At 44.0% G+C, this 72,089-nt stretch overlaps 2 protein-coding genes and 1 long non-coding RNA gene across 3 annotated transcripts; 1 reads left to right on the top strand and 2 right to left on the bottom strand.

Moving 5' to 3' along the window:
* Positions 1-30,567: 30,567 nt before the first annotated feature.
* Positions 30,568-40,463, bottom strand: LOC149340082 (uncharacterized). The gene is made up of 3 exons (XR_016283833.1): positions 40,384-40,463; positions 32,561-32,824; positions 30,568-30,722 (listed from the first exon to the last, which is right to left on the bottom strand). It is a non-coding gene; the product is annotated as an uncharacterized LOC149340082 (long non-coding RNA).
* An 8,590-nt stretch (positions 40,464-49,053) lies between these two features.
* LOC149340081 (uncharacterized) lies at positions 49,054-54,800 on the top strand. Its single transcript, XM_089551047.1, has 4 exons — positions 49,054-49,217; positions 50,977-51,035; positions 52,055-52,120; positions 54,541-54,800. The coding sequence occupies exons 1-4, from the start codon at positions 49,066-49,068 to the stop codon at positions 54,798-54,800; spliced, it is 537 nt and encodes a 178-aa protein (XP_089407173.1). The 5' UTR covers positions 49,054-49,065.
* A 10,307-nt stretch (positions 54,801-65,107) lies between these two features.
* LOC149340080 (uncharacterized) lies at positions 65,108-70,012 on the bottom strand. The gene is made up of 4 exons (XM_089550653.1): positions 69,843-70,012; positions 68,296-68,354; positions 67,204-67,269; positions 65,108-65,367 (listed from the first exon to the last, which is right to left on the bottom strand). The coding sequence occupies exons 1-4, from the start codon at positions 70,010-70,012 to the stop codon at positions 65,108-65,110; spliced, it is 555 nt and encodes a 184-aa protein (XP_089406779.1).
* Between the last annotated feature and the right edge of the window lie 2,077 nt (positions 70,013-72,089).

Genomic DNA, 72,089 nt, shown 5'->3' with positions numbered 1-72,089 from the left:
TTTGCGAGGATTAGGTGGCCACAGCTGGCAAAGGACAGGGTTAATTGGTGAGACATGCGAGACGCCTTCGCACTTACAGTGGGCGTAGTCAGGCTGATGATGATATTTTAGCAAATAAGCGGCATAAGACGTCAGAGGTAATGCGGAAGGCGTACATATACCTGAAAAACATAAGAAAAACCACAGAATAAAAATATCAAGACTTGCATTGAAAATAATTGCCCTGCAATTATGTGAACCCGTAAACATGAAAAAAATAATATAGATTTCCTCTAAGAGTGTCACTTTTGTTCAGTTTAAGAGTATATACATACCCAGTGGCTCAGGTATCGTGAACGAAGAATGAGAGCGGGACAGACAGGACAAAGTGAGAGAGTAGTGTCTCTCCCGCGCGAAATTTCTTCTCTTTTCTAATGAGGAAGCCAATTAGAAGACAACCACAAACATCCTTATTGCTCCGCCAGCTAAGGGAAAGATTAGTTCTTATTGTGATCACATGCGCAGCCAAGGGCAGCACCATTAATCCAGTGCATGTCGTTTGAGAGTTCTCTAAATATTATTTAGAATCCATGGGACATAGTCGACATGTAACAAAGTGCATCTTTCGAGAGATCTTAACATCGTCGTCGCTGAATGATGCTACAAAATCTATGAACACACTTAAAAAATACTAGAAAAGCACTAAATGTTTTACAAAAACTAGGAATTTTTCAGTGGTAGATTATTTAATTTTGCAGTGGTACGTTAAATTGCCAGTTTGAAATGAAATGAGGTTTCTGACTCGCGGTTGCACTTCGTGGTTGGAGAAAACGCTTGCGGAAAGACGCGCAGCCTGTACACACTTCAAACGCAGCTGCACTCTTCCCAACATTTCTCAGTGACTCTGAGCAAGAAGTGACGTCATAGAGCTGTCATAGAGCCATATTCACAGTAATCCGGAATGAACCATTTGTTTTACACCGCAGAATCCCGGAAAAAGATTCTTTAAAGTAAAAGCAGCCTTCCTTTCTTTTGCAAGGTGGTTTTTGCTTTTCAAACTCCCCAGTAGATGTACCTTGGTAGCACACTCTGTACCGCACCCTTTGTATGTGTGCTTGAAGGCTTAAGTCGAAACACAAATCGGTACTAACAGAAAGACCACTGAATTGGAAGGAATAACCAGGCGCACTAATAAGTACTTAAAGAACTGGGGAGGCTCCTCTGCGAGGGAATATCTGTTACTAGCTTCTTGCGTTCTTTGTCTTGTTGGACCGGGTTAAGCACTTTTAAAATTAAGTTTCATCAATTAGCAAAATCAGATCCTTCCAAGGATGATTCACACTTGCCATAGTTTTATGTTGCTGTAAAACTTCACCGCCAGACCTCTATACCGCGAAATGCAATGAATGTGCCTGAGCTTGGAGAAAAAGAGCCTTACGACCTTATTCGTTATCTGCAACGGTATAATTTTCCAAACAGCGCGTCACGAGGGCTAATACGGCTGCCTCACCTGCCGTTATAACATTCATATGCTAGATTTGTGACTAGTAATCACCTAAAAATGCAACCAGTCGTTCTTACCGCGAAGCTGCTGTTTCTTTTTTTTACTAGTTCTGAAGGACGATGTTTGTCGGTGCAGAGGAATCAGACGCAATACAGGCGTTAGCAAAAATAATTGGCACATTTCACGCGCCACCGGAGCAGCGGATGACAACGCTCGGCATTGCGGTCACGAACACGCCGATTAATGAGTGCCTGGAGTGTTCGCAAACCGAAGGGCCACAACCGCTGCGCTGCGCGATTTCGCGCTCCGCTGGCGTCCTTTGTGCCTTTTTGCTCGCGCCATCCTTCAGGCTGCTTTAGCATCTAGCAAGATAGTAGGAGTTGCCCAAATATGCTTGTAGGAAGCTGCCCATATAATTGGTGGGGCTGCGATTTTGGCTATTCATATTTCTTCACTGTAAAAAAGAATTGTCAGTTAACATGCATTGTACTTCTCCAGGGCCCGAGTTACAAGATGATTTGTCTTTAAACACATAAAGGAAGTCGTTCTGTTTGTCTCAGAAGGCTTTTGTTCAACCCGTCTATTGAGTTTTGCATTAAATGCAACTGACTCTTTATTTCTCTATTTGCGGACAGGTCGCTTTCTTCGTTTTTGCTCTGGCAATCGGTCTTGTCCTGGCTGGTGGGCACTACGCAGGTCATGGCGGCTACGTTGGTGGTCACAAAGAATACCGAGGAGGCCATCATGTTCACCGCGGAGGCTACAGCAAGCATCATGATGAATACCACCAAGACCACGGCTACGGCCACGGCGGAAAGCATCACGGCGGATACGGCGGTCACCATGGAGCCTATGGGCGTTGATGCTACTGAAAATGCAGAGTGCTGTTCGCGGCATGTCTTAGCCAGAGGTTCTAAATAAAAGAGCAGCAATAAAGCACTGCTGATGATTTTTTTATAAATGACAAGAAACATTGGCAGCTTGTTCCGCCCGTTCCTGAAAATATATGCAGACACTCTCGGTAACAAAGCAATAAGGTCGTTTGAAAGAAATCTGCAATAAGCCTACCTATCATTATTCTCGTTTGTAAGGGCCTGTGTTGAGAGGAGCATCACAGCATGGATATATTTACGTTTATACATGCACGCAAGCACACGTATAAACCTACGGTCCAGGAATAAACAAGTGGGTGCTGAAGGTCTACAAAGTCTCATCGCACTAACAATTGATAACTTTTTTTATTATTGTTCGCTGAGAAGAAGCACTGATCAGAAAATAGCCCCACAAAAGAAAGGTGACCTAGCAAAAATGTGGACAAAAGCGCGAACTAAGACCGGTTTACTCCTAACATCTCAATAAATAGTTATATTTATATAATTGCATAATGAGGAGACAAATGAAGAGAAAAGAGGGGCTCTTTATGATTTACATGAAGGAAGCCAACAGTCACTGATACCAAGCAGCGTAGAGGATGTTTTTCTTAAAGTATTTTATTAAAGAGTGTTATGAGCGCAAAAAAAAAAGAAAACTCTGGGGCCTTCCTATGTGTTGCATACTCTGCTTACGTTCTTAAGATATGTGAATTGTCGCTTTGAATAAACAAATAGGGTATCTTAATTTTTAGCCTTTTTTACGGTTATCATTGAATTATGTTCGCATAGCACCCCCAGACTTGCAGTGACAGAACCACAGGACGGATTTTCACTTGAAATATTAAGCATTCTAACTGCCAATTAGCCATGAGATGTTAGGAATGACTGGGGACTATCCACAGCATGCCCAAAGCATCATTATAGATACATGTAACCATACATAGGCAAATCGCAGAACAAAAGTTATGTAAACGAAAGGCGTGTGCGGGCCCAGATTTCGCATAGATAACTTGCTTGTGTGGAAGAAGTTTTGTAGCCTGTACTACGCAAACAACACATATTTAAAAACGGAAAAACAATGCGCCAACTTAAGGACATGTACATATTTACTCAAAAGACTTCACGCTACCTGGTTTGCTTTTGAGCCTTATAGTCATTCACCTAATCGCCTCCAGAGGCATAGTGTCTTCAAAGCTGAATACCAGGGTTCTCCTTGCCCTGAAGAAAGTCATAACTATTAGGAACTGCTCTATCACAGTCTGAACAGCATATCAGGTAGCCTGGACAGCTTTTATCAACGTTGTGCATAGTCTGAAGGGTAGCGTGCTGAAGGTAGTGAGCCACGAAGACAGGGTGCCTTGACATTGCGGTCTATTTAGGTCGCGTACAGTCAGCACTAGGCGCTTGCATTTTTTCGTTTAATAAGGCATCGATAGCTTGAATGCTCTTAAGAAAATACTTATGCGTGCTTAGCTGTAGGTTGCCTTTCTGGCATTTGGCTTGGCTGTTGGTACTGCCGCACCTGGCGCATACTACGGAAGCTATGGCAGTTGCCGTGGCTGCCAAGGCAAGTACGGAAGTGCCTACAGCGTGGGCCACAGTGGGCGCCACGGTATCTAGGGCAAAGTTCTCGGCGGCTAACACCATGTCTGCGGAAATGACGGGAAGCGCTAGGTTAGAGGTGAATTTGGAGAGAGAGAGAGAGAAAGGAATTTTCACCGAAGAAGGAAGGTCAACATGGAGGACAAGGTCACTACTGAAAGCACTGGCGGCATAAACTCAGGCGCCTTTCTAAACCACACCGAATAAAGTTTATTTAGCAGCATCATGCTTATGACTACAAGTTTCGTAAAGTATTGTAAATTCATTGCTTTCAATGCAAGAATATACGCAGTTGCGCTCAATTCTGTGCGCCTCTCGCGTGTGTATAAATGCGGTAATTCCTTTCGTGACTGGACAGCGTTATGTTTACACTAAACAATTTTTAATGTCAAGCGTTCGTACGATTCATTAGGTTTTTAATTGCCCAGCCTCGCTTTGCATAAAGCAAACCAAAAAAATGTGTGCTCGCGCAGACGTGCGCACGATTGTTCAGAGAGAACAGTTCGTTTAAGGAACCATGTGTCTCCTTTCTCTAAATAACGAAATGTTCTTTCAACATGTTTAAATCTATCCCGTGGAGATGTATTTTTCTGCAGTGATTCTGTGCAGAAATCGTAAGTTAATGCAATTTCCTTCTGTCGGTAAAATCAGGGACAACCTAATCAGAAATTATGGACATATATATATATAGATTATATCGGTGGTTGCATGCTGCCATAGGAACATACCAGTAAAGAGATAAACGCCAGAAACTGAGCAAGGGTGGTAGCATCAGACAACGACGCCTGAACTAGGTTCCCAGACTGCGTGCATCCCTCGTTCCAAAACACTCGATGAAAACATTTTCATTACGGCCACCAGCGCTGGAGTGCTGTTTTCGCCTAAAAAAAAAGGTATAATTCTAAAATACACTTCGTTATATTATTTGTAACGGTACAATTTGAAAACTAGAAGACCTAAGGCGAATGCAGTAATAAGAAACTTTTCCGAGTGCGCAAAATTTATGAAGCAGGCGTTCGGATCGCGGGAGTCGCAACAAAGGCACGCCGTTTTGCTCACCTAATACCGGTTATGTTAACACTAGGCGTGCTTGCGTGCGCTCTCTCGGCATATCTTGTCGGTTCATGTCTCCGCATCTGCACGATGCCACTGTTGTTTTTTTTATCCTAGGCCCTTCGTATCAGATTTTGCCTGCATATCACTTTTTCTCCTTTACCGGAAGTGCCATGGAAATGGCCTGCGTTTTATTATTGCAGCTACGGTGGCCACAGGAATGCAAACATGTTAACGTTATTCATCGGAAAATTTGTTCTGTGGGAACTTTCGCCCAAAGAATTAAGGTAGGCGGCGGAGATAGCGGTACTGGTTCACAGGCGCCCATTTCCGGTCAAGGACAGGTGCGGCACTTGGCTGTGATCTATGAAACCCTTATGTTGAACAGTCCAAATAATGCAGCTGTGCTGTCAGGAAGATTCGCGGGTGTTTAGGAATTGCGCTTGAAGAGTTGTGATTGTTCGTGTAGGCTATTTGCGCAACATTCCTAAGTCAACACGACCTTTGTTTCTTAAATCCTTCAGATCCCTCTAAAAAAAAATTATATGACAATTGGCGGGCCTTTGAAGCGAACTACGGTAGCATAACGGAAGTTGGCGGCCATTATCAGCCTGATATTCTCACCCTGCCACAGATACATTGGTTTGGAGATTACAGCTAAATCTCTTTGCCCGTCTCTCTCCTACTGGAGGCATTTTCGATAGAGGCACTGAGGCTGCAGCTTTATCAACCAAAGAATCGCGTTGCGTGCTTAAGGCTTTATACTTGCCAGAAAGTTGTATGAATGAATTTACTCCGCGACACTGCTGTCAGGTAAATTATAGCAGCTCATCTATGTGTCAGTTTGGGCAGAACGAGAATTCGTAATGCCCGTGCCTGCCATACCTTTCAAAAGATTATAGGCCACTGGTCTTGCTGGGTCGCGTAAATGAGTTGTTGTCCCACCCCTGTCGCTTAGCTTTAACAAGGAACCTTTTAAGAGAGTGATTTCACGAGCGTTCTGTTGTCTTGCAGAGCTTAATTAAGAGCTCTGGAAATTCTAAACGAGCCGAGTTACGGAGATCAGAAAAAATAAGTGCGTGAAAAAAGTTTGAAAATTACTCCGAATGCATTTTTTATGCCGGGCTGATTTAGAGTTCCTGCTTATGAATTTCACAGCAGCTAATATCTATACACCTTTACGTCTAGCTTAATACAGGTGACAATGCGTCGCTGACTTGCTGAGTGGTCGTAATAGGTCCTATGCAGACCAAAGTGCAGTTTTCGTAGCAATCGCTTGTAGTGAAAGTCCGAAAATGTGGAATATTGTAACATATTGTTGACAGTAATGATCTGACCTTTCGATACGTAGCAAAATTTAGCTTTTAAAGTTTGTCCAGAGCTTGGACCGAGTTATTAAGATTGGCAGAGAAAACCAGTGGGGTGCTTTTTTGACAAGAATTGTAAGGGAACTGCGCAATATTGCAAGACGTATTGAATGAACGTATTGAAACAACGATGTAATCTTCCGATACATAAATAAAGAAGTTTGGAAAGTTCCACCTGCGCTCGCACAGAGTATTGTAGGCTTCCACAGAAAACCACAGGAGTGTTGTCCTGACAATAAATAGCAGAAAATTACATGACTTCCAAGGAGAGATCTGCGGATATATTGATTGTTATGGTGGAGTCTTAAAATATGCCAAAAAACGACTTCCTGTTGAAAGAATGCGCTTGTGCCGAATTTCCCGGTACGTGCCACAAATTCGCCATTCTTTTCTTTTTCTTCTGCAGATGGATCGCGTACGCCTAATGCGGACTGTGATAGGAGTTTGCGGTCTGAGTTCAACCGCCATGATGTCATGGGCACTAAATGGATCAGCCGCCCAAGGGTCGTGGCGCGAAGGAGCTCTGACCCGACTAAAGGCTCATGAGCGCGACGAAGAGGGTTTCAAGAAAGGCTACGGTGCGGGTGGTTACATGGAGCTGCTACGCTTACTACGGCTGAATGGCTTCTATTACTATGGTACACCGTCAAAGGACGAAGCACCGCAGACAGGGCAAGGGGTCGACTGGGCGTCTGAAAGAGTGCGCAGAAAGCCCGTTGAATCATGGTGATATTGGTTGTGGGAGAACAACTAGACAGCTGCCGGACAAGTGTAAGCTTTCACGGTGTTCTTGGCATAGGCCAATAAGCATTGCATTCTGGACTATTGAGGCACTGCAATACTTCTTGTTCACAAGAGGTATTGAGAGGCCAGGATTGGGAACAGTTGGTAGTTAGAGTTTAGAGTGGATAATAACGTAATAACCTACAATTTGGTGACGACGTTGCCTTGCGGACTGAGGCGGAGCAACTTGCTGGAGTCTAAATATCAGTATGCAGAAAACAAAAAGTAATGTTCAATAGTGTCGGAAGGGAACAATACTTTACAATTGGCAGCGATCCGCTAAAAGTGGTGAGGAAATGCGCCTGCTCAGGGCAGGTAGAGACCGCATAGATGGATAACGAGAGCGAAATAACTGGAAGAATAAAAATGGGTTTGAGCGCATTTAGCATGTCCCATGCCATTATGAACAGCATTTTACCAATATCCCTGAATATTCACCCAAAGAAACGCATACAACAGCAGCATCTTATCAGCACTCACCTCTCGGACAGAATCGTGGAGTCTAACTATGAAGGTTCTACTTAAATTTAAGACAACGCAGTCGGCTATGGAAAGCAGAATTATAGGTGTAACATTAGGAGACACGAGGATGGCAGAGTGGGTTAGGGAACAAGCGCAGGATATTGACATCCCAGTCGAAACCAAGGGATGAAGTGGGCTTGGGCAGAGCATGTAATGCGACGACAAGATAACCGATAGTCGTGAAGGGTGACTGATTTGATTCAAGGAGAAGGCAAGTGCAGTAGAGGGCGGCAGAAAGTTAAGCAGGCGGATGAGATTAAGAAATTTGCTGGTACAGGGTGGCCGCAGCTGGCACAGGACAGGGTTAATTGGAGGTACATTGGAGACGCCTTTGTCCTGCAGTGGGCGTAGTCAAGCTGATGATGGTGATGAGTATTGTAGCTGGCCGCCAAAGTCAAAAAACGGTACGAAATCACGTAGTTTGAAAAAAGTAATAAACAAGCTGATTAGCTGGCTAAACTAAGAAAGAAGGAATGCGCGTTCTGCGTAACGTGAGACGAACTGAGCAGCGCAGAATTTGCCGAGGTTGAAGAGCTATTCTGTAATGAGGCACGCACAATGAACCGCACGTGTTAATTGCCAGCCAAAGGAGGAGTACTTAAGCACTTCGATATCGACCTTCTGCACACAGTAGATCAGGAGCACTGAAACCATCCCCGAAGCCGCCATGAAGATCACCGTAAGAACCCTATTACTGCTAGCACTGCTTAGTATGGGGGCTGAAACCTTCGGCGCAAGGGTTATATATTACGGCGCCTCATATTACTACAGCGAATGTAAAGCAGTAGTTGGGAATTAGTCAAGTAAAGCACGCAGTCTGCAGTCGAATATAGCTGCCTTCAAAAGACTTAGTTGCTGTGGAATTCTAATTTTGTAATGATGCGTAAGAGGTCAGGAAATAATTTTTATGACACGAAGGAGACTGCCAGGAATTTCTTAAAGGTTTTTTCTGAGGATTTATTTATATTTCTTTATTGCACCCCAAGGCTCCTGTCAGGGGCTTTATACATGAGAGGAGAAGTTTGAAAAAGTGGCGGCCAACAAAGATTATCATGGATGGCCATGGTGTTTCTCAATGGTGGATTTAAAACGAGAGCTGTCTGTTTTCATAACAGTTAAGGCGTGAAGGTCATTTAAGTTTTTGGTTCTTCATAGAAAGAACGACTACTGAAATGTGACAGTATGCTTGCGCTGAAGATAAACGGCGTTACGATTATCGTCTCAGAAAAGGTGATATGCGGGACTGATGAGCAGGTGTTTCGATGGAAGGCTGTGTTCATATCTGTGGCAAAGGGAAAGGCGTGTTAATTTACGGCGTGAGGCAAGAGTGGGAAGATGTAGGGGCGATTTTATAGCGCTAATACTTTCGTCATGAGAGTAGGTCAAAAGAATGAATCTTCATGCTCTGTTCGAAAATGATACGAGAACATTGATTAGACTACACGTGTGGGGATCAAGAACAACACAAGCGTACTCAAGTTTCGGTCGCACAACAGCTGTATAGGAAGATAGCTTAGCAGAAGATGCGAGGGAAAGGTTACGGCGTAGGTAGACTAGCGCATTACTAGCAATGTTTGAAATTCTATCAATATGTAGAGTTCCCATTATGTCATTATAAATATGGAGACTCAGATATTTGGAAGGTGGGAGAGCACTACGCGATTGTTGCGTATGAAATGTAAATACGACCTCAATTTTTAGTCTTTTTTTTAGACATACATTCACAATGATAGCATATTAACTTGATACCTGTAGTGACGGGCTCATAAGGCGACAGAAAGCTTCAAAAATAAACATTCGCGCTCCTTAACCTGTACCAAATATTAGGAATTTGTTTTGGTTACCGCAAGCTCGCCACATATATAATCATGCCAGCTTGCATTTTCAAGATACATAACAAAAGTTGTCAAAGAAAGATGAGTGTGGGCTCATATTTTACACAAATTAACGCGCTTGTTTTAATATTAGTTTAATGACCTATAATATGTAATGAAGGCAAGTGCCAAAGTACAATCAGATGAAATTTCGTTCATCTGATTGTACTTTGGCACTTGCTTTGGCACTTACCCTAAAAAGCCGTCGAACTTAACGGAATGTAAGCTTCACTCTGACCTCTCCAGGCCATCAGGTTTGATTTTGACCCTCACAAGAAATTATATACGCATCCTTAAGGCTAACGAGTCTTTAAAGCTGAAGACGAGGGTTCTCCTCGTCCTACATAGATTTGAAGGTTGGGGGTGCCATAGCTGCGCTACTGCATGGCAGAAAAGCTAGCGAAGTAGCCGGAGGATTTCGACAAAAGGCATGCACAGTGCGAAGGGTAGCGTGCTGAACAGTATACTGACGCACAAAAACCGACTGCCCTGCCCGCCTTCTCAATTTATGCTGGTTGTAGTAGATATACTAGCAACAAAGAGGGGCTTGTATTTTTCCGTCTGCTGAAGCACCGAAATCTTTTTTTATTTTATCTACCTTTGCAAAATTTTCTTTGCACATTCATGTTCGGGCTTACAGGTGACCTTTCTAGTCCTTGTCCTGGCTGTTGGTCTTGCCCTTGCTGGTGGACACTACGGAAGTCAAGGCGGTTACGGTGGCGGCTATGGCAAGCATGGGAGCGGCTATGGAAGGGGTTACGGTGGGCACCACGGCGGCTACGGCGGCTACGGCGGCTACGGCGGCCACGGCATGGGTTATGGTGGGCACCACGGCAGTTACGGCGGCTACGGCAAAGGCTACAGTGGCCAACACTACGGCTACGGACACGGAGGAAAGCACTACGGAGGAGGAGGATATGGAGGCGGCTACCACGGAGGATACGGCCACGGCCACTACTGAACGCACTGGCAGTGACAACTCGGGCTACTTTCTGAAGCACTCGGAATAAACTTGGTTTTTTTCAGTATCGTGTTTCGTGACTACTAATTCCAGTAAAATCAAGTAAATTCAGTGCTTCCAATACGAGAAGATGCATTCATTCTATTCAGTTCGAGAAGAAGGTTCATTTATGCGTGGTAATAATGTGCGCGCGAGTCACACGAAATTTTGTACGACGGAATGTTACTTAATATTGTGTGCCTCTCGCGCACATCATTGCCACTCATGAATACCCGCCTTATTACTGTGATTACTGGCCGCGAGGGAGAGCTGTCGTCATGTTAACCGAAAGGAATGCCATGCAAGTTTAAACTTCTGAAGATGAAGTTTATCAGTCCACAGGTGTCGTCTGTTCCTGAACTTCCCAGCCCAGAGCACCCGTGACCAGAACAGGCTCCCAGTGGCGGACCATTGCAAGTGCTGCTGGCTAGCATGTATTGTGAATCCTGAAAAGCATTCCTCCTATTCCTGCGAATTAATTAAAGCACTTGTTTTACCAAGAACTGGATGGCCATTACACACTGCATGCTTGTGTGCGAGTGTGTGCGTGCGTGTGTACAAACCACACGTATCCGTCTTGTTAGCGAAACACGATTATTGTCAATTTACAAATGCCATATCGTGCTGAAGTCGAACTACTTTCTTCACTGTTGCGCAGAAAAAAAACGCTGCGTTTGTTTCGCAAGGAGAGGGAGGTAGAAGATACTGAAGGCACAGGGCTTGGCTGGCTACTCTACTCGTGGAGAAGGGAATGAATCTTGCGAATGAAAAGAGAGCGTCAAGGACGTTTTAGTCCGTTTTTGTTTTTCCTAAATCGCCACTCTTCTCACGTTGGCGAGGTTGGCGCTGAGTTTCGCCCGGAGCAGAAAGTTAGGTGGGGGGATGAGATTAAGAGGTTTGCGAGGATTCGGTGGCCACAGCTGGCAAAGGACAGGGTTAATTGATGAGACATGCGAGAGGCCTTCGCACATACAGTTGCCGTAGTAAGGCTGATGATGATAGTTTAGCAAATAAGCGGCATAAGACGTCAGGGGTAATGCTGAAGGCGTACATACGCGTGAAAAAACATAAGAAAAAACACAGAATAGAAATATCACGACTTGCATTGAAAATAATTGCCCTGCAATTATGTCAACCCGTAAACATGAAAAAAATATTATAGATTTCCTCTAAGAGTGCCGCTTTTGTTCAGTTTAAGAGTATATACATACCCAGTGGCTCAGGTATCGTGAATGAAGAATGAGTGCGGGAGAGACAGGACAAAGTGAGAGAGTAGTGTCTCCCGGTGTGTAGTGTCTGTCCCGTGCGAAATTTCTTCCCTTTTATAATGAGGAAGCTAATTAGAAGATAACCATAAAATCCTTATTGCTCCGCCAGCTAAGGGAAAGGTTTGTTCTTATTGTGATCATATGCGCAGCCAATAGCAGCATCATTAATCCAGTGGGTGTCGTTTGGGAGTTCTCTAAATATTAGTTAGAAACCATGGGACATAGTTGACATGTAACAAAGTGCATCTTTCGAGAGAGCTTAACATCGTCGTCGCTGAATGATGCTACAAAATTTATGAGCACACTAAATAAATACTAAAAAAAGCACTAAATTTCTTATAAAAACTTATTATTTATTATTATTATTATTATTACTATTATTATTCTTCTTCTTCTTCTTCTTATTATTATTATTATTATTATTATTATTATTATTATTATTATTATTATTATTATTATTATTATTATTATTATTTAATTTTGCAGTGGTACGTTGAACTGCCACTTTAAAATGAAATGAGGTTTCTGACTCGCGGTTGCTCTTCTTGGTTGGAGAAAACGCTTGCGGGAAGACCCGCAGCCTGCAAGCACTTCAACAGCAGCTGCACTCTTCCCAATGCCACTCGCCTCTTCAAAAACATTTCTCAGTGACCCTGGACAAGAAATGACGTCACAGACCCGTCCTCGCAGCCCTCCACTTAACAGCCGTAGTTCGAGCGAAGCAATGAGTGCAGCATGCTGCGCAGCGTCAGTGAGTCGAAGGGTAACTCAGTTATTGGCCCAGCGACATTTCAAGCGCAGAAGAACGCTGATGAAGCGCTAGCAAACGGTGTGCATTCTTCACTCTGTTTATCATCGCGATTAATGAATACCAGCAGGCTTAATTTAAAACACATTTAGCCCGTTTTAGAGAAGACTTCATGCATCACTCGTACCGCTGACAGCAAGATGTTCGAAGAGAGGCTGTCCTAAACGTTGTGTTGTGCACACCTTCACCATTGTTCTTCAAGTCAATTTACACCGGTGATTATATGATACCGCGGCCTTTACGAAAGAAGAAATCTCTGTTGTTACGAAATTAAACGGTAGTGCTAAAATAAAGGCGCTGGTAACCGACAATGCCTTCAGCGTGGAAGTGGCATGCGCTCTGGTTATTAGCGATTTTCTCATTCGTTTCACAATGTAGTAGAGGAAATGCAATCGGATGTTCTGTGCTGTCTTCTTTCACAAAATGAACGAGATATCGGTTAAAAAGCCTTATATGCCCGGAAATTGTGGACTAGTCCATATTTTCAGCGGGAAGTTGTTTACGAACGCATTTCTTCCTCATATCGTAAGATGGCACCATAACAATCATTATACCTGAAAATCTCCCCTCGGCCCCTGGGACGCTTGCACTTGTTTGCTACTGTCAAAAACTCACCCCACTTGTTTTCTACAACTACTCGGTGCGAGCCCAGGACAAACTTAAAAAGCAATATTTTGCTTCGCATTGCAATATTAGACCATTCTCATCACCATGGTCTTGACAGTATCATACAATATTCTACAGCTGTATCATAATTAAAAGTTATGTCCAGGAGAGCTTGGCTTAAACACACAAAAGTTGTTCACAGTTCATTCCATGTACTGGGCAGCGCATGTGCTTGACCCAAGATGAGGGAAAATATGAGTAACGACCAAGTCTTGGCTGCGTTTGACTGAATCTTGGGACATAGTAAGAACATGAACCTCGAAGCCTGAAGAGTCTACTGTGACTCTGCAAAATACAGGATCAACGCAGGCGTGTGATTGAAGTCCAGAATATGGGCCTCTGCTAGCCACGTGCGGCGTTCAGCTTGGTGGGAGGGAATCTGCTCCAGGAAAGCGACGATGCCGCTGGAAAGAAACGCTGTACAAATTCTACTATCATTGCTTGTTAGCGGAACAGTCCGTCTTAGCCAACATTCATACTTTTAATAAGAACAGGCTGCTTAATTAAATGATGCAAAAGGGTCTTTTTGTGCATGCACAGATGAAGCCTTCAGATGAAGGCTTCAGATGAAGTCAGTGAGACTGACTCTGAATTAGAGTTAATCTCCCATTTCACCAAATATTGGTATGTTCTAATAGTTGAATGAATGACGAAACTGCACCTGTTAAATCACCTAGTAGATGATGCTTAGAAAATCATTCTTGTATTAGACAGGCCTTCGGCTGCGGAACGTTCAGCGGCAAGCGGTCAAGAAAAAAGACTACAAGCGCTGAACGCTCCGACACTTTTGCGTGTTCTGGATTGACCACAGGGTGTCCTGCTAGCTTTTCGCCACGCAGAGCCTTGTAAGACGTCCTTCATTACAAGTATATTAGTTTCCTAACGTTTTCTTTTACGCAGTGAAATCCTTTGCTCATGTAAGATAGCAGCCGCAGAAGAGACACAACATATTAGTATTCGGCGTTGTAACTCCCATAATTCATGAAAGTCGCGTCTGTTTAAGAGAGAACTTGTGGCTTTGGCGGTGATGCTTCTAGAATGGCTTCGATCTTTTAACCCCTGCATTTATTTGTGAAAAGCCAGAACATATTCCACGCCGGTGGTTTACATTATGAGAGTTTTAGCTCTTGACGTTCTACAACACACTGCTGTCGTCCAAAGAAAAAATTGATGTTTTCCACCTTTTATAAATTAATATGACAAAAAGAACTGAAGAAAACGTTTTTTCCTCGGTGGTTCTAAATTTGCTGAAATTTTGCATCTATAGACCTATGCGAGCTTTTGCAGTATAGTGGCGCCTCCAACAGGTAGCACGTGCGCGGCATATAACATACTGCGGAGACCGCTGTGTTTGCGTTTTTGAGCTCGACAGATTGATTCATAGCAGTGGTCGGGCAGTGTACACATGCCAACGCATTTTCTTTTTTTTTTTTGCAAAAGCCCAGGAAATCTCGATAAACACTTGTACTATGCGTGGCTGCCCCAGCGTGGCGAGTGGCGCTGAGCACCAAAAATCACCGCGCGAATTTTGATGTATTCCATGTGCATTCCTCTGTGTATGAATAAATATTGCTTCGAACTGCACTGAATGTTCGTTACTTATGACTGATTTTTTATGGCAGGCAGAAATAATTCGTGTGATCGCAGGAGGTATTTTATAGGTCATATTTAGCAGTGAGGAGGAATGGCCGCCCATGAAAATGACCATGTTCGCGCATAATATCTCTGGACCCTGTACTGTGCGGAAAATTACAAGCCTAAAATATCAGTGTTAAGTTACGTGGTGTTCGCTGCTGGCAACCAACAGATGGCGTTAGTGGCTGGGCTGCGCTAGAGTTACTGCATATGCTACCAAAGGTAGCAGAGTTGCGCGTCTGTTTTCCCTCGCCGCTCCGAACGCCATTCGCCGAGAGGCGATCACATGATTTTCGTGACGTCGTGTGTTCCGCGGAGAAGCTGACTTCACAGGTGCAGCGCCGAGCGAACGCTTGTCAGCTCGACGCGTCATGTGAGCCCGCGCTGTCGGCTACATTCATTTGTTTTCCGTGCACACCTGTGGCGTCAGGTTTGATGTTCTGCAATGGCAGTGACGGACGCAGTCGTCAGCTATGATTGGGTGCAGTGCGCCAAACTGCAGCAACCGCACGGGAAACGGCAAAGCGTTTTACGCAGTGCCATGTGGAAGGTCGGCGGCCGAAGTGCGTCGGCTCCTCAAATGGCTCTTGAGAATGAACCTCTCCTGTTTGCGGCTGTGAAAGGCTTACAGTATTGATAAATAAATAAAAATTTCTAACATGTTCCAAGATCTACCAGTGCCATCACAACCACCATTTGCCTTTGCCGGTTTCGACAGCGAAATCAGAATTGCATTGGTAAAAACATTTTTCATGTGTCGACATTTGTTTACCTTGAACAAATCACTAGTTTTTTTTTCTAACTTACACACATTATCAAATAAGGAACACGCAACGAAAATCTTGTTTGTCTATATCTTTCACTTAGTGTCCTTTTATGGATACTAGTTTGAGCCTATACCTGTCCCTCGAAGCAGTATTTGTAACATATCACTGCATTAAAATTGTACAGAATTTACAGTCTGCATCTGCAACTTTTTGGCCCTTCACTAGGGCAGGCTCTGCTTACTCTGCTGCTGCTTCGAGCCTTCTGTAGTGATGGTTCGAGGTGAAATATAAGGGACAATGAATGTTCAAGAAGCAAATTCCATGCAAAATTTTGCTACATTTCGATGCCAGTCTCACCTGCATAAACATTTAATTTGCCTATGCAGCCGCTGCGTGGCTTAGTGGTTACAGCTCTCGGCTTCTGACCCGAATGACGCGGGTTCGATCCCGGCCGCGGGGGTCGAATTTCGATGGAGCCGAAATTCTAGAGGCCGTGTACTGTTCCCTGTCATAGCCTGAGTCGCTTTCGGCAGTCAAACCCTCCTAAACCATTTGTCTCCGTATGCTATAAAGTATTGCTCTTAGTAAAAATGCCCTTAAGAACCATCTGGCAAGGATTAAGTGAGAGATGTGAGGATAGGATAGGCAAAATTCGCATGTAAACAAGTGTCGCAAATCTTGATGCCGCGAATAATTTCAGCTAGAAGACAGCAAATCAGCCTATAACCTCGGCTTTAAAAAATCCAGGAGTCGCGAAATGTTTTGATACTCCCACCTAACCCGAATCTACGCAGAAGGAGCACAAAAATGCAAAGCGGAACATTAAATTAGCTTTTCCGAGCAATAAGGATGAAGTAGGCAGGAAAACCTACCACAGTAATCAACAACTATTGTAATTTAATAACTAAGGTGAAACGATAGTGCTTTTTGATAAAAAATGATGAAAGTTAAATAATATCTACGTGCAAGAGTACTTTCAAGGTCCTTTAAAGATCCGGCCTATCACTGCATTTAGCAACAGTGTACATTTTGTGAAATGTGTTGGGCAAGCAATTGAGCGTTAATTTTTTCGTTATGTCAGACTCGCCTCGTTCAATGCATTGGCGTTGCTTTACTCTGCTTGCCTACAACAAGCTGCACAATTATTTTAATGTGGTTCTAGAGAGATGCGTTTTCGTATTTTCCGCGCATAACTCGTACAGAACACGCGGCGGTGCTTGTTGTGAAAAAAGTAATTCATCGCTATACTCTTTTCCTTCTTAAGACGTGCACGCAGGAAGACAGGATGGGACAGACGCTGTCTCATCTGGAACGGAACTGCTTGTTCTTCTGAAATTGCTGGTTCCAGAAAGAAAAAAAAAATTCGCAGGCCGTTTCCAGTCTTTTTTTCGTCAGTTTGTCATGATTACGATTTGCTGTTAACCTTTGGCGATTTTTTTTTCATGCTGTATGCACACCCTCGGCAAATCACAGATTAGTTTTCAGCGTTACGTTTAGAAATTTGCCATCAAGTCAATCTATTTAAAGGAGAAAGAAAAAAAAGCCCAAGCGCTCTACACAGCGAGCTACGCAGCCCCTGTACGTACGAGAAGTGGCTTTCCCGCACAGCTTGGAACACGATGGCGTACCTTCGCGCAACTCTGCTCCCTGCGGGAGCATATACAGGAACTCTAGGCTGCGCCCATGTATACGTACAGCTCACCCGTTCCAAAGGGCATGACAACATCATCATCCTCATCATCATGGTCGTGTTTCTATACGTGCTGTTGTTTATGATCCTTTATATTCTCTCGTATAAGCTCTCTGTGGTAGCATACACAGGCGCACTAATGACCAGGAAAGCTCGACTTGGGCTTAATCCACAGGGCAATTTTGCATTCTATCGGCGGAAAAATTCCAACGTGAATTCCAATGCAGCAATGTAATCTTGTCATACTGATATGAACACACTCGAACAGTGGATTTATTTTTACATGAGCATAAATAATGCATCAACTATTACATTAACTGCGGCTTTTAATGCACCAAAAGAGGAAAAATACCGCTGTGCAAACCTTTGCATTTCACGATTGGAACACTATGAACAAAATCAAAGCGCAAACTATGCAAGGCCTTGTAGTTCAAGTTGCGTTGACCAGATGCTTGGTTGCAGCAAAATTAACTGGGACAAGAAAAAAATATCACGGGAAACTGCCGATCGTGATCATGTGTACCCCGTATGTGTACGATAGGAGACGCGCAAACACATTCCAGCGCAGATGTGCATGCATGTGCCCGCATAGGCCTGCACATGCATGCACATGTTATCGTTATCGTTAGTTGTGTTATCGTCTTAAGGTACAGCTTTAAGAATCTCAATGGCTGTTTGGGCCATACTATGTGGCAATACATAATAAAACACCGCTATTACTGGTATGAGGTCGTACGACAAAATTAGCAGGTGCGTTGTCAGAGGCCTTTCCGTAGCTATCACAAAAGGGTTAGACACTCAGCAGCGGAGCAAAGGAGAATGTGCCCGACCGCATCGCTGCTTCAGACTGAGTTAAGTGGAGAACAGATGAAACCTGCAGTAGTACCCCTCTATAGCAGCAAAACCTTCGCTTCAGTTTCTAGGAAAGAACGAACTGTCAGTAAAGTATGACCTGCTTTCCAAACTACTACGGACAAAAGCTTTTAATATTTACTGCGCGGGCGGAGTTCACCACTAACTGACTCAATCCATCGGGCGACTACAGGAATCGGTAATCGTTCTTGAGACAAGACAATAAGTTAATATGTACGCCTGTGATGACCACGGTCCGGAGAGTGATCCTGTGCGCCGGCAGAAGCGACAACGCTGTGGATCAGTATTACGGGGCGGTTCCTATCTGCCGACGCGCCGGCACTGCACTCGTCCATCGACCTCATGGGTTTTGGTGTAACAACCACGTAACACTAGCGCGGGCCATTTGAACAGCTATTTCTTGAAATTAGATGCAGCTGAACGGAGTATGTGCACTTCTGATGACCCTGTTATCACATTAAAGACTTTACCATGTAAACACAGTTCTTCCGATTTAAATTATTACGTCCCAATGGCAGCACATCAGTGTCGCAAGTGTTGTTTTCGGCGCAAGATACTTTTGGCAGCTCTACCGCGTGTCAACTGATCGTCTACATAATAGTCAGCATCCATGAAAGATGAGAACTCCGCTCTGAAGCAGCACACTCTGCTTTTTCGGAAACAACAACGCGGAATTTGCCTTGTCGGCGGACGGAAAGCATAAAAATGCACATTTGTTTTTCCGTTTGAGTTGCAGCAGTCATGAGAGGGCATATGTATATATACGTACTGTGAGAATGTGCAAGGCATAACACCAAAAAACTGGTTTTGAAGCAAGTTTGTAAACGTCCGCAACGCTCTTCCCGAAGAATGAAACTTGCGATAAGTAAACTCACTTTCTGTAGCGTAATAAAACCTGTATTGTTCCGGTTTAATGTTATCTCATATTTTGTTTCAGCTTTGTTAGGGTATGTGGACTGACAGGAGCGATTGCTTGCTAAGAAGCTCTAGAGTCGGTGTCAGATTTTGTCAGGGACACTTATACTCCCCAGACGCTAGTTAAATTTCGGCTTGTCAGTGTTAATCCAAATACATTTGCCGCCGCAGTGGCTCAGTGGTTATGATACTGGGCTGCTAAGCCGGAAGACGCGGGTTCGATCCCGGCCGCGGTGGTCGAATTTCGATGGAGGCGAAATTCTAGACGTCCGTGTTCTGTGCGATGTCAGTACACGTTAAAGAACCCCAGGTGGTGGAAATATCCGGAGCCCTTCACTACGGCGTCCCTCATAGCCTGAGTCGCTTTGGGACGTTAAACCCCCCAAACAAAGCCAAACCAAATACATTTACAAATTGTGGGTGCATTAATGTACTCAAAAAGTTTCTAGCGACAGATCCAACTGCGCTTCCTCTGAGTTTTCTCCATGCTGTCTGCGGTGGGCCTGTAGGGCTGCAAAAACAAGCAACAACGTCTTATGACATATACTTCGTTAACTACCGGCAGGATAGAATGGGAGTGTAAATGGAAATAACAAATCATAGCATGATTAAGCCCACGAAATATAGGAGGGACTTGGTCGCTTTCGAATAGAAATCGAATATTCACAAGTAATTGAATTCTGAAAGCTGCTCAGAATGCCCTGATTGTTACACAGTTTTTGAAGAGCGAACTGTGTGAGAGCACAGTGAGTACTCTCTGACTTCGAGTAGCGCATAGGCTGTAGAACGGAGGCGTTTCGAAAAAAAAAAATCTCGAAAAAAAACTTGGTTATGCAGTGGTATTCTGAGAGAAGCCAGAGAAAAAAATGTCGTGGCTAATTATCACAATGGGAAGCTGTCTTAGAAAGCTAAGCAAGAAAGCATCAGTCTCCTGCTTGGACCACATGTCTGCAGTATTATGTAAATGAAATTTAATAAGTAAAATAATCAGAGCCTAAGGTTTATTCATTCATGTGACGGCGCATCATGAAGAAGGGCTTGTTGAAAATTCTAATAAGAAATCTGAGAGCAACTGCGCGCCTTTTATAACATGCTTGCTAGGCTATGAGTTTGCTGTACTCGAAGTGCTTACTTCGTTACTTCAAATTGTGCATTTTTAAGTCACCTCTCTTTTATCCTTTCCATTTAGAATCCCCTCTTCCTTTTCCCCCAGTGCAGAGTAGCAAGCCGCAATATTTTTCATGTTAACCTCTCCGCCCGGCTTCCGCCACTTCACCCCCTCTCTTATTCCAAAGCGCAACGGTTAATCTAAATATGCTACGAAGACTGGCGGGGAGAGCGTCAAGCAGAGCTGCTCCAATGCATCTGCGAGAGGGAAAAAATTAAAGGAGATGCGAGGGGGGGGGGGGGGGGGGGGGTAGACAACTGCTTATTTGAAGAAGCACCTCTCAAGGGCTGCCCATAGGGCACTGACGGGGAAGAGTAGGAGTCGTTTCAATTCTAAGCTTAGATTCTGTTAAGTGTAAACGGATGTATCTGTAACCGTGTTCCATTTCAAAACCCAGAGAAAACATGCTTGGGTTGCGGCAGGCTGTAACCTGCTTAGCTGTTAGGTATTGTTGTAAAGTGTGAAACGTGTAATTTTGGCCAATTGTAATCGCCTACCTGTTTCTGTCCAAGAAAATGCATTTGTGTTGCTGCCAGCTGTAACCTGTATAAGGGCGCTCCGGCCTCGTCAGGCTTTCCAGCGCTTAGCCTTACACTATCCGCAGGGATTCGTTTGTATTGCTTCCTGCGAATAAAATGTAATTGTAGTTCTAATTTCAGAGAGTGGTCCTAATGTGGGGCTACTTTCGCAATCTAATGCCGCACCTCACATCTTGCTCATAGTTCAGTGAAAGTTACCGTAGTCTAAGGTCACGGTTTCCAATGGCCTTGTGTTCTCGAGTGCTTGCGAAAAAAGCCCTCATCTCTGGTGTTATGAGGCAGGTAGCTTCGCCAGCCAACAAGATAACAGATGAAATGTGCCCAAATGATATGTAGTCTTAAATAGAGTGTGATTAGAGAACTTAGCGGTGTCTTCCAGACTAGCCTCCAGGTGTATAAAATACACAGGACCATGAGGCGCCTTTCTTGCCTGTCGACCTGTATTGAGAATGGCTGCTGTAAATGCATCATTTTCTGTACCAGCACCCCCCGCTGCATTCGCTTGTGTTTGCGAAGCACAACAGAGTTACGTAAAACTACGTGTATATAATAAACAAAGAAGTCCTTCTGATAAGACCGCTTCTCTGGTGCAATGGCAATGTTTCAGTGGGCAGGGCAGCCTAACTGCCATGGGCGCATGTGCGACTAATTCTAGTCGTAGTTTAACCACAGCAAGGCACAATATCCGTAGCTAAGAATATCTGCCCCATATTAGAGTGCGTGCTTGCAGCAGCAGCAGCAGCAGCAGCAGCAGCACCAGTAGTAGTAGTAGTAGTAGTAGTAGTAGTAGTAGTAGTAGTAGTAGTAGTAGTAGTAGTAGTAGTAGTAGTAGTAGTAGTAGTAGTAGTAGTAGTAGTAGCAGTAGTTGCAGTATTAGTAGTGGTAGTACTAGTAGTACTACTAGTGGTAGTAGTAGTAGTAGTAGTAGTAATAGTAGTAGTAGTAGTACTACTAGTAGTGGTAGTAGTAGTTGTAGTAGTTGTAGCAGGGGCGGTGATGTTGTTGAGAGCGTTGATTTTATGAAACATCCCGGCATCGGTCGTTTGATGGAGACGGAAGTAGATGTGGGCCGGAATCGATTCGACGAATGTTTCGGGTGCCCCTAATAGTTGCATTTCCGCGCTGATGGCTATTTAAAGCAAGCTTAAGATTCGCGGATAGAAAAGTATTGCCTGGCTCGTGCATGATTATGTAAGCATCAGCACATAATTCTTTTAGCTCATGCAACTATACGGATTCCAAGTAAGTGCCGTTATCAATGCCACTTGCGCTTTCGCAGGTCATCATGCTGTTGATGTCTCTGCTCCTTGGCCTGGTTCTAGGGGAAGGACATCACCACGGCGACCAAAAAAAAACGTGTTGTCATTGTTAAACGCCCTACGCGCAAGCCCGGTTGGTTCCATCGTCCTCAGTACCACTACAGTCAAGGCGGACGCCATGCGGGCGTGGCGAAGAATGTACACGGGCATGGAAGCGGTGGATACGGTCACGGCAAGCAATATTGCATTGGAAAACATGATTTCCATGGCTATCCTCCGTACTGAGGATAGGCACTCGCGGAAACACAAGAAGAGGACCTGCTTGTCATGCGTAAGGCAATGACCACTTCACAAAAATAAATCCCAAAATCAGAATTCCGATATCTTCTGGCGTCCTTGAAATGCGGGATGGTGATGGTGGCGTATGCGATCACAACGATTCAAGGTAAGTCGGAAAAATGAATCCAAAGGAAAAAAGAAAAAGGAGCACAGTCGGACAGATGGAAGTGCAAAATAGTTGTTCATTTAAGGGTAGCTAGGTAAAAAGTAACATAATCGCCAGATGCCGCATGGTACCTTGTACATTTATTGAGGTGTTCTCAGTGGTGTAGTCTACTCTTTCAACGTGACGGGGTGGAATAAGAATGGTCTTTGACATGAAAGCGATGCTTTTTGTTTTTTTGCGATCAGCCATTAATGGGTCGCCGCAAAGGGAGGACCCTAACATTGAAAAAGGCAAGCGGTCTTAAAATCAAAACTAGTTAACCTCTGTTAACTCCTAGTCTCCTTATATTCTGAAGCGAAATATTCACATTCTGAAGCGAAACATTACAATTCATAAAATACAGCTTTAACATTCCTTCTTTGTGTTAAACACTACTGAATTTGAGTAAAATGGGGATGAGAGAACACGCAGAGTTCAGAAAGGAAAGAAAGCTGTCACTTTTTCTGTCAGGTGGTAGTGGAAAGACTAAATTTAACATGAATAACATGCCTTTTGCCCTGCAGTAGGTGTAATCAGGCATGATGATTGACATGAAAGGCGGTGGAAAAGAAGTGAACGCTATGCTAATGCGGAAGATATGCGAATCACGGAAAACTGACACGTCTTCACTTGGTACCTGCATAAATTGGTACATGGTATGCGTGCTAACAATGAACCACGAATGTGGTCAACTGTTTGAGAATTCGAAAGTTTTGAATTGTTGGCTTAATCTTCAAGGAAAAGATTGCGTGCGTGGCTGAAGAACTACCCGTAGAGGCCATTCCCCAAACTGTTAATGTAAGGCTAACCACTTCTGCAGTTTAACACCACGGGCGATTTTCGAGGAAGAAAGTGGGTTGAAAGAAAAACGTCATCTCGCTGAATGACTTCCCGGGCTGTGGATGGCAAAAAGTGCAGTGAGTAGGGCACAACGGCTGGTGATGGCTAGTCTTTCTGATTTTTCCTTTCTAGCCTTTGCACGGCATATTCATTGCATGGATGGCACATTGATACGTAAAGAAAATTTAAAACGTACCAGGTTTCGTGAGCCGTGAATTGCGCAAACGTACTCTCGTTCTGTAGGCGAAGAAAGAATACATCTTCGATCTTATCTTTACCCAGATAACAGCTGCTCGCTTTAGCTTGGACTGGTTCGCTAAATTTTTTGTTCTTAATTCATCTTTGGGGTACGAAAATGGGTCTACATTACTAGTCGCCCCTCCGCATCTGTGTGTCTTAATCGTTTTCTTCTCTTTCTCGCTTATAGCGGAGCTTTTTCGAATAACCGCAATGAACCAAAAGTGTGAATCCAAATTTTGATTAGATTTTTTGGCCATGCAAGGTGGTTGCACTTCCGCTATACAGTAGTGGTGCGGCGAGGTTCTCCTATAACCTCAACCTGTCTTCCAATAATCCCAGTGCAGTGCCGCCAACAACCGCCCGCCTAGACAAGTAATACGTTTACGAACACGAAGCTGAGTGGGCTTTAATATAAGCATCTCGCAAATTCCACCCAAGGTGTCTCTGAATGCACGCTAGGATAGACGAAACAATGAAGAATATGCAAAACACCTCGAAAAACTGCTTAAACAAGCCTTTCCCTCCGTTTATAAAACAAGCCTAACAAGTGTAGCGTGGCAGTCTTTGCAACGAAAACTGCGCAAAAGAAAATGTGGAGTCAAAAGTGCGTGGAGGAACTCGCTGAAGAGAGACTGCGTGAACGCATGCCCAGACTTTTCTTTCTTCTCTTTCCTCTCATCGTCTCGAACTTAATGAAGTGGTCTCGATAGGTATATAAGAGTCGCCTTCGTGCATAGTCTTTGAGGCAGTTAGGTCGAGATTGTAAGAGACGCTACGCATTCGGCTACTGCGGTGTCCAAGATGAATAAAACTGTAAGTATTCTTTTGTTAACACCGTAGCTAACAGTGTCAACGGAGTGAGCACGCAGTGCGAACGCTTGGAGCCGTGAAAATGCCACTGAAAATTTCGAAGGAATCAAGTGGCTTCGCTGACGTATAGTAAGCGTCAAGAACTTTATATGATGTGGGGCAGGCCTTTAATGCCTCATCGTTGTCGACAGAAGGTTTTCAGCAGAGGTGTCACGCTGTTTATAGTCAAACCAGAAAAAGAATCTTTGTGCACGATGGGATTCGAACCACCATCCTTCCGTTCCGCAGCCGAGCGTGCGTAGTTCATGTGTAGTTTTTTTTTGTCTAGGACGTTGGAGAGTGTTTGCAGAAAGGCATCGAATCAGACGGATGCCTCCCAAACGCCCTCCAGTGCCTGCAGCATTTAAGATTCGCAAACAATTGTGTACTTAATTAACATCTTAACCACACATCAATGACACAAGCCGCAACACCACGCTAAAAGCTTTCGCTTCACCGCATTTTAGGTAAACAAAGCGGCGCCCTGAATTTTTCACTGCGTATGAAACGTAGAAAATCTTGATAGTTTCTGTGCGTAAAGAGTATTAAAATTTTTCAGGGCTGAATCTCGTTCACGTACCTGAGAAACAACAATGGTACAAGTCTCCAGCATATGCAGTGACTTATCAAATAGTTTCGGAAACATAATTCGAAAAGTAAAGCGGTTGTTTGAGATCTTTCCTAAAATGTGCAGAAAAGTTTATCTTGATGGAATGTAAGCTAGATCTATGGATTCATTCGCGATGTAAACGAAAATTAGCATATTTTATATTTTGCACGCAACGTATGCAGCATCATAATTGACAACTTCTAAGAGCTTCTTGTTGATATCGAGAATGCCACCAAAACGTCGCCGGCTAAACCCTAGCCAGAAGTATAGAACCCTGAAATTGGCTAAAAACGTAAGCACTTTCTTATACCTTTTGACGTCCTGTGTCGCGAGTGTGCGACATACTCTATGAAGCCCACGTTCGCATTTACATATCGCGATTTGGCGAACACGTCTGTGCGTGCAAGTTGGTAAAGTACGAACCGGACGTTGCAACAGAGAGGCTTAGAGCTGCGTTGAGAAATCTGTGTCAAGTAAAACTGGGCGGGTATGTAGGGCCTAGTCCGGGACTATTAGATTTAAATTTTAATTTTAAGGCAATGGTGAAAAATTTTAATATACTGTTATTAAAATATTGAAACTATTGGCCAATTCTTCGGATGCGTAGGAAAACTTTATTTTAAAGTTTGTCCTTCGCTTACATCGTGTAGTTAAGACTGCCATCGAAAACCATCGTGGAATAATTTCGACGAGAGCAAAAGCATTTATGTCTAAAAAAAAATACAAGCCTGCCTATGGTAGATCTGCGGATATATTGACTTGCAGAGTGGACTCTTACAGTGTAAGAAAAAATTTTGTTCGTTAAAACCTTGCGGTTGAAAAATGGACTTGTCAAGAACTTCTGGGTATGCGCAAATACGTGTTGATGAATTCGTCTTCCCATCTGTAGCTTGAAAATAGTCACTGAAAAAACAAGAAGACATCTCAGAAATAAAAAGAAGTGCTTTCACTCACTTCGTTTACGAAGGTCACCCCTTGTGTTACTCTGCGCTCGAAGCGCATATTTTTGGTGAATACATAGTGTATTTCTGGTAGGCCGCGGATTTCCGAAAGTGGATATTTATGCTACTTCCCCTCGGCTGGAGAAAATGTAGTAAGGGTTGTTGTGCAGGAGAGGTTTTGCGTGTCGCCAGAAAATGGTGTTTACTGTAAAGTTTTTACGCACGCAGTTTGTTCGGGCAGCTGGTTTCATCAGAAAATCGGGAGACGATGGCTGCCGACTGAGACACAAAATGAAGACCGAGGCTTCCTTTTTACAAGGTTCCTTATACATGCCCGTTTTAAAAAGTGCATAGTCACTAAAAAGAGGCCATATACGCTCCAGTTGTGAATAGCAATAACACTGCCTTGGCGGGAGAGAGTGAATTGCAATAGACAAAAATTATTTGCGTTGCAACTTATCCATTCTGGACTTAATTCTAAAGAAGAGAAGCTAACCGTGCCCACGAAGCCCATAAAGTATAAAACTCCGAGCGCGCTAGCTGCGGGATTACGACTTAAGGCCCAATATTGCGAATTCGTAACGTACTGATTTCCCCAACAACTGCAGTGCTGACAAACAAACAGAGTTGGTTTCTTTTTGCGGGTGTATTTTAGTCATTAACGTTACACATATAATTTTTACTTGGCTCTCGAAATGATGGCTACATAAATGTCCTCATGTTGTGTGCGCTCGCTGCCGTCATAATTGTCTTTCATACTGTTATCTTCGAAAGCGCTTTATTTCAACGATCACCACGTATCTTTTAGCTAATGCTGGCCCTGATGGGCTCATTGTTCAATCGTCAACAAGAGGGCCGTGCGGTCGGGAGTTTAAGCGCTTTATTATCGCCTCACTTAGTGGTTTGTGTTTTTCTCAGCGTGCTGTACTCTTTAAAATTTGCAAGTCAGAATAGGTATCACGCTTAGAAAAAGTGCGTTTTTTGTTCGTTCACAGCTTTGCAAAAATTCGTGAGAATTTTGTGCGTCTGAACACTCAAACAATGAATTTATTTTGGTGATGAAATCGAACACTTAAATAAAATCATCATGATCATCATCAGACTGACTACGCCCATTGCAGGGCTTCTCCTATATCGCTCCAAATAACCGTGTCATGTGCCAGTTGCGGCTACTTCATTCCTGAAACATCCGACCGCCTAGCTCTCTGCCGCCCCCTGCTATGCTTTCTTATCCTCGGGTTCCGTTGCCCTTAAGGATCGGCGGTTATCTTGCCTTAGCATTACATGCCCTGTCCACGTACAGTCGTGAGCAAAAGTGGAGAGATCGGCGCTTCGGCGGCGGGAGCCGTTGCGGGGCCGCCCCACGGCGCTGCTATCTCGCCGCGCTCGCTCGCTGCGAGAGTACCTCGAGTGACGACAAACTTCCCCCTCGCTCTCGCGCGGGTGTTTATCACGACTGATAAATTCCTAGTGCGGATTTCGGCTACTCTGCTGGTGAACCCCCCTCGCTTCCCCCTCGCTCTCGCTTCTAGTGCGGATTTCGGCTACTCTGCTGGTGAACCCCCCTCGCTTCCCCCTCGCTCTCGCGCGGGGAAGCGAGAGCGAGGGGGAAGCGAGGGGGGTTCACCAGCAGAGTAGCCGAAATCCGCACTAGGAATTTATCAGTCGTGATAAACACCCGCGCGATAGCGAGGGGGAAGTTTGTCGTCACTCGAGGCACTCTTGCAGCGAGCGAGCGCGGCGAGATAGCAGCGCCGTGGGGCGGCCCCGCAACTGCTCCCGCCGCCGAAGCGCCGATCTCTCCACTTGTGCTCACGACTGTACATTTCTTCCTCTTGATTTCGACTAGGATGTCATTTACGTGAGCTTGTTTCCTGACCCCCTCTGCCCTCATCCTGTCTCTTAACGTTACACCTAACATTCTGGTTTCCATCGCTGGCTGAGCTGTCCTCCATTTAAGCTGAACGATTTCTGTTATCCTAAACGTTTCTGCCCCATAGGTGAGTGTCAGTAATATACTTCTGTTGTATACTTTTCAACTGAAAGGTATTGTGGAACTGGAATTCATGATCTGAGAGAACCTGCTAAATGGACTCCACCCTATTTTTATTCTTCTAGTTATTTCTCCCTCGCGATTCAGATCTGCAGTCTTTACCTTTTATAAGTAGACGTATTCCCTTACCACTTCCAGCATCTCGCAGCCAACTGTAAACGACCGTTCCTTTCCGAAGATTTTGAACATTAATTGAAATAAAATTGAAGACCTTTATATTACTCTCAATAAATAATTACACCAGCTCAATGGCGCATGCACAAACCAGATCTTGGTGCTAAATTTTTCTTAAAATTTTTGTCAAGGAAGGTAGACCATCCGCAGAAAAGTGTGAATCTTCTTTGAACACTATTTTTATTTCTTTTTCTTTTTATCTGACTCCAAGTGTGCATCCACGCTTTACTGCAGAAAAAAATAATCAATTTTTTCAATAATCAAAAATTAATCAATAATCAAAAATTAATCAAATAATCAACCTTCGCACTCTGTCAGCAGAAAGACATAGGCGGACTAAATCTAGATTTGCTATTACTATGGTGGGCCATTAAATAAAAACAAATACGCCGCGGACGAAAATGAACTAAATGATTCGTTAAAGCAGGTTTTCATGAATTTATTCCGCGGCGGTACCTGATGACTGATTCTTGATTGACCACACAACTTTTAAACATCTACATCCTTGACAGTAAATCAGATCTGACGGGCAGGCAATGCCGCTTGAAATCAAAACTTATCTAGTTGAGGCTTTTGACTTCACCAACAAATGCTTCCTATATAAACTGCCTTCATAAGGAGACGGCAGGGGTGGTACTAAATTTGTACGGCTTCGTCAAGCCACTTGATTACTTTCCAAGTGCTATTGTGTCAGTGGAGGAGATTTACATGTATTGCCAATGTTAACAACAAACGATAACGATAACAGTGTGCTTATCAAATCATTGAAAACAATATTGCAAATTAAGTGTGACTTAAACCGTTATAATCACACATACTGCAGGCCCTGGTAACCCTGCTTGCGTTCGCCCTGGCTACAGTAGCCGTCGCTGCTCCGTACGCTGGGAACTACGGAAGTGGCTACAGCAGCGGCTACGGCAGCGGCCATGGTGGCGGGTATGGCAGCGGCTATGGCAGCAACTACGGCAGTGGTTACGGCAGCGGCTACGGCAGTGGACACTACGGTAGCTACGGGGGTGGTGGTCATGGTAGCTATTATGGAGGGAGCCACGATAGCGGCTACGGGCACCAATGCGCTCATGGTACACAGTACAGCGCAGGGCAAAGCGGCTACTACCCACAAGGCTACGGAAGCTATGCTGGCTCCTCGCACGGGGGCCACTATGCTCCCTCATACAGCAGCGGCTACGGAAGCTACTAGAAGATACACAGCGTAGATGAAACCATCTGTGGTTTCATGAAGAGAAAAATTTCTCGTTATGTGGTAAATAAATATCGCTGGCGTCATGAATTGTGTCATGTGCCCATACATCACGCTTTACTCTTGCAGTTGACAATGTTTCTCTGCAACACATACACCTCAGCATGACTTGCACATGCGACAACTCTAGTTTCCCAGAAGGTCCGAGGAAAGCACCATGATCAAAGCTAGAAATAGCTTAAATCTCACACAATTCCAGGAGAATCTTGATAAGCCAGAACGCCAGCACCAAGCACTGTCGTTAATAAGGGCCGATATGAACACGGAAGTAAGACTGACTCCCTCTATTCGTGTACGAATCTTATCGGAAAGTTATGGGCCATCTTTAAGCTGATTGTTGTCATTCAGGACAGCGACAAATTAGGAAAAAAGTATGTGGTAAGAAAACAGGCTGACTCCTATCTTTTCTTTCCTCTGACTCAGTTCAGACGTCGGCCTCAGTACACATTGCAGCGTAAGTTTTCGCGAATTTCTCTTGCTTTTGTCTCGATGCGTTGAAAGAATTTTTATGAACGACATAAGGGATGAAAGGATAGTAGCGATTACAGTTTTACCACAATCTTATCTATGACAATTTCGCAACATGGTGTGTTTTCACAGTCCAATGTGCCACCCTTATTTATACCCGAAAAAACGAACTATCTTGAGGAAAGTCAACAATGTAGCCTCAATACACCATTTATTCCAGTTGAAAACATGGGCGCATGCAACGCGCGCCCACCAATGAACTGGTGCTGCCCTCTTTTCCGCATAGCAAGCAAGACCCGCAATACTGACGGGCTCGTTATTGTTGTCATGCACAAGGTGGCGCCTGTGGCGTGAGCGCGATAGAGCATCGATTTTAGTACAAACAGCGGCTTGCTATAAAAAAAATAGAAACAGAAAGAATAAAGAAACGCGCTTCTCCGGTGACAATCATCAGGAATTTATTTTGCACCGATGCACCGAGTGTTTTGCGTGAACTTCTCGGGTACTACTCAATGCGGCTCTCTCAGGAAGTACTTGGCGTCCTGGTGTGACGACTCGAGCACTACGTAGCGTCGTCGGTAGCGCATTCCGTCGGCAAGCCGAACACACTCGTCGTAAGCCTTCAGAAGGCTGAAGAGATGCACCGCTGGTTGCTTTCCTGAAAGGCAAATATTCTCGTTTTTGAGGCGTCATTGACAATCGTGAATTGATAAAGGAGTGTAATGAAAAAAACGTTGGGAACAATTTACGATACAAAATACGGGATGATAGAATGCGGTTTGCAGTACGTGCCCCATGTTAAATTTAGCGTCAGCACGAGCAGGACAAACGCTTGCTTTATGTTGTAGTCAGCGAGTCTATCAGTAATTAGCACATGGACAATACACAGTTCGATAACGAATGCAGGTTGCCGTTGTAATGTGCACTTTCCTTTCTTTTGTGCGTTTACTGGAAGAGACGAGTGTGCGGCCTAAGACAAATAGGATAAGGAGATCAAATGCAGAGATTGACACGAAACGAAGAAGGAACTGACACTGCGAGCGTCGGGGCGTAGTATTCTCAGTTTCTATAGCTTTGGTCCATAGTGATTCTTGCTTTTTTTACTCATTTTATATAGACCAGTTAACCTGCAAATTTTTACTGAGCAAGTAGAGAAGAAGTTATATACTAAGGCATGCGTTAGACGGACGCATCACAGTAAAAAAATGTATGAAAACTTAGAAAGTGAGCAGGTTAATAAACGTATTTTAGACAGCAAAGTGACATAGTATTGCTCTTTAAAAAAGTACAGCAGCACAATAATGAGCCACAGAAACGAAGGCCAAAAAGTTTTTATTACATTGCTCAAAACTAAATATAGGAGTACCAAGTATACTTAAAGGGAACCTTTGGTACTCTGTGCTATATTCACCATTAACAGATGAACCTCCTCCCTGTTAGACATAAGGTCCGCTGATACAATGTGACCTTTTCCGCTGATACGACTACGTGTTTAGGCTTGATGAAAAGCTTTTGTCATATAGTCTTTGGAACATGCGGCAAAGGCTTTTCATGAAGGTTTTCAGCACTGATAAAAATAAGAGAGCGCAGATGACAATAATGCTCAAACCTACAATGAGCCTCCCTGATGCTATCTTTGGAAAAGTAGTGCCTGGTAATTTAGTCTTAATACTTTGAGTTCTGTTGCGGTAAGAAAAAGAAATACAATAGAGAACACCAGCAGAGAGAGCTTGTACGGCAACAAAGCTCTGTAATACCTCGCTTTGTTGGCATGGAAACACTTATAAACTTTGCAAAGAACTTCTTGACCTCAAATATGTATAATCTTTTAAAGAAACTACAAAAAGACACCTTATAAAACCAAGACCTCCTAGAAGGCCTATCCACAAACAATGAACAGATCTCTCTAGAAGTTGGTGAGATACAGCAAAGAGCGCACAGAAAGTATAACATTTCATAAGGAGATGGAAATGATTCTGATATATTTTACAAAGTTAAGGAAGAAAGGTGCGATCGACTGAGCCACTCACATAATCTATTTTCGGGGTTTAAAAGAGCCTGCTTAAAGTCAGGCGAAGAAACAAGATTCTACGTTTAACACAGGCACTGGGCGCAGTTGGATGTGGCGGTGGCGTCAGTAAGTTTCTAGGGTTGCATTTAAAGGAAAGGGAAAGAGATTTTCGGAGGAAAACTCCGCTGGCCCCAAGTTTCGTGGCCATGAAAGTTAAATCAAAGAAGTGCGAAAGTAAACTCGGCGCGCTTTGTTGTCTCCTTAAAATGTATCCTAAAACATACGCCCATAAATACGCCCCTGCACCGTTCGCGCGGCACTTTCCTTGTTCTTGCGGCGATCAATGCCTGTAAGTGTGCCCAAAATGTGACGAAGCAAATCTTAGAGCGGCAGCATCGCGTTCTTCAGGCGTACTACCGACGAGGTAGGTGAGAAGAGCGTTGTGAGCACGACGCCGTACCCGCATAAGTAAAAGAAACACTTACCTTGGCCGCTCACTTTAGCGAAATTGAGCGCTGGATTTCTACCGCATTCAACGGCTCTCTTCGATGCCACATGCAAAGCATCTGGTGTTCCAAGAATCGCGGCCAGAGACAGCAGAAGACAGCAACTCCCGGCTGCCGTGTCCATCGTGCCTTCCGCAAGGCGACTGACGGTTATTAGCCGCCACCAGCTCGTGATCGTCAATTGACGCCGGAGAAACTAACTACGACCAAACGCGGCCGCCGGACCCGTACAGGCCAACCGTTCTGCAAAAGCAAATCACGGCGATCATAGAGGGCTTCTCTAATCAACGGCACAGTTAAAACTAATTAGTATCAGGTAACTTATGTGCGCACCGAAGCCCTGTATGTGCTTGAGGCTTATTTGCTTGTTCTGCTTCATTACCACACATCGCGGGAAATGAGCCTATTATGCGCGTCCCAGCGTGCATAAGCGACCAGAACAAAACACAGAGGCTGTCCGAAATTCTGGATTTACCCTATTGAAATCTCATAATTAACTGGCTGTACGGGCGAAGCAGCCTGCTTACTCTAAGAGCGTACTGCTGGTTTTAGATTTGTTCACCCGAATCAATCGGCCGTAGCTAAACAGTTGGAGATTTTTGTCGGTCTATCCTCTCGCCCTACTGTTGTGTAGCATTTCCGATCCCAAAAGTGAAATTCTGAATCAGTGCCCAATATCTGCGCTTGTATGTGGTATTGCGCTTCTTAATACTACCTTAAACCGCAAGAACATGTTGTCGTGTGGTTTGACATTACTTTATTATTGTACTGACCCGTAATGCTGTCATGCACTGCGTGTTTGGCATTTCTTTAGCGTCTGTCACTTTAGTTCTTTAGCATGATTGTAAAATGAAAGCAGGCGCTTTGAACAGTTAAAGGCATTAAATATGGTGTGGACTCTAAAAAAAATGTGCTGGTTACTAAGGCAAACCTAGTAATCACTTGTCACATATGTTGTTAGGCCCTCACTAACTGCAGGTAACAAAGGCCATGCTAGTAACCATCAATAGGTCAAAGAACAAGTACTTGTAACTAACCTCAACAAGAAAACCTAGTAGCGAGCAGCAGTTTGCGACCTGTAGCCATTACTAAGTTCTTTAACATAACCTAGTTAGGAGGGCAGCGAGAACTAAATATGCGTTACTAAGCTGGTTCAAATAACAGCGCAGCGTCGTTAATAGATGCTGCCTCAAATAAAAGCTACTGGTTCTAGGAAGCAATTATGCAAGCACGTTGACTAACTGGAAGTTAATAAACCGAAAGCTTTACTAGCCTAGCGGTGCCAACTTCGCTGTGTCTGGACGAATGACCTTGAAGAGGAGGAGCGGAGCTACGTAAGTAATAAGTGATGTACCACGTGACTCGCCGATCGCTGCGCGCCGCCTCCAGTGTATATCCAGTGTCTATACAGTATGAACGAAGCAAGTCAACCGAAGCCGACGTCCTCGAGAGTGGGTACTCGCACACGTCGGGCCGAGTCTGATCATCCGGTCGACATTGCGAATCGTGTAAGTGATTTAACAATCGATAGGGAGCATAAACGCGCCACACGGGCAGCCGATATATACCGATGAAGAGCGCAAGCTTCGAAAATAAAGGAAGGGTGCATAACTGGCCCCCTGGAACAGTGGACACCTCAGTCACGCTTTAAACTACTTTGCGGTAGAGACAGATGTCGCTCCATGCGTTGGCATTGACAGAGTGGCGGCAGAGGCGCAGCACTGAAACGAAACCATAGGCCTTCGGCGTACGCTGTGTTCATTGGCATTGGCGTTGACAACGTTCTAGACTCCGATGATTTTGAGGAAAGGAAGGGCGCATAACAGGCTCCCTGAGTCAGTGGACGCCTCATTAGTGCTGTGACGTGGTTGGCGGTGGTGAGAGGGAGATGTGGGCGGCCTGCATCAGCGCTGACAACGTTGTGGCAGACACGCGGCACTGCAGCAGTAAGCCGCAGCGTGACTTCACGCTCGTTATGCAAGCGTGACTCTCGCTGTCATGGTTAGCTGAGGTAAGCCACAGCCATTTTTTATTGCGTATATGATTAAGTAACCAAACAGCAGAAGTCTGCCTCCAGGGCGCCCACTTTTGGCAGATTTCCTGCCACATCAGCAGTGGAAAGCCACATTCAGTGACAAAATGCGGACAACTTGCACGCAGGAAGCCAGCCTCGCCTGCATTTCTTCAACCATTAAAGGGCCAACATGTGTTAATCCCGCGGCGTAGGTTCTTACTGCGATTGGGATTGAAGTCGGGCTACCAGCAATGCTGTAAAATATAGGTTCTGTTGCATTGTGATGATAGCTACTATTAAGGTAGATGCGCTTGCATTCGATTAGAAGGATTGCAGAGCTCATGAACTCCGTAGTTTTTTGGGAGAGCGTAACAAACGTTAACGCGGCTTTTTGTACTATAACACTGCGTCGCAATATACCAAGAGGAAAGAGCTGCAGAAACAAAATTTATTCCACACAGACAATAGCATATAAGGTGCTTACTAAAAATGTTTGGTACACTTCTTAATATTAGAGATAACTCTCCGAAGACGGGGCGGCAAGGCTAAGCGGCTCAGCCCACTGACTTCTTATTTTTCATAGCATACTTAATAAAAAACACCCAGTAGATCAGAAAGAGAGTCGTTAAGCCAGCTATAATTTTGGGAACATCAAGCTTTAGACGTCAGAGCAAGACGCAAATGTGGCTGGCCTAATGCTACTTGCCTTCTTCCATAAGCACTGAATGGCATGCATCCCGCAAGATTTGCATTTACAAAAAGAAAATCCAGAGAGAATGCTGACCCCAGTGAACGCATAAAACATTCCTTAACATCTCTTTCAGGAAGCATGTCTTTTATTTGACCATTATTGATAATAATTGGAGCACTTCAATAGCGTGAGGTCTATGAAGCAAGAGAACAAAATTAGTGGAATAACCAGTACATTTACAGCGTGGCATAATTCAAGGATGCAGGATACTGATTATTTAAATAGACGAGCTTCTCGCCACACACTTTTCTATGTGTCGCCTTCCACTTCTTTATAGTCGTGAGCAAGTTCCCGCTGAGCTTCTTTTGAACAGTGGTTAGTTATCAAGAAAAAGAAAACGCACCATTTCTTTATGCCTGACTGTAAAGTGGAGCCGATTCATTTCAAAATTGGTACTAAGTAAGTGAGTATCCTCCTGGTGGAGCTGAAAATAATGGCAAAAAGTTAATGAAAAGTAATCACGTACGGCTATCAGTGATAACATTAGGGAAGCCAGATGAAAATTTGTCGGAGTTAACTACGTTATTAAAAATTTGATATTTAAACTGCAATTGTGGGTTTGAACTGCATCAATTTATTGTAATTTTTATGAATCACTAAAGGTTGTGCAAATGCTTATACACTGTCCCCACGTAAGTTGAGCCAAGGTTAAAAAACTGGCACGCGCGTATGTGAATGGAATAACCTGGATTTTGTTGGCAGCCATGCTCCGCTTATGTCGCTCACAACTGTAATTCAGACCATCTGTGGCTCTTCAATACGCACTGATATTGCACAGTACACAGGTGTTTTCATCTGGCCTCCATGAAAATGCAGCTTCCATGGCCTAGATTCAATCCAGCATGCCAGAATTCAGCAGAATGCTACAGCCACTAAGCCACCATAGAAGGCTAAGGCTGCCAGACAAAATATAACTATGTTTTTATATTGTAGAAAAAAAAACAATACAACTTATACCCAAGCTGCATAGCGTAAATATATTGCCACATATCATTGTAGTGTCCGTTCGTTCGCGTTCAAAGCGGCAGGACGAACGGACACCATGCGGCTATATGGTACAACGAATTTTTCTTGTCTTAAGTAATCGTGAATGGTAATAAAGTAGCCTTCCTTATTTTGTATCACAGCGTGCTCTGTCTGGAAGCCATGCATACAGAACATGATCCCCTGGGGGATTTTTTTTGTCCGTTTTTTTTTCATACGTACGTGGAGGTAGTGTTTGTTTCTTCAGGAAATTCGGTAGGTAGAGAAAATATTTTTTCTTCAATCTAACAGGAGGTAGCGATTAAAACAATTACTGAGTCATAAAAAACCTCTTTTCCCTTCTGTTACAGGATCTACGTCGTCATAGTCCGTCAGAATGCGTTATGAGGTAGGTGTTTACTTGCGTGGAACATATATGACACAGCATGCGTTATGGTAATTTTGTTACTCTAAGGCGTTTCATAATTTCAGTGCCAGAAAACAAATTTCCTGCAGTCGAACGATTTTTATTACTTTTTCGCTTACAGAAGATTATACACCCTTCTTAATTAGTTACTTCTCCTTATTATAGTGCTGATAGAACACGAGCACATTTTATGACGAAGCCAGAGTGAGGCCTTGAATCTGTTTGTCAGAGAGTGTTAGGAGCGGCTCTAGTATACAGGTACTCAGTGAGTATGATGAAGAATACAGTCTACCGTTGTTTCGAGGGAGAAATATGTGCGGGAGATGAGAGAAAAGAAGATAGAAATGATGTATAGAACAAGAAAGGCTTAATGAAGCTTGCTGTTCTTGAAGTGCAGAGTAATAAAATCCAGAAAGGAGCCCATAAAATATAAAAAAGTACTGAAAGGAATGGAGAAGTAACTGTGTTTGTCTAAAACAGCGACTGAACGTGCATGGTTGCTGCGCTTCAAAGACAAGGACGATCTAAGGCAAAGACAAAAACAAATTTGCATGGAAAAAGCGCGGTGCAGCAGGAAAACAAACCAACTGTGCCACCATTTTTCTATATAATGCTGAATGGGAATATGCTATAAAAGAAAGCGAGCTGCACCATTAAACTCTGAAATAAGAGCGCTCATCAGGGCGACCAACAGCATGCCCCACTAAGCACTGCCGCTGGCTTTTGAAGGCATTTTCGACAAAGAGCGCATTTGCCCATTAGCCTAGTAAAACGAATGGGCGACAAACAACCCTAGAGTGCTCGCGAGATTAGGTTTGACTTGGACAAGCAGTGGCACTCGACTTCAAGACACCCTGCCCGCTTCCAGGTGTTACATTACAACAAACGCGAGAGATGTGGAGGAACCACAACTTTTATAGTGATGCATTTATTGGGATTGTCTCGCATATCACCGAGAATATTAATTTATTTCAAGAAATTACAATTCCGTAAATTTGTAGAGTAATTTTTATTCAGTTATACCTCGTTAAATGCAGGTTTATAGTTTCGGAAAGCGCACCCAGAGCCGCGTGGTCAATTATGATACGCGACAATATTGAGTCAAAATGCAGCAACCATACAGTTTTTCTGAAAAATAAGGTTGGTGCCGACCTTTTCGTCCAAAATAGAGCTCTGTGTAATTCATGTGGTAAGGTCAAAGCAGCAGGCCCAGGAAAGCGAAAATAGGTAGAGAATCTGAAGAAATCTGAATGGTTGATTTGTGTACTTAGGCCGAATGCGGATTAGGTGCGCTAGCAGTTCGGTTTTTTACTGCGGTTCCGGTGTTCAGATCCAATGTTCACGGATGGCAGTTGTTTAGGTAGCCATAATGGGTTATTGTTCATATATGCGGAATTGGTCGCTATCTACGTTCATAGAACCCTGCGAGTCTTCCCACCACTCCTGGTGGTGCAGTAATAATGCGATACGCTAGTGCCCGTCTACGTCAGGTGCTGCCATCGGTGGGATTTTGGTTGCTTGTCGCGAGCAGCCTATTACAAGTCATTGAGCTGCCACCTGACACAGTGGGGAGGCTGCTCACCTGCCAGCCGAGTGGTGAGTGCAACTTGCCCTAGTTATATATATATATATATATATATATATATATATATGACAGAAGCCAACAGCCACAGAAACCGAGGGGCACAGGAGAATTTTTTTTCTTTCATTTATTTATTTTGTGGTGTTGATGCATTTTAGAATATTACTGAATATGTTATCGCTTAAAGCTAATTGATTAGAAAAGCAAAGAAAACCCTCTCCGTTCGATGACGTTCTACGTCACACCTGCGGTAACTCAGGACGTTCCACGTCCGCCGCTTATGAACGTGGGTGGCGCTGATGAACACTCTCAAGGTTAGGTTACTTGTAAACATAAATACCCCCGAAAGCAGAAGGTTTGACAGCCGTCGCCGTAGCTCAGAGGTAGAGCACCGGACGCGTAATTCGGAGGTCGTGGGTTCGGATCCCACCGGCGGCACGTGGTTGTTTTTTCTTCTGCTTTTCTAATCAATTAGCTTTAAGCGATAACATATTCAGTAATATTCTAAAATTCATCAACACCACAAAATAAATAAATGAAAGAAAAAAAATTCTCCTGTGCCCCTCGGTTTCTGTGGCTGTTGGCTTCTGTCATATTTATAACGAGCCCCTCATCCCCTTCTCTTGTATGCTTAACTATATATATATATATATATATATATATATATATATATATATATATATATATATATATATATAATACCGATTACTCAGCAAAATCGGTGAAAACCAAAGAAAAAAGCTCAAGTAGCCTTGTACCATTTAGGATACTACATGGTACACATGTGCAGCCTCCTGACTACAGTTTAGGCATGCAAACAAAGGAAGCCAGTGGCCACCAAAGTAAAGGAGCACGGCAGAATGTTTCTATCCTTTTTGATAGCGTTTATTAATGGGAAATAATAGCATAAAAAATTTTGGCAATAAAAGATAATTGATAAGAAAGGAGAAGAAAAAACAACCACATGCCGCCAGTGGGATCCTTGCTGTTATCGAAGTCCGCTTGCGCAAATCGTCGCCGGTGGAGGTACCAGTATTTCAATTTTGCACTGCTCTAGCCGTTATTAATTACTCCTGAATGTCTCTTCAGGAGCATATATAGTAGCCGGCGCTTTTCAAGCAATTACATTCTATTAAGACACCTATGCAGGGAAAGCAAGTACAAAATCTGCCATCACATTTACCAGTCCCACAGACTACCGCTTTCAACCCCTGAGATCATAAGAGCAACAAATTCGAGTGCAATCATTCACTGAAAACGTAATTTTTTTTCGATAAGCCATCATGTGGTTTCCATAATTCATCTGAAATTGTAAATGGTACCGGTGGTTTCTATTCGTTACACATACCATTCCCATAAAAACAAAATGACAAAAAACAAAACAAAAAGGGATGCTCATTGGCCGCCGCTGAAATTACGCCAAAAATAATACATTGCAATAGCCTTTCAAGCTATACCACTTTCCCTCCGGGTAAAGCTAAGATGAGCAGAAGAAGCCAAGTATTCGACCACCGCATTTCGATAGTTTCGGTTCGAGTTACTGGGCGGCGGCCATAGCACAAGTGAATTTCTAAGATCTAGTATCACAACTACTTTCGAGCGCGCTTAATCAGAACGCTAACAGCGCTGAGAACGACGGCAACCAGCGTTCGATAAAGGCGCATAAAGCATCAGCTACACTCTCGAACATCGTAGCGTGCAGCTGCGCAATCACTGCCGTAAAATCCGCTCACCTCTCCCATGAAAATGTGGCAAGGACGTGTGTAGGTGGCTTTGAGGAAAGAACAAATAAACGATATAAAAGCTTCGCAGCATTACCTTCTAGTTGAATACGCACCACCATGATACTTATAGCATGAAACATAGAAACACACGGCAATCAAACAATGAAAAATATACGGAACGCTGACACTAGCATCGCTAGCGCACGACATGAGCCACTTCGAGCGTGCTGGCGCCACTCAGATGCTGTCGGTCCGTTAGGAACGACTTCGTAGACCAATTCGTCCAGTTGTCTAATGATCACTTACGGCCAGAAATAACTGCAGAGAAGCATTTCACTTACGTATTTTTGCTTCTTTCAATGCGATGACATACTGGTTTACGCGGCCACGCACGAGCAGCACGATTGCGTTCCGCGTCGTGTCGTCGTTGAACGCGGCGCGTAAGAAATTCTGCTGTTGGTACTTCATGCGCAGCAGGGCGACCTGTCCGGTCTCTTGTGCGCGCATAAATAACGGGGCGATGCCACGGTCGTCTTCGTTGTCGTTATTCGGGAACACTGCATACAGGGCGGTGGTAGACTCTTTGCCATGGACGAGCTTGATTGACCCCTTCTGGGAGGAATCCCGGACTGCGGTTTTGCAGGAAAACGCTGCTTAGTGTAAGACGATAATTACAGGGAAATCAGATCACATCTCGCGTAGAAACCAAAGTGAAAAGGTAGCGTGCCGCCGGATTCTAGCAAAGAGCATAAACATGTAGACATAAAAATCCTCCACAAATAATATCCTAGAATCCTCTCTTAAGAGCCCTGTTTTTGCGCTGGTGAAAAGTAGGAATACTCGAAAGCCTGTTGCAACTACCTGAAGGCTTTCAGTGAGTCAGTGGCTATGACATTCTGTTAATGAGGACGAGGCCGTATGTTCTATTAAAACAATGTCGGCCATGTTTTTTTGGAGGCGATATAAAAAGCACTGCTCTACTGAGATTTTGGTGCTTTGACGACTGTTTCAGAATATTAGCGGTCTAATCCGTACTGTGCCTAGATTATCCGACTGGAGAAATGCACGCGTGCTGTTTAACGTTTCATGATATTTATATGCATATTACGCACGCGATGACCCAGTCAGACTAATCGACACAATTACACTCGATGAGAGAAACACGGAGGCTACAAACACATGCGGTTTTTTTCTTTTCGTCACTCGTTTCATAACCAGTTAGCTTCCTTCTACGTCTGCGTGGCTGCCTGCCTGAATGTGCCTGAGATATACATAAAAAATAAATAAATGAATACCCTGCAAAGTACCCAGGCCTTTTTATAATAACTTTTGCTCCCGTATAATGCTCTAATCGCTTGTTTCCACAACTGTGCTTAATGATATTAAGAAGGCAAAGTTCGCTTTCACTGAGTCTGGCTTGCATTTTTCGTAACCTAGATGTAGAAAACGAGAACAAGGCTCCGCAAGACTGTGAACTACTTATCGCAATGCCAGGCGTCCTCAATATGGCCTATAAAGCAGCACCGGCAACTCACGATTCAGCCAGCTTGCAACTCTTTTGACCGGCCGGCCACAGAAGGTAAGCGCTGCGCAAAGATAGTTAAACTGGTGACAATTTTCTTGCTGGGTCTCTTCAGAGCCGCGCCGTAGCGCCCGCAGTCACAGCGCAATAAAAGAGTGAGAAATATTGGCTAAAAATTGGTTAAAGTGTTCCTGTGCGGTGTCGTAAAGCAAACTATGCTGCGAATAGTCACGCCTTGGTACGTTTAGCAATTAAAAACCCGAAATTAGCAAAATTTCTGTCAGTGAAGCATCAGCTAAAAATATTTTTAACGTGAGAGCATTAGTAGCCGCAAGCCGGAAAAAATAATTGTCCGGCGTCGGCATCGGCGTTGGCGACCATTTTAAGCCTCGAAACCACAGCGGTGGCAGCAGCCATGCACTCCGCCAGCATAGGTGGGCCACCTAGGTCACGTGGCTTTGTGACGTCATCACAACCTGTCCACCGGATTATGCGCAAACTGGCAACCGTGGCAGGTGGCAGTTAAATTAATGATTGATCGCAAGAGGTCGCTCAGGAAGAGCAACTTGTGTAGTACAAGCCCCACCGGTGGCAGCACCTGCCATCGCAGGGCTGTGGTGCACCGCTCAACAGCCCAACCACTGCGCCAGGAGTGGTATCAAGACTCCCAGTCGAGAATACCAATTCCACATATATTGGAATTCCTATTAACATTATTATCACGTCATACCCTTAAGGCGGAGTTCAGGTGTCCCCTCCAGCTTTTTTTTTCTTTTTTTTTTGATATGACGCTTTGGGCAGAGTTGACGAAATCTGCCGCACGTCTCTGATTTGAAATTAATTTTGCTAACGCTGCGAGAGCAAGCCGCCTTTTCAGCTGCAGTGCCCCGTAAATACTTTTTAAGGAGGAGTTTACGGCGCCAGCTGCTCACTTGCATGTCTTCGCTCTTGTTACCCCCAGCAGAACCTGACAACCACTCAGAGATTAGTGATCAGACAGCTTTTTTCGCGCTCGTAATAATTTACGGGCTTCGGATTTCTTTGTAAAAAGAGCGCAGAGAAGGCAACAGTAACAATGCCACGGAAAGGAAAAGACAAGCAATGCTACGAATGATACCGGGGCCCAATTTCCGCTTCGTGTATAAAATCTGCGCAGGCCTGCCGTCGCAGCGATGACTGCAAACAAGCTGGAATCGCAGCCACTTCTTTATGTCATCTGCGCCATCGTCGCCTTTTCGGCAGTGGAAGCGAGCCGAACCAAAGAATTTTATGAGGTGACAACTATTCTGATTTCAGTGCTTAATCAGGCTTAGTACAATAAAGTTGCAGTGTTAAACACTTGTTGAACAGACAGAAAAGAAGTAAGGAAAGTTCTGTGTGCTTTTACAAATTCTTAGAAAAGGCAGTAAGGCAAAGGGTGACGCTTGAAGCGTCAGAATGGCTGGATGGTACTGATATAATGGAGGAAGGGCACATTATGGCTCTTCAGTCACAAAAGGTCATATCTGATCTCGCGCACTTGAAGCTAGGTAGCTTTATTTATTATTTTATTGTTTTGTAACCGCCGGCCGTTAAGGGTATGCATTATAATGTTTGGCAGCGTCCCCGTTTATATTCTCGAACACTCACGCATTTCATCTTGCTTCGAAAGCGTCGCCTCGGCCCATGTTACTCTGACCAAATGCTCCTCTAACAAGGGCTGCATTAAAGGCAGTAACATTTCCTCTTCCATCATGGTGATGACTGTAAGCATTAGTTAGCAGTATTTTATCTAAAAAAAGCTCCAAATATTTAACAATTTTACTTGACTCCCTCTGCAATGATCTACGAAAACTGTGAGGCCCTCACATGCATCGCACCGCCAAGGCATAAAAGAAAAGTTTGGTTTGTGACCAACCGGGCTGGCCTAGTCGCAATGGAAATCGGCTGGTTAACCCAAGGTCATGGATTGAAATCCGGACCGGGAAAAACAAAACAGCCCTGCGCTGCGCAATGATAGTACACATGAAAAACCTTAAGTGGTCAAAATAATCCGAAGCCAACCCTACCCTGTACGACGTCTGTCATAGCCTGACAGCATCTTTGGGAAGTTAGCACATACGTAGGACACATGTGTTGTGTTTTATTGTGTCAAGTAGGACGTTTTCTATCGCAAAACAGATTAAGAATTAAAGAGCAGTTAACGTTCTCTCCTGCGTAGAATCATGTACCTGAGCTATTAAGCATGAAATGCTTTTAGCCCCCGTTGTCGGCAGTGTGGTGACGTCACGCCGAGACCGAGATCCACTCATCCGGGCATTGAAATCCACTCATCCGGGCATTGAAATCCACTCATCCGGGCACTGAAATCGAGTCATCCGGGCACTGAAATCGAGTCATCCGGGCACTGAAATGGAGTCATCCGGGCACTGAAATGAAGTCATCCGGGCACTGAAATCGAGTCATCCGGGCACTGAAATCGAGTCATCCGGGCACTGAAATCGAGTCATCCGGGCACTGAATTCCAGTCATCCGAGCTCTGAAACGAGAACATCCGGGCACCGTACGAGACTTAACGAGATTTAACGAGACTCTCTAAGCCCTCCTACGCGACCGGCATGCAAGCAACGGTTGGTCTCCAAACGAGTCACAAAAAATAACTGCTGCCAGTGCCTTCTCAATGTTTATCAAGATATCAGTCGCGCTGTGCGTTTGATAATGCACGGAATTATAATTTCCGATTTCCAATAACGCCTGCAAAAAGCACATAAATGCCACGTACACTTCGTTGTCGTACGTGATCTCTTAGGGGCTTCGCGCATCGAAGCAAAGCTGCGCAGGTGCACAGGGGCCCGGGGGAGAAGCGCTGCGTTCAAAGGGCAAGGCATCGCGCCGAACGGGTGGTGGCGTTCCTCCCTTGCTTTACGGTGCGGTTCGGGTGTCCACCGAGATGGCAGAGAATTACTGCGCCATTTCCTTTCCTCAAAAATGTCTGCCTCTCCCGTAAACGAGAGTAGAGTAAGCATGAAATGTTTACGGGCCTAATGTCATCTCGGTGGACACCCGAACCGCACCGTACAGGAAGGGAGGAACGCCACCACCCGTTCAGCGCGATGCCTTGCCATTTGGTTTTTTGAGGAAAGGAAATGGCGCAGTAATTCTCTGCCATCTCGGTGGACACCCGAACCGCACCGTAAAGCAAGGGAGGAACGCCGCCACCCGTTCGGCGCGATGCCTTGCCCTTTGAACGCAGCGCTTCTCCCCCGGGCCCCTGTGCACCTGCGCAGCTTTGCTTCGATGCGCGAAGCCCCTAAGAGATCACGTACGACAACGAAGTGTACGTGGCATTTATGTGCTTTTTGCAGGCGTTATTAGAAATCGGAAATTATAATTCCGTGCATTATCAAACGCACAGCGCGACTGATATCTTGATAAACATTGAGAAGGCACTGGCAGCAGTTATTTTTTGTGACTCGTTTGGAGACCAACCGTTGCTTGCATGCCGGTCGCGTAGGAGGGCTTAGAGAGTCTCGTTAAATCTCGTTAAGTCTCGTACGGTGCCCGGATGTTCTCGTTTCAGAGCCCGGACGACTGGAATTCAGTGCCCGGATGACTCGATTTCAGTGCCCGGATGACTCGATTTCAGTGCCCGGATGACTCGATTTCAGTGCCCGGATGACTCCATTTCAGTGCCCGGATGACTCGATTTCAGTGCCCGGATGACTCGATTTCAGTGCCCGGATGAGTGGATTTCAGTGCCCGGATGAGTGGATTTCAGTGCCCGGATGATGGCTCTCGGTCTCGGCGTGACGTCACCACACTGCCGACAACGGGGGCTAAAAGCATTTCATGCTTAAAAACCAAATGGCAAGGCATCGCGCTGAACGGGTGGTGGCGTTCCTCCCTTCCTGTACGGTGTGGTTCGGGTGTCCACCGAGATGACATTAGGCCCGTAAACATTTCATGCTTACTCTACTCTCGGTTACGGGAGAGGCAGAGATTTTTAAGCATGAAATGCTTTTAGCTCCCGTAGTCGGCAGTGTGGTGACGTCACGCCGAGACCGAGAGCCAACATCCGGGCACTGAAATCCAGTCATCCGGGCACTGAATTCCAGTCATACGGGCACTGAAATCCACTCATCCGGGCACTGAATTCCAGTCATCCGGGCACTGAAATCCACTCATCCGGGCACTGAATTCCAGTCATCCGGGCTCTAAAACGAGAACATCCGGGCACCGTACGAGACTTAACGAGATTTAACGAGACTCTCTAAGCCCTCCTACGCGACCGGCATGCAAGCGCCGGTTGGTCTCCAAACGAGACAAAAAATAACTGCTGCCAGTGCCTTCTCAATGTTTATCAAGATATCAGTGGAGCTGTGGGTTTGATAATGCACGCAATTATAATTTCCGATTTCTAATAACGCCTGCAAAAAGCACATAAATGCCATGTTGCACTTCGTTGTCGTACGTGATCCGGGGGAGAAGCGCTGCGTTCAAAGGGCAAGGCATCGCGCCGAACGGGTGGTGGCGTTCCTCCCTTCCATTACGGTGCGGTTCGGGTGTCCACCGAGATGGCAGAGAATTACTGCGCCATTTCCTTTCCTCAAAAAACCTTGTGTTCAAATGGCAAGGCATCGCGCTGAACGGTTGGTGGCGTTCCTCCCTTCCTGTACGGTGCGGTTCGGGTGTCCACCGAGATGACATTAGGCCCGTAAACATTTCATGCTTACTCTACTCTCGTTTACGGGAGAGGCAGAGATTTTTCTGTAGGCCTTTTCATTACGCTCCTTTGTTGCCGAGCTCTCATCAACCTCGGATGACAGCACTGCTTTTTTCTATTAGCAGGCGCTGGAAGAGCAGCTTAAGGATAAGAAGCTCGGTTAAGTTTTCGCATCGTTGAATTTCTCGGGGCATCGCGGTGCCTGTATCTAGCATTCCTGGAAGCTGCGTTTCCCGCAGAGAATTTTTAGTTCGAAACGAGCGACCACCGAACACTTTTCAAAGGGTTATGGTTGCATCGCGTGCACAAAATTCTATATTATTGATAGAAAAGCTTTCAGTAAAACTGAGCAGGTCAGGTATGGGCTGTCGAGTTTTCGCAAACGACTGCATTTTTTATTTATTTCAGTCAGTTGTTAGCAGCTTTTCTCTTCTTATTGACCTGACATGGACAGAGGAAGTGGTTTCATTTAAGTTCTTTCTTCTGCTGCCAGTACATACTGTAGGTTTTAATATCCTCTCTCCTATAGAATGATTGCACTGCAACTTAAGGTCTGTCTAATTTTTTATTTTGCATTTGGTTTGTGTTTCTTTCTTCCTTTCTTCCTTCCTTTCTTACTTCCTTTCTTCCTTTCTTTCCTTCTTTCTTCCTTTTTTTCTTTCTTTCATTCTTTCTTTCCTTCTTTCTTCCTTTCCTTCTTTCCTTCTTCCTTTCCTTCTTTCTTCCTTTCTTTCTTTCTTCCTTTCTCTCCTTCTTTCTTTCTTTCTTTCTTTCTTCCTTTCCTTCTTTCTTTCCTTCCTTCTTTCTTTCTTCCTTTCTTTCTTTCCTTCTTTCTTTCTTTCTTTCTTTCTTTCTTTCTTCCTTTCTTCCTTTCTCTCTTTCTTTCGTTCCTGCTTCCTTTCTCTCTTCCTTTCTTTCCTTCTTTCTTTCCTTCTTTCTTTCTTCCTTTCTTTCTTTCTTTCTTTCTTTCTTCCTTTCTTTCCTTCTTTCTTCCTTTCTCTCTTTCTTTCGTTCCTTCCTTCTTTCTTTCTTTCCTTCCTTCTTTCTTTCTTTCCTTCCTTCTTTCTTTCTTACTTCCTTTCATTCCTTCTTTCTTTCTTTCTCTCTTTCTTTCTTTCTTTCTTTCCTTCCTTTCTTTCCTTCTCTTTCTTTCTTCCCTTCTTTCTTTCCTTCTTTCTTTCTTTCCTTCTCTCCTTCTTTCTTTCTTTCTTTCTTTCTTTCTTTCTTCCTTTCTTCCTTTCTCTCCTTCTTTATTTCTTTCATTCTTTCTTTCTTTCTTCCTTTCTTTCTTCCGTTCTTCCTTTCTTTCTTTCCTTCCTTCTTCATTTCTCTCTTTCCTTCTTCCTTTCTTTCCTCCTTTCTTTCTTTCTTCCTTTCTCTCCTTCTTTCTTTCTTTCTTTCTTCCTTTCTCTCTTCCTTTCTCTCTTCCTTTCTTTCTTCCTTTCTTTCTTCCTTTCTTCCTTTCTTTCCTTCCTTCCTTCTTTATTTCTTTCTTTCTTCCTTTCTCTCTTTCTTTCTTTCTTCCTTTCTTCCTTTCTTTCCTTCCTGCTTCCTTTCTCTCTTTCTTTCCTTCTTCCTTTCTTTCCTTCTTTCTTTCTTTCCTTCTTTCCTTCTTTCTTGCTTTCTTTCTTCCTTTCTCTCCTTCTTTCTTTCCTTCCTTCTTCCTTTCTCTCTTTCTTTCTTTCCTTCCTTCTTTCTTTCTTTCTTTCTTTCTTCCCCTCTCTCTCTCTTTCTTCCTTCCTTTCTTTCTTCCTTTCTTTCTTTCTTTGTTCCTTTCTCTCCTTCTTTTTTCTTTCTTTCTTTATTTCTTCCTTTCTTCCTTTATTTCTTTCCTTCCTTCTTCCTTTCTCTCTCTCTTTCTTCCTTTCTTTCCTTCTTTCTTCCTTTCTTTCCTTCCTTCTTTCTTTCTTTCCTTCTTTCTTTCCTTCTTTCCTTCTTTCTTTTCTTCTTTCTTTCCTTCTTTCCTTTTTCTTTCTTCCTTTCTTCCTTTCTCTCCTTCTTTGTTTCTTTCTTTCTTTCCTTCTTTCCTTTTTTCTTTATTTCTTCCTTTCTCTCTTTCTTTCTTTCTTTCCTTCTTCCTTTCTCTCTTTCCTTCTTCCTTTCTTTCCTCCTTTCTTTCTTTCTTTCTTCCTTTCTTTCTTTCTTCCTTTCTCCCCTTCTTTCTTTCTTTCTTTCTTCCTTTCTTTCTTTCCTTCCTTCTTCCTTTCTCTCTTTCCTTCTTTCTTTCTTTCCTCCTTTCTTTCTTTCCTTCTTCCTTTCTTTCTTTCTTCCTTTCTCTCTTTCTTTCTTCCTTCCTTTCTTTCTTCCTTTCTTTCTTTCCTTCCTTCTTGCTTTCTCTCTTTCTTTCTTTCCTTCTTTCTTTCTTTAACAAAACTTCTGTTTGGGCTAGATGGTGCATAGCTATAAATGAAATGAAATTTAAGCTTTCTTTCTTTCTTTCTTTCTTTCTTTCTTTCTTTCTTTCTTTCTTTCTTTCTTTCTTTCTTTCTTTCTTTCTTTCTTTCTTTCTTTCTTTCTTTCTTTCTTTCTTTCCTTCTTTCTTTCTTTCTTTCTTTCTTCCTTTCTTCTTCCTTTCTCTTTTTCTTTCTTTCCTTCCTTCTTTCTTTCTTTCTTTCTTTCTTTCTTCCTTTCTCTCTTTCTTTCTTTCTTTCTTTCTTTCTTCCTTTCTCTCTTTCTTTCGCCCTTCCTTCCTTCCTTCTCTTTTCTCTTTCTTTCTACTTATTTATTTATTTGAATAAATAACTGTGGTGAGCATGAAATCCCACCCGTCTACTGCAGCTGATTCAGAGACGGCCCTTAATGATATACGAGTGCTATGCGACGGGATCCACAGTTGATGCGGAAAACGCCGTTAATTTGGCCAGCCTATTGGATGGTACCAAGCCCAGGAACAACAAGGTCAAAGACACCACGTGGTATGAAACACGCGGTAAACTTGACAGCTACAGGACGTGAGTACAAGCTTAGATTCTAACCAGCAAAAGCTAGTCCAGCTCTATCGGACCTCACTCTTAATTATGAGTCAACTATGGAATATTGTGAGATACCGTTCCGAACGTATTGATGGCAATGGTCTAACCCTTCGACATGCGTAGCAAATCCTTACAAATTAAGTTTTTCCTGTGCTGGCAGCAAGTAGTTAAAAGGTCATAAAAAATTAATGGCGTTCGATTTTTTTTCAATAATTTTGATGCACCAATAGGTAAGTCTGCCCCAGAAAACTTATGGGGCGCGTTATTGACAATCACTAGAAAAAAAAAAAACTACAAACGTCCCGAGGAGGCTCCGGTCATGTATTGAATGTTACTGCGCAGTCTTATGATAAGCGAAGATATTGTGTTAATGAACAACTTTTGATTTAAAAATTGCGTTTTTCCAGAATTTCTCACTAACAACTGCACTTATGTTTATGAAAAATGCGAGAAAAATTGCAGGAGAAAAAGTAATTATAGAAATAAAAAGCCTACAACTAAGAGAACATGTTACCGCCATTGTACTGAACTGGGCAAGACTGCGGAAGCATTGTCATGACAATGCTGAATCACTGCAGTGGGGCCAACTTTATTTCAGCGAAAGAAAGGGAGGCGTTATTGGGTAACAATTAATAATAGTAAGAGATCCGAAACGGGGCTTGCACACGGCAATAAATACAAAACCGCAAACAGCAGATTATGCCGTCTACTGCCGCGCCTGGCAGCACCCACACGAAAACTGGGCGTTGTGACGGCCATAGCATTTATTTAGGGTTTGTCGAGTATTCTAAAATTTACTTATATTCGATTCTCTGACTAAATCAAACAGTGCATGTTCAAAACTATTCCAAATGATTCTAACATACCTTCAACTTTTCGAATAATACTCAAGAAGCTCGAATAAGGCTCGCTAGAGTTTTTTTCAATATTAATTTCAAAAACAGGGCCCACTCCGATGCCACAAAGCATGCTGCTGCATTCGACCTACGAATGATGCAGGGTTCCGTGCCGCGACAGTGCAGTTCCAATAATGATTGGGTGATGCGGGAGGGTTCGAGCAGGTCTGAAAAACCGTCCTTGATATCTGATCACAGAAGCCTTGACCCACCAAGAATTTCTGAACCCCTCGACTACTGAGGAATGGTGCTCGTTTATACGCTGCCTTTACCAGCAGCAAGCGGTAATTGTCCCGTAAGCGTGACATGAAGGTCATAGCGTAGCTATTCTGACTGGTATTTTGAGAGCTGAAACAATTTTGACAACTGTAGCTATAACTACACAAGGAAATAGCAACAACACCGACGGACCCATTAGTGCTACTCTGTTTCTCGCTTTTCTTCATTTTGTACGAAAAATCGCAAAAGTAGCTTACTGTCGTAAATATACTAATGCCGTATTGCGTTTGCCCTTTAACGACACTATTCTTATTCGATTCGATAGAAAAGCTACACTAGTCGTATTCGATTCAGTTTTGAAAATTACTAATTGTACGCCATAACCACTGACGCATTCCAGAAGCCGTTTATCGTGCTCACACCGCACGAAAAAGAGATAGGGTTCTGGCAGGTGTGCCGGTTCTTTTGGGCACGTCGTTCCATGCAAATGCTAAGCAGTATTAGGTCAGATAATGTGCACAATTTTCATAGAATTCATGTTTCAACTTAATCTACAGTGTGCTTTGTAATAAGACACCACGGCTGCATGATTTAACTAAGATGTGAACGTTGGTGTCTTGTAGCGACAACTTCACGCATGAGTACGACCCGTCAGCGGATGTTGGAAGAGTAGTGGGCAGAGGTAAGCTCGTTTAATGCATCCTAAGAGCTTTTTCCTCTTGTGATTATGTAGCTGGCAATAATGTATCGCAACACCAACTAAGATATTAATTTACGTGCGACTGTTATATCTGAAATGAAACAATATAGTATGAAATACCTCTCTGAAAAGTTGTGCCTTTTTACAGTTTGGTTGCATTTTTGTATGGCTCCTAATGTGGTGCAGAATAAATGCAAAATATAAAAAAATTCATTGCAATCGCTGATGAATTTAAGAGATTAGTTAACTAGAGTAGTTTAGGAATGGCAAAGGGTATGCATGTACTTCTTGAGTTGTGGCTCGCAACTGCTATCTTTTTAACATGGAATTAAGAATGAAATAGCAGGAAAGCAATTTCATTTCTTACAGATTATTGAACACCTTAATTATTGATATAAAACTGCAATCAAAATTTCGGCACTCACGTAATTCGTCTACTATAAGCTTAACCTCGCTTACGAGATGCAAAATGCCCACAATGAGCAGCCGCGCTTATGGGCCAAGTTGCTACCTATTGGTGCAGTTTTCTTTACATATTTCTTCCTCTCCTCAGTCCCCTTCTAATGCGACCTTATTGGTACAGGTGCAGTTAGGTGGCTGGGCACCATAGGGCGAATCAAGAACGGATATGGCTTTGGGGGGCTTAGCTGTTGCGCACTGTAGCACAGCTTACTAATGGTGCTTAGATACAGAAGCAAGTTTTCTACTTCGCAAATACTTTGGGGACAGCGGCAGATATACTGATCTTTTGCCAATTGTGTCACACAAAACAATCAAAACAATTTAGCACACTAAGGTATTCTTGGAAAATGCGGGATAACTTCCCATCGCCAGCCCACTCTAGTATAACTAAGTAGAACTGTTCAACTAGTCGTGAGAAAGATAGAGCGAAAAATTGGTAAACAACGAAAAAATGGAGCAGTAGCTCCTGAATAGCTACACACACGAAAGATACTTCATCGTGATATTTCTTTGAAAGAATTATGTGTTTCACTTTCCAGACAGCCGTATAAATTTGGAAATTGTACTGCCACCATATGACGGCAACGCCTATTACGCGAAGTTAAGTAAGTAAATTTCTATGATTGTATTATTTATGAGATATGGGACTCGTGGGAGTTTTCTTTCTTTCCTTGTCGAGTAAAAGCACGAAAAACTATGCCAGTCCGAAGCCCACGCAAGCTCTGCCGCAAGCACGCGCAATACTCGTTTTTGTCCTAACCGAGGAGAATAGTGGCTCTGTAAGAATCACTTCGCCGAAAAAAAAAGCCCTTTTAAACTATGAGAACACTTTTTTATTTTATTTTTCAGTATGTACAAATTGGCTGATGGGCAACGGTGTCTGCGGTCTAGACGTGAAAATTCATTCTAAAGGCACTGTAGCGCGTACGCATAGTGAACATGGGCATGGGCACGAAGAAGCATTGCCGCAAGAACACGTGATATGTGTGCACAAGCGTGAAAATATTTAATATGCGCAACGTGAAGAGCCATATATAAACGGACGAAAAAAACGAAAAAAGTAACCGAGCTATTGCACATTCTGCAATTACAAACAAGATAGGGCATGCAGATATGTTTTAAGAGTTGTCGGAAAGTACTTGTTTGCTACTTTTAGTGACTATTGGATTTCGGAGGCTTTTCTATTCACCTATTTTCTGAGGAAAAAAAGACAATTTAAACGCAGGTGTGCGAAAGCAAATTTTTCCTGTTTCTTTTTGAGAAATGTATGTAGTTTGCAGTAAATGGCATGATCGATGCCATCTTTTTATTGATAATATAGTTTTAAAAGATTATCCTGAAGAAGGTACGACAGAGCTTCACGGTGTATCAGCCAAGCTGCTTTGTAAAAGTGCTGGTACTGACGTGATATTCATGAAAGCTTAAAACAAAAGGTTCTGCATAATTTTTATGACCTATCTGCCTTAATACGAAACCATGGTAGAGAGAGGGTGTGGTAGATGGTCCTTGGCGATCACAAAATGAACAAGGGAGGGGAAAACCTCAGGTTGCTTGAGCCAACGTTAAGACAAGGGGACTTGTCTTCGTCTTACGAAACCGTAACTTACGAAACCGTAAATTATTGTGTAATCTACCTGCTGATGTGTAACTCACCTAATTTACAACTCAAAAAATGAACAAATGAAGGGAAAGCCTGAGGGTGCTTGCCAACGTTTCGACAAGGGGACTGGTCTTCGTCTGGACCAAGCGTTCGTTATTGGCGTGATATAAACAAGGTCTTCACTGCGAGGAGGAAGGCCCGGTGAGGGGGAGGAGGGCGGAAAGGGAGAAGAGTGTTGGGATGGAGGGCGTGCAAATTGCACGATGTGCAATAGTGTCCACGGTCTAGACACACAGCTTTTCAAACCTACGTTCGCTATTGCTCCCCGCTCCACATCTCCGGATTCCTTCCTGCTGAGTTGGTCTTTTTCTTTTCATGGTTTTGCAGGGCAGCCGGCTAATCCTCTTTAGCAGTCACCATGCCTGGACAAAGTTCACTCCCCCCATCCTGACATCCTTCCCACTTCACGCCCTCCTCCCTTTCACCGGGCCTTCCTCCTAGGAGTGAAGATCTCGTTTAAATCACGTCTATAACGAATGCTAGTTGCCCAGGCGAAAACAAGACCTCTTGACAAAACGTTGGCAAACACCCTCATGCTTTCCCCTTATTTGTTCCCTTTCTGAGTGCCAAAAAACCATCTGCTTGCCCTCTCTCTTTCAAGCTTTCAAGCTTCATCAGCGTGCACACAACATAAGAGCGTTCTTGATTAATGCTGCAGAAAGACGAACTTAGCTAACCACCAACTGATAAGTACCGTGACAATGCAACCATCCTCTTCCAATTCCATCTAATTTTATCGTTTCCGCTTTCTGCACTTAGCTCAAGTGGCGCCCGAGTGACGCTATTGTTGAAATGTGTCGGTAGCTGAGGCGGACCAAAAAATGAGTAACAGAACAAAATGACAATTTTATATTGATAATACTGCATTTATATTCCTTCCTCGCCTCCATGATACATTTTATTACAGTAATGCCTCCGTGCTTAGACATCGCGCTACAGTCTAGAAGCCTACTTCGGTCGGCCAATGACTTATGCAACGTCACCTTCCAGCTTTGGGTAGAATTTGCGACTTGATGGGGTGTACGATAAACAGGGAACAAAACGTGCCGAATGAAACTCTTGCTTATACCTACAACTGCTTTTAGCAGTTTAAATCTTGAATATTAGGATTACGATTCTGGTTTGGACCGGTTGGGAGTGAAATAGGAGGCTATACCCTTCAATCGAGGAAGAAGCCGCTCACGTGTTTTTTCTTTTGTACTGCTCCTTCCGTGCAGTCTAACCTTTAGAGTACAAAATCCTAACGCCGTGCACCTGTCAGGCAACAGAAAGCGGATAACGCATTTTCGGCTTTTTTGTGTGTGTCTTAGGGTAGTCGCATTGTGCAAATCGGAAAATGAAGCACACGGGTTTTTACTCTTGCAGCTATCCCATCTGAGAAAAACCGCGTGGTGTACAAGATTTACGACACCTCGGGGCGTTGCCTAAGTGCAGCCGTGCTGCTCTTCAAGACGTGCTACGACGAAAACGACGACGATTGCCAGTCCTGCGGCAAAGACTGGAATGACGACGGGATATCGCGAAGCAAACCTCGGAAGGAGCTGGGCTGCCCCTTCATGCAGTTCACCCGCTACCCGCAAGCCGCGCCGTTCCCTCAGTGCGCTGTCTATCGCTCCTGCACTTGAAAGCACAGTGGGGCCTTTCTGAGCAGTCTTCAACCTCATTTTACGAAATAAAGAGTGGCGGGTCGGTTCAGCTATTCTTTCTAGCATTAAACCTTGATCGCACATAAAAGTGTATTTAAAAGCATTTCGTAGGTGATATGACGAATTGATGCACCGCAGCAGAACGGAATACGCTTTCACGCGATGTCCCAGCCACGCATTAGTCCTGACGCTACATGTCCATTGCAGCCTGGGGGCCTTGGACCACTGCCCGGATTTCCAGTAGAGAGCCCAAACCTTCGTGAAGCCACGAGCTACAATTCAAAGAATACGCATCCAAAACATAGCCGGGAGGCGCCGCTGCCCCTGATTTCACGCCATCTGTGGAAGAAAACTACAAACTGAGTGGTTGATGCTGCACTCGTTGCTTTCGCCGCAATATTCTCGCTTGCTTCCTTGCCCGTGCACAGCCGTCCACACATCTATCTAGAGCGCTTGAGCGGCGCACTGCGAGAACATCTGCGTCCTTCACGAATGAACAAAGGGCTCGAAACAAGACCTCATCATGAGAGCACATTCCCATAGTCGAGTTTAGCTCCTCATGTGTTTGAAAGCCTTATCAGTGTGGGCAGGCAGAGCGGATTGTCATAAATGCACAACACAGCGTGTAATAAGGGTGCTCAGACACGTGTGTAGACGACAGTACGGGCTTGAGCTAACGTGTCGCAATGTGTCGCCTGCATCATGGCTACGAGGAGATCGGCAAGGTTCGCGCGCACTTGCGCAAAGCCAACGTGATTAAACGAGAGAAACATTTTGATCACGTCTACTCTGTCAAGCAGACGTTTGACGACGACGGGTTACGTTTGACCGCGAAGTGCTTTTTTGAAATGAACGATAATATTGTGCACGGTGCGTACCTCCAGGTATATCCTCTATTTACTTATATTTCTGAAATATTGAAACTACTATCAGCGCCGTGAAATGAAGCGGCACACTTGTTGATTATAGTAGTTGTTTGCCGTATTCGGTCGAAATTTCCCGAGCCCTGCTCGACGGCGTCCCTCATAGCTTGTGTCGCTGTGGGATGTTAAACCCGAATAAACCTCTGCCTTAACCGAAATATTTATTTATTTATTTATTTATTTATTTATTTATTTATTTATTTATTTATTTATTTATTTATTTCGTTACTATGAGGGCCGTTGAGGCGTTGCAGATAGGAGTGGTAAGTATACTTATACAAATAAAATGACGGCCTTGCTAAACCAGATTGTGTACATTCGGGGAAGAACACCCCAGGTAGCACACGGCAGCGGGCCAATATTGGAAATCCACTGGCAAAGCGTGGCCCTAACTAGGCCCAGAGTTGCCAGTGAGCATCCGATATTGGTTGTGCCACTCCTTAGCACATCCAACAATGGCCCTGGTTGTCCAACGCTTTACCAGTATTGGCTGAGCCATAATTAGATCCTGGCTATCATGGGCAAGGTTAGCCAGGATTGCCCCACTGTTTGCCATTGCTGGCTGTGCCATCATCGAATCCTGGCTATCATGGGCCATGTTAGCCAGTGTTGTTCCACTCTTTGCCAGAATTGGCTATGCCATTTCCGGGAGCTGGCTATATTGGCCTAGGATTGCCACCGCTTATCCAGTGTTCAAAGTATACTGGCAAACGTTGGTAAACATTGTGTCATCCATTAAAATGGGTTCAAAATTATTTTTATTGTCGAGTACCATATCGGCAGTTCATAATTTTCGAACGCGCTAAAACATGCGAGTTCAAAGATTTGGTTTTATTTATTATTATATTTTAACCGAACACTTTTGCAGTTTGTGAGCAAAGCTACCCATGATTCCGTTGGAAAAGCTGCACTCTGGTTGCGCAGTGAGCAGCAATAATACGTTTAGGAGAATTGCGATCGAAGTCCTGTTGATCAGAATTAACGTTCTGATTACACCGACACGCCTTCAACAAAAATTGTCAACAGGTGCCTTCAACAAAAATCAAATAAGTTTCATTTGAATAAATTTTTGGAATAAAAAAATCACTTTTTTTTATTCTCTAGGAATTCACTGCCGCAGTACGCAGCTGGTGTCTGCTTCAGGGAGATCGCGATACAAACGTAATAGATTAGCGCAGGTGCATTCGCTAAACCGAAATTGTGCTCTGTTTTGGCAACGTCCAGAAACGAAGCAGTCGCCTCGTAATTTCGAATTATGCGTTGCGCTCGTGAAATATTAGGCGGGTGCTTCATAAACGCACGCGGACACGTGCTAAGCGATTCCTACGCTTCCCTACGTCTTGCCCTGTGATCGCGCCTTTCCCGTGTTTTCTGATTTGCTATTCCCTTCCTTTTCTGCAAATCGTTGTGTTGGAAATTGTTGTTTTTGACCATTTTATTCTTCTGTTGCGTAATTTGAATTGGGGGCTATATAGCTCTTGCTCACGTCTTTGCATATTTACTCGCAGGTTTTTTTTTATTTCGAACATCACCTTTATTGATGAAAACCATCGAAAGTAGTTGCGAACCAGAATTCAACATGCCTTTGCTTGTTTTTGCTTTTTTTGCCCGAAACTTCCACCCCAACAAGCAATTTGAGGATTCTTCGACGACCACTGAATAAATGGACTGACAATGTTAACCTAGCTTGTTTGGCGCATGTACGGTACATTAAACTATGAAAGAGCGCGCATTCTGCTTGGATATTTTTTTTTGCTTTATATTTTTGTTATGTGGTAACATTTTAAGCTATCTTGAGCTAACAGAAGCCACATCATACGGCCCCACAAAATACGCGAGTGTCTGAAGTCGTTTTGGCGAAATGCATCTTGAAGCTCCAAGTTTTTCACTTCAAAATTTTCAGGCTTTTGCTGCAGCTTTGTAGCAATACTTTGACGCTTCCGTGATTCCCATCCACTTCTCTCTTGTAGATATTGCTTTCTGTACTGCCTGTGGCCATGTGACTCATTCTCCAAAAATTCCAACCCATTTTCACGTGTTTTGGCCTCTTTCCCTCCCTCTTTCAAGTCTTCAAGTCCAATATCTCCCCACCTGTTCTCCTTTTCCAGGGAGCGGGCTAACCCCCCACCCCGCGAAGCGCTATTTTTTCTTTTTGGTTGTCACTTTCTCAAACCTGTTTTCCCTCGCATGCAGCTTCGCGCTTCGCTGTTCCTCCACCTCCCTGTCTCCACCTTTCAGCTCGAGGACTTTTCTCGGAACCACAAAACCTGTGTAAAGGAAAATTACTATCTCCCCTCCAGCCAACCCCCCCCTCCCCCCCCCCCCCCCCCCCCCCCACACACACACCATCGTCTCCACTGCTCGTCTTGGAACCGCGCGACTCATCACAATAAGACATTCTTGACTGCACGGCGGAGCTCAACCACGTGCACAACCAACGCGACGAAAATGCAGGCACACTCGAGCTAGCACCGTTCATAGTCTTTGCACGCGAAAAGCCACTCATATATTAGGAGAGCTCCGACGCTGTTCGTACCGCCTGCAAGATCTTTTGTAAGTACTAACACTCTTTTACCTTGATATACGTCTGGAAGTTAAAGTGGTTTTTGTAGTAAATGTTGCTTTGACTACATGCGCCTTTATTTTTTAGGCAGGAGAAGAGAGCGAGCCAAAAAGCACGAGGACGACTTCTGTGTACCCACTCTCATTGCGAAATGGCTTGCTTGACGTCGTGCGCAGTGGAATTGTGGCCGAATGGTGAGAATTTAATTTTTCGTCTTTGGTGAGATGAACTCACTAAAGATTCACTACTTTGGCTAACAGCGGGTTTGAACTCATATGACTTGAGATAGGATGCATTCGGGAATATGTCCTTTACCGCTTATGCACGACGGAAATCAGAACCGCTTAATTAATTTTCCACTGCAGACTAGTTGGTAAGGATATGTGTAATACTTCAGTAGTGTTTCTTTTTGCCTTCTACTCTTGCAGACTCAATATAAAATCCGCAATTACTGGTTAAAGCTTTTGCCCAAGTTCTCTCGCAATGAAAAAGGGCATTACTCTGGACTATAAGACTAGTATTTTTGTGTGGTTTTCAAGTTGCAGTTTCGAATCCAACTATAGCAAGCATGCGAAGCAACTAAGGTAAAACAAAGGTGCCCTGAGTTCCTTGCGTTCAGCGTATTTCGTCAAAAATCGCAAGGCGCATTTTTAAACCCATTAAATAAAACTAATCAAAAATGTTGTTTTGACGTCCATGTGGAAGAGACGCTACAACCTGTGCATGTTTACTGGAATAAAAAATTACCTCGCAATTTAGAGATACGTTATATTAAAACAAAATAATACACTAATATGAATGGTACGGCAAAACAGCGCTGACGGACGGGACGGAAGAAGATGAGACAAACACATGCGCTGACTAACAACCAAATGGTTTATTGCGAAAGAGGGGTGCAATATAAAGCATAGAAGGGAAAACTGCGGTGTAAACATGACAAGGCATACATTCGGGATATCATCAATGATTAAGAAAAGCGATCTCCTGTGGGAATAGAGCCACCGATGGTTGGCTTACACATGAGTTGCCTAATGTGTGAATGTGAAAGGCCTCCGATATCAGGCGTGAGGTGTGATCTCTATACTTGGCGAAGATAGTGGTTTGGTCTAAAAACGCCTCACATTTGTCGCAATCTGCGAAATGAATGACCATGTTATTTCGGCGTGACTTGTTTTCTATGTCTTTCGCGTGTTCGCGTAGCCGATCCGATGTAAAATCGGCCGCATGACAGTGGAACCTTGTAGATCACACCAAAGCAACAGTTGACAAATTTGTTTCTGTGTTTCTTCTGACATGCCTTCTTTACATTTTCCTGATTCACTCTCTTGCACAGGCCTCCCAACTTGTTCCTGGCAGAGAAAAGGAGCTTCACGCCGGCTTTGTTCACAATCTTTTTCAGGTTGTGCGATACTTGATGAACATACGGAATACATGTTATGTTCTTGCTGTCCAGTTTGCGCTTCTCCTTGTGAATTCTGCATTCTTTTAATATCGACTCTGCTATGCCAGATAAGACCTTCGTCGGGTAGCCTGCAGCGGTAAGCCTAGTAACCTGCGTGTCAAAGCTGGCTTGGGTTTTATGCGCACGTGATCTAAGCACAGAATTCACAAGGAGAAGCGCAAACTGGACAGCAAGAACATAACATGTATTCCGTATGTTCATCAAGTATCGCACAACCTGAAAAAGATTGTGAACAAAGCCGGCGTGAAGCTCCTTTTCTCTGCCAGGAACAAGTTGGGAGGCCTGTGCAAGAGAGTGAATCAGGAAAATGTAAAGAAGGCATGTTAGAAGAAACACAGAAACAAATTTGTCAACTGTTGCTGTGGTGTGATCTACAAGGTTCCACTGTCATGCGGCCGATTTTACATCGGGGAGACCGGACGGTGCGTCAATGATCGGCTACGCGAACACGCGAAAGACATAGAAAACAAGTCACGCCGAAATAACATGGTCATTCATTTCGCAGATTGCGACAAATGTGAGGCGTTTTTAGACCAAACCACTATCTTCGCCAAGTATAGAGATCACACCTCACGCCTGATATCGGAGGCCTTTCACATTCACACATTAGGCAACTCATGTGTAAGCCAACCATCGGTGGCTCTATTCCCACAGGAGATCGCTTTTCTTAATCATTGATGATATCCCGAATGTATGCCTTGTCATGTTTACACCGCAGTTTTCCCTTCTATGCTTTATATTGCACCCCTCTTTCGCAATAAACCATTTGGTTGTTAGTCAGCGCATGTGTTTGTCTCATCTTCTTCCGTCCCGTCCGTCAGCGCTGTTTTGCCGTACCATTCAACATGAACCAACCAGCCCGACTCAGCCCTCTCCTTGAATACACTAATATGTTTTCAATATCACATTAATTGCTTATCTCGCATTGAATATATTTACTGGGAGTGCGACACGACGCATTAAACTAAATTAAACCATTTGGTATAAGGGAAGTTTAGTAAATTAAATTCCACTTTGTGCAACTAATGTGGTGCTGGTTCTTAAGAATAAATTAAAAATTATCCTGTAAAATATGTTGCTAGTGTCTTCACGATGACTGTGTTTCACAAAATTCGGTGTTATTTAATCATTTTTGTTTTTGTTCTGTGATGGCCATAATTCAACTTAATATGACATCATGCATCTCTTTGCAGGCTTGGCGCTTCGTGAGGCCATCGTGCAAGAACTGGACGAGGAATTTCTTTGAATGCAGTCCAGCAGTCCCCTTGCAAGTGGAGTGCAACGATTACTTTGGATATGACTGATCAGTTCACTGGAGGACAGCTCCGTTGAGCGCTTTATGGATGCCTTAGCCGTGCCGTAGCAGCTTGCCGAGATGCTTTGTCCAACCTGATCGGCACGCACCAAATTTGAAAATAAATTGTTTTCCCACAGCCTCTGCCACCATGCTTGGGCCCCTTTTCTTTACTCGCCACTGTGGCTGGTGGTAGCGCAAACCATCCTGTGTGCGCTAGAAGCGTGATTCTTGTAACTCAAAGCAATAAACGGGTCTTTTTTCTGGAATTCTTTCGCAACCTCATTTATGAATATTTGCTAGGTAGAATGGTATGTATGTACATCCATCCACAGTGCCGGTCATTGGCGAGTGGGTTAATTGCATGTGCCAGCGTTCGAAAGCTGGATGCCATTATTCGAAAGCTGGATGCCAATATTCGAAAGCTGGAAACCATTATTCGAAAGCTGGCTACCAATGTTTGAAAGTTGGCTACCAATGTTTGAAAGTTGGATGCCAGTATGAGACCTTTGCTGGTCCATGCTGCAGAACGAACATCGGGACTGCGTTGGCTGCTTGATCGGCCGAGCGTTGGCCCAAAACTGGCATGAAAGTAAGGCCAATGTGTAAAGTGGCAGCGCTCGGCCCAAATGCCAGTGTAGGACCGATGTTCGTGCCAAGTTTTGCCAACACTTGCGCGACGTTCGGCCAATGTTGTTGTGCTGCCTGGGACAGAGGCGAGGAAAAAAAGTTTTGCACGGCCAAGCGTGCTTATCGACTGAAGAGCTTGGTAAAGTGTGAAACATGCGTGCTCCCTGCGATGGGACATAACCAACTCTCTGGGTCATCAGACAGAAGGGCTTTAATCTCTACGAAACCATGGGGACTACTCCTCTCTTATTTATACAATTTCTTTAACGATGCTTGCACTTCACTTCTGTGAGAATTTTTTACCCTCATAAAATATGTGGCACGAAGATGGTGTTCCGAGCGAATGGTGCGGATCCGAATCACCCCAGATGCGCTGTTGTATCGCTCTTGCGACATCCGAAGAGCAAGTTTGAAAGAATCTAGTAACATGTAAGCGTTATGTACAGGCTAATACCGCAATAACAGTGTAAAAATAATGCAACTGAGCAAAAAAGTCATACTTCGTTCGATTTGCAGGCGATTCTGGTTTGACGCGATTAAACAGCGTTTTCAACACGTAAACTGCATGCGGCTGAGCTTCTGACAACGTCCCACGCTTATTAAACCTCTCATTTTGAAGGGACAATACAGCTGGTTCTGGGGCAGTCTACGAATGACGAAGAGTAGAGTACACACTACAAGCGCTGTCCCTCTCCGCTGTCCTTATTCGCACTTTGCTGACCGTTCGAAACGAGTGTGACCCCACTAGGCCAACTTGCCATCCTATCTATAACACCGCCTTGGCAAGTTTTTTGCTTAATAAGAACAAGATGTAGTAGTCACGGTTTCGTTTAACAAAATATGTGGCATCAATATGCGATGCTGTTCTCGTCGCCTAATCGTAACAGGACATTTACAAGACTCCTGCAGTGAATGCGAGTAGTATTCAGCGTTGTCGTCACGAGCACGCCCTTCTTTGCTTACTCGCTGATTTGGTAGAGACGAAGGAAACCAAAATATTACAACAGCCGGAGCAGAAAGCGAGATAAAAATCTGCAGGAAATACTTGACTCTTCTTACTACGGTGATCCACCCTTGTCGCCGTTCTTTCTTGCACCGCTGTGTATCTCGTTTATTTTGTGTTCTGTGTACTGTTGAGGCAGCCCACGACCCAACAGTACTACACAACAGTGAAGTATATCTTTGCTCTGCTTCGCCGGGACCGCTTCGGCCATTGAGAAAATACCGCCTCGCGCAACTCGCCCATCGCATATGCACGTGAAGCTAGCAGAACGGCTGCTCCGGCGGCGCCCCGATAGTTCACGGCTCATGGCCAGGGGAGGAGCGAGGGCTGTCTCCATGCTCCAGCTTGGGTTCCCTATAACAAAAGACCCGCAAAAACCCATACTTATGTGCGATCGCGTAGTACCTTTGCAATCTGTGCTCGCTTTATACTCTATTCGGAACAGATCGACAAGCGAGGACGTATATTATTCCGTCGTTGCTATGCGCCTGGCGAAGGAAACTTTTAGTGCGAAAGCACTACTCCAGCCGTACCAATACCGAGCAAGTATCTTGTCTTGTGCGATCGGAATAACTCGGGTAAGCTCGGGAAAGTTCGAAGGAGCGTTGCGCCACCTGCAGCCAAGTGGGGAGAGGACGATTAAAAGCGAGAAACGTGATTGCGTAGACATGCAGATACCAGAAAGAAGGGACGAGGAATGAACACATGCTTTCGCACGTCTACTCGGCTTAAAATACAGTGCGGGAGCAGTGTAAATACCTAGAATGGCTGACAACCTTCCATGGAAATTCACGACTTTTACAACACATAAGATGACTAAACTTCTTCGTAAAGAGAACCCGAGACCTAGACCTCTGGTTTATGTATGCCCGCGAACATATATTGCATATACGGACGCGTCGTTTATAGAAAAGGGTGGTAGAACAGCAGCCACTACTCCGACACACAGCGAGCTAAACGTACAGTCTTGGTCAAAAGTCTTAAGGCCAGAGGCTTTTCGCTTCAGCCATATAACAGAGCCATTACGGCACTATTAAAGACCGAATGGCTTTGAAATGCTCGTAGAAGGTCTCTTATGGCAGTAGAGAAGCTTCATGCTTGACTTGTGTTTTGAATCATCCGCTACACGGAGCATTTTAGGGACATCCATTTCACTGCAGGTCAACAATGTGGCCTTAAGACTTTTGACCAAGACTGTACATCATGAATACATAGCAGATCATCCGTATCCGCATGTTATGGAACATTATGCAATCCAAGATGCTAGGAAGGCCAGAAATAAAATAGGGTCTATAGCAGAAGCCAATATTTAGAGACTCCTTAGCAGCCATAAAACTACTGAAAAGAGTGACAAAGACAGTATGAGTAGCACAGGAGCTCCGTGCCCTCAGTAAGAAAACAAAGATGACCGTTTAGATACACTGACACAAGACGATGCTGACAACGCTGATCAACGAAAATTAGACAATCTTACACATCAAGTTTCAAACACTAATGCATCCCCCCCCCCCGCCCCCCAAGGCTCCCTTTTGACGCACGCTTCGCTCTCCGTATCATAGCATCCTCTTTAAGGAAAAGTACACGTGGCCTCATTCCCTCGCGCACTTTCCCCTTCCTGCTTACCTAACGAGATTGGAGGAGGTATCCCTGAGAAGTATAAGGGCTGACACAAGAAAGAAGCATTCCTCCAAGTGGCTGGCCGACTACAATAAAAGCAGGAGACTTTTCTGATTCCTGCACGAAAATACCTTACATTATTTTTACATGATAGTGTACAGCGATACCAAATTATGCCTTTATGACAAATGTGCGAATAAAAACATCGAATTTTTATTTTTGTTAATCAAAATCCAGTTATTTATAGCTGCTTTAAACTGAGCAAGTAACCATGGTAGTTTGCGGTCGATCTGAAATAACTTTAAGTTTAGGGTGCCACTGTCAAGCTGTGTCTGTGCAGTTTTGCAGGTTTGGACTTGATAAGGAAGCTGAAATGCTATCCGCTATTCCTGATGCAGCTCAACCCCACAGATGACCACATTGAGACAGGTCGTTGGGAGCTGGTGGTTCATGATCTCCAAGAACACAGAATTATAGAGGAGACCTTCTACGCCGTCATGGTCTGCGCGGGCAACGACCACACGCCTGTGACGCCCGAGTTTCCTGGCCGCTGGGACCGGTTCCGAGGTCGAGTGATGCACGCCAGGGAGTACAAGTGACCCATGGCGTTCGTGGGTGACATGCATGAACACATGTAATCTGTGTTTTTGTATCTGTCTGTCAGAGATAGCGCTTCATTTCCTTTAACAGAAAACACTTTTATGTACGACTGGAATTTCAATGCTTAAGCGCTGTACCACACTTTATTCCGTATAATGAGGCTACAGACTGCCCTGACAGGTTCTGCAGCGCCTTTATGTGCAGGACCGATAGTCGGCGCACAGAGGGAACGGCTCGGCTTGCGGGTAGCGGGTGAACTTCATCTGTGGGCAGCCCAATTTCTGGCGAGGTCTGCTCTGCGATACTCCGCTCCCGTCCTTGCAGTTTTTGTCGCTGGTCGGGCAGTCGTCGTCGCAGTCGTAGCACGTCTTGAAGAGTAGCGTGGCTGCATTGATGCATAGCCCCGAGGTGTCGTAAATCTTGTACACCACACGATTGTTCTGGGATGTGATGGCTGCAAGAGTAAAAAGCCGCACGCTTGATTTGCGAGTAGTGCAGCGGCACAAGTAAAAGAAACAAAAATAAGGCCACTTTTAAGATCCGTTAAGGGCCAAGTGCATTACAGTAGACTCTTCAACTGTAAGGCTTGCACAGCGTGGATGGAACAGTGCACGAGAGAGCACACGTGTTGTGTTTTTTCCGAGGTATGTAGTTGTTACCTTCATCGCGGAGAAGTCCGAAGACTATTAAATGCACGAATTGCTCAGCATCTTAGCAGGTATTGATCAGCACCCGTCTGTGAGGCAAGCAAGGTACGTTGTCGCTGCTGTCGCCGGTTGGCGCTAACGGAGTGAGGTAGGTCCCAAAAGAACGCGCGTAAACAAAAATATGTGAAGTGGTTCTCAGACTTCACAGCGGATCGATGGGCTCGTCCCTTTGCTAACAAATGCCGAAATACGAACCAGTAGAGAATGTGTAAGTAATAAATGTTATTTCATAGCCAATGTACATTTAGAACACCACAAAATATGCGCGCTGGAGTTAGCTCTACATGGGGCTACCGGGAGGAAGAGCGGCCTATAGAAACCGATGTGAACAAAACTTTACAGAATTATATTCTCATTTCAGACGGGGCCCGTTTCGTAGCCGCTGGCATATACTTTGAAGAAGAGCATGAAAAAGTATATAATGCCAGTTTTAAGCTATAGGGTTTTTAGAACGTCATGATAATTGCCTATCAGCATCAATATGTGCTGAGAAGGTGGACATACCTCAAACAATATCTCGGCGCTGATTAAGCTGGGTACTCCTCAGAATCGCACAAGCTTCTCGTGCAGTTCGCCAAGCTGCCGCGTGCGTTGCACTTGCTCCCTTATACAGTTGCTCAAAATAGACCGCCTAGACAGTCGTACATAAAAGGAAATTCTGAAATTATACGATAGGCGACCTACGCGCTGTTGCTTTGACGGCGCAGACGATACCCCGGCCGCCTCCGATGTCCATAAGCACCCCTATGTTTCGAAGCATGATGTTGGTCGATAAACAAGAATGCCTCTCCTTAACTTCAGTCCCATTTTTATCGTCCGTCGCATGCAAAGGACCATTCTAGCGACAACGCTGCGGCAACGTTTCGTTGTTCTTTCAAGGTATTTGGAAAATAATCAAAGCAGAATCACCCTCATATTGCTCCGCCTTGTATCTCTCTGTTCATTATTTTTGTCCGCCACAGCCACCGGCGTGTTTCAGCAATAGCGGCGGGGTTGAACAATTTTGAGCGAAATGCAGAATTCGAAAAGAATAATATAGAAAACACTTGAAAGAGAGTGGATTTATTTTCATGGTCCTGGTCTGTTTGTTGTCTGGTGCACTAAATTCGCCTCTATTCAGTGCCGATCAGAATGCTCAACTCTGACCTTAGTTACTGAGAGCATTTAGATAGAATGTATTGCCTCCAGGTGAGGATATGTAGAATACCACAAGATAACAATTAGGATGGGGCTTCACCATCCGGAACCAAATAAATGGAGAACTCTTGCCTGCACACTGACTGAGCTTGAAAGCCAATGTTTAGCAGGGCTATTTCTCTCTCACACATTGAAACGAAGAAATTGCTAATTAAGGTATCCTCATTCTTAATGAACGCATTCTTGCAGGCCACGTGATAATCAGAACTTCGATATTCAGCTCGGTTGGTCCAAATCAATTTACGAAGTCTGTAAATTGGGAACAGACTGCGTGCTGATCTCAAGTGCACAATTTCTCGTATTTCGTATTAGACCAAAAAATGAAGAAAATTCAGAATATTCGCTTGTGTCACTATCTAAGTAGAGTGTCATCAGAATTTACTTACTGAGTTTCATGTAATAAGCTTCACCGCTGTATGGTGGCAAGACAATTTCCACGTTTTCTTGCAGGTCTGCAATGTGCAACATTAAATTCAGTCAAATAAATAGCATGGCCATCCTTTCTAAAGGTACTCAAAAAACTAGCATTTCATGTTGTTCGTTGCAGTCTCCCTATTTTCCAAATTTTTATCTTCCTAACACGTCGATCAATTCTTCTGCCTAGTACTTCTTTTGTGTAATGACGATGACAAGTTTTACGCATTTTTTTACGTATCAATGGCTTCATGAAAACGTTGACTTCACAAATAATTTTTTGTGAAGAAATAAGCATAAGCATGAGTCTATCCACCACTGCCCACAAAGTACCGGTGGAGTACAACCTTTGCTGCAGTATATAAGCCACCATTAAGTATAGCCGTATTTCAGCCCGACAGTTAGGCCTGTGACGTCAAATTCGTTCTTCGTTCAGTCTAATATATTCAGCCGTCAAATTGCATTTCTCCCCATACGATGTGATAAGAGAGCGCTGAGGAGATAATAGTACACAGAAACTTTGCCAATAGGCAGCAACTTCATGCATGAGCGCTGCAGTTCATTGTATTCTTTTCGCAACGCGTAAGCGTGGATCGTCCTAGAGCTGAACGAATTACATGAGAACTAGTTTTATGAGTTTTCTTGTATATCACAAAACTGTTTTTAAGCCAAGTAGCAGTTTCAGTTATTTATACACCAACGCAAGTTTTATTGTCTTCTTAAAAGATCAGCAATTTGGAGGCAGAATTCGGGACGTACAGATCATTTTCCTTTATTCAAATGCTCCATAGCTATCTGATCTCTTTTAGTTCCTTATTGAACGTCAAACTGGTACTTAATGAGTTGTAGTGGCTCCTCGCAGAGTAAAGAACTGGCAAAGATATGGAGTCAGATTAAAAAAAAAACATTTTTCAGTGAACTGCTTCAATAGTGTTTTTCTTCGAGGACATAACATTCATATGTAATTCAATATTTTAGTTTCCACATTGACCTCAAGCAGCACTGACCTCAGTCAGATGATCACCTGAAGAAAATGCGCTTAGGATGCAACACAAAAAGCTTACCCTTGTTCACCAGTTTTCCAAACCCCGCTTTCTCGTCGTACTCCGTCGTGAAGTTTCCCCTACAAGGCACCAATATTTAAGTTTTAGTTACTGCATCAAGAAAGATTTTTGTACTACAAAGCGCACTGTAGATCTACTTCGAACATCAGTACTTTCAAAAGGGATATTGCACAATATCTGAGTTGAAATTGCATAAGACTCGCCCAGTACGACGTATGCGGCTTTAACATCTTACATGTGTATCGAGTGCCTAACGACACAAAACACTGATTAGATATGAGTGGTCATTTGAAGCTTAGTGAAAGCGTTTATATTTTTTCAAGGCAGCGGTGATGCTGCATGCTTTATAACGGCTTGCTTACAGCAGCAGCGCATCGTGGAGGGCTGTTGTTTTCTTGTGCCACGATAGTAATATTATTTTATGAGAGGCTACTTAAGCTGGCGATTTTTACAAAGTTGGTGTAGAATAATTTATCTCATGAAGCATACGCTTCACCTTGTGTTTAGAAATTAGAAATTACAAGAGCGTTCGTCTGCAAACACTGGTGATCACGCATCGAAGAGGAACAGAACTATCACCAAGACCAAAACAGCCTTTTTAGTTTCACTGCAGTGTCAGTAAGGCTTCGAATTTTGCAACCATAATTTTCCTGTTCATTCTTGTGGCTCAAAAAAACCGATAACCTTGACGGGCTAGTAAATGCATTCGTTCTCTGTTTTCACAGCTACCTGAGCTTATATACGTAGTGCTCAGCGCGCAGTCATTTTTACACCTTTAATTATTACTAATTGCTATTACAAACAACGACCCTCCTCCACTTTTTTGAACTGAAATTATGGTGGTTGCGGCAGCAACATTTTTCTTACAATATTGATTCACGAGTGTCAAGGTAATGTTCTTACCCTGCTCGAAGCAATGATGGTGATGCGTTTGTGTATGCTGCAGCATATAATTTTCTACCCGACAAACACAACATAAAATTTTTTTTATCATAACAACAAGTTTTGTACAATATTTTTAGTACTCATGTACTTTTAGTAAGGAAAAAAATTTTCTTTGTAATAACAGAATTTTGTTTTGTTCTTATGGAAAAATATTAAAGCCTGCAGGAAAGTATTGCAGAAAAAACTGCTCTACTGGAAAAGAATACTACTAAAGAACAAAAACCTGTCGTTACGACAAAATCAGAAAACATTTTCTCTGGGTTCTGCTATTATTTATTCCTCGCCGCCACGGTGGCTCAGCAGTCATGGCTCTCGGCTTCTAACTCGAAACACGCAGGTTCGATCCCTGCCGCGGTGGTCGCATTTCGATGGAGGCGAATTGCTAGAGGTCCCTGTATTGTACTATGTCCATGCTCATTAAAGAATCCCAGGTGGTTGAAATTTCTGGAGCCCTTCACTACGGCGTCCCTAATAGCCTGAGTCACTTTAGGACGTTAAACCCCCATAAAACAAACCAACATTTATGCCAGCTGCAATTTACCGCACTCAACGAGAACATCAGTGCACTTCCTTTGCCGGTTAGACTGCGAATGTTTACTCACATCACGTAGCTGTCAAGCTTCCCCCGTGTCTCATACCACGTGGTACCGATGACCTTGTTGTTCTTGGGCTTGGTACCGTCCCATAGGATGGCGAAATTCACGGCTTCCTCCGGTTCAATAGTTATTCCCGTTCGGTAGCACTCATAAGTCATCAACGGCTGCCGCTGCATCAGCTACAGGGGGCGGGGGCGACCTCAAGCTCATCAGAAACAAATAAATAATAATAAAAAAGATCAGGTAATAAATAAATGAATGCGTAAACGGTACGTTACAGTGGCCACACCGTAGATAAACTCGCGATATTCTCCGTTAATAAAATATTTGGTTAACACTGCCGCTTTATTGAGATGGCGGGCCATTTGATAAGGCAGAACATATCAGCACGAAAACAAGGCCCATGAAGCGCTTTGATAGATCGCTGCATTGACGCACTGTATCAGCCGCAGATGGAAAAAACTTAAGGTGAAAGCACTTCATCCGTCAATGTAATATCATTTTGAAACAAACAATGGTTAGTAGTCGACTGGATGAAGTTCAAGATTTAGTCCTTCGTGAAAACTTTATAGCCAGTATCACGTCGGTTCACGTTCGCGGAAAGCTTCCAGTGAAGAACCTGTACCTGAACGAAGACTAGATTTTTAAATTATGGTCGATGCCGTTTACAGTTGTTTCTACAAGAATAATTCTTGCTTCATCTTCGCTGTAGCTTTACGTTCTGATTGCTTAAAGTTTTGTTAAATGAGGCGAAAATCGGAATCTTGAATGTAATTTACCGGAAAATTTCTGCACAAGAGCATAAAATTTAGTGGATATGTGGCATGCAGGATTTACCATATCGAAGAGCCAAATGAGGTGTGGGCGACGTCGTAGTAATGGGTCACAGATTAACTTCTTCCACTCGAGCCTTTTTATGGGCACTAACATCGCCCAGCCAAGTCTGCTTAGACTTTGTGGTCGGGATTTTGCTCATGATCTTTGGTTAACCAGCAAAATGACAAAAAATATTACGCCACCGCGGAAAGGCACGCCGCGAAATTTTCTTACTGAGGGCACCTGCACGGATATTTTGATTTGTTATATCGAATGATTTTATTTTGTTTCTTGGTGGTGACACCGTTGTGAGGACCACACTTTTCTTGCGAATCGCAGAATTGTAAAGGAAGCGGCTTTCTGTGACAAGCTACAGCTTAACAAGGCCTATGGGCACCACTACGATGCACCAGGACATAACGTTTCCCTTAAATGCAAAGTTTAATCGAGGACATTCTGACAATATCATAATTCCGGGCGGAATGTTCTTGCAAAATACAAGGCTTGGGATATAAGGTGGAAAAAAAAAAACAGCCATCCAGAATGACCATAAACACTCCAATCAAGACAGCGGTGCTATGAAGCCCAAGACAGCATGAACGCAGACGTAGGCGCTAGCGACACACAAATAAAAAGAAAGGAAACAGCCCAGTGTAACGAGCCTTGCAAAATATAGCCTTCTGAAACTGAAAAGCCATAGTGTGCCCATTTTCTATTTCAGCATTGCTACCAAGGCATTCGGGCTGTTTGGGTGACATACTTTGCCGTGGAGCCAACTCTCAAAACGGCTAAGAAGCTGACAGAAGCGTTCCTATAATGGAAAAACTTCTCCGGTGTAGGCGCCGACGACCATTTGAAGCAGGAGCAGCCTAACCTGCATTTCCGGCAACCTAAGTGAGTTACGAAGGTGACGTGAACGTGTGGCATCATCACAGCGTGCCCACTGGATTGTGAGAAAACTGACTACGGTTGCAGGCGCAAGTTAAATTAATGATTGGCCGGAAGAGGTTGTTCTGGAAAAGCAACCTAGGTCGCACAAGCCGACCGGAGGCAGCACAAGTTATCGCAGGGCAGTGGCACATCGCTTAATCGCTGCACGACTGCGCCAAGAACGGTATGAGGACTCCCAGGGATGTGTGAATGTAAAGTCGAGAATTACAAATTCTGCATTTATGGACATTCACCCATTAATGCTATCACGTCATACCGGCGGAGAGTGAGTGTCCCCTTCCTTTGCTCCTTCGCAAAATATTAAAAAATAAATACTTGTTAACATAAGCTTGACTGAACACCAAAATCAGAATGGTAGTCACCTCATAAAATGATCTGGTGTAGCTCGCTTCCACCGCTGAGAATACGAGGACGGCTAAGACGGCACGAAGCAACGACACCTGCTCCATGTTGTTTGAAGTCATCTCAATGATTGCTGGTCTGGAA

This window comes from Amblyomma mixtum, chromosome 6 (assembly GCF_055824585.1).
Source record: "Amblyomma mixtum isolate Tamu chromosome 6, ASM5582458v1, whole genome shotgun sequence".
NCBI lineage: Eukaryota > Metazoa > Arthropoda > Arachnida > Ixodida > Ixodidae > Amblyomma > Amblyomma mixtum.
This window is presented reverse-complemented; position numbering and strand designations above follow the sequence as displayed.

Coding starts and splice junctions, on each gene's coding strand:
- LOC149340081 (XM_089551047.1), top strand. CDS start 49,066: ATGATATACGAGTGCTATGCGACGGGATCCACAGTTGATGCGGAAAAC. Junction 51,036..52,054: donor TGGAAGAGTAGTGGGCAGAG/GTAAGCTCGTTT, acceptor TTCACTTTCCAG/ACAGCCGTATAAATTTGGAA. Junction 52,121..54,540: donor CGCCTATTACGCGAAGTTAA/GTAAGTAAATTT, acceptor TTACTCTTGCAG/CTATCCCATCTGAGAAAAAC.
- LOC149340080 (XM_089550653.1), bottom strand. CDS start 70,012: ATGCAGCGGCAGCCGTTGATGACTTATGAGTGCTACCGAACGGGAATA. Junction 68,355..69,842: donor AAGCTTGACAGCTACGTGAT/GTGAGTAAACAT, acceptor GGTGCCTTGTAG/GGGAAACTTCACGACGGAGT. Junction 67,270..68,295: donor TGGAAAACTGGTGAACAAGG/GTAAGCTTTTTG, acceptor TGCACATTGCAG/ACCTGCAAGAAAACGTGGAA.